Source organism: Moschus berezovskii, chromosome 16 (genome assembly GCF_049115385.1).
Source record: "Moschus berezovskii isolate FMDL1 chromosome 16, NW_MosBer_1.0, whole genome shotgun sequence".
NCBI lineage: Eukaryota > Metazoa > Chordata > Mammalia > Artiodactyla > Moschidae > Moschus > Moschus berezovskii.
Genome location: NC_142475.1, coordinates 83,657,982 through 83,730,070, shown reverse-complemented (window position 1 = coordinate 83,730,070; position 72,089 = coordinate 83,657,982). Strand labels below are relative to the sequence as shown.

The window sequence follows — 72,089 nt, the reverse complement described above, 5'->3', positions numbered from 1 at the left end:
GGATGAATTTTTTTCTTTTTTATATGACACAAGTAGATCTAATAAAATGGGTCAATACTTAGATCAAATAATTCTTTAGATGCAGTAGTAAATTTCTGTCATATTGATGGAAATGTGTTATTCATGGCAGCATGATATTTTGTTTGAACTTTATTATATTTCAGAGGTTTTCTGCCATACTGTTGCCTATAAGCATCAATTCCAAAAGAATTTAGGTGAATTAATGAAATATGCTAGAATTAGACTTTTAAAAATTTATCTAAAATAAAAATTCTCTGTGGCTTTTTATCCACCATGAGACCTTTCCCTAACATGTCATCAGTTCAGTTCAGTCGCTCAGTCGTGTCTGACTCTCCACGACCCCATGAATCACAGCACACCAGGCCTCCCTGTCCATCACCAACTCCCGGAGTACACTCAAACTCATGTCCACAGAGTCGGTGATGCCATCCAGCCATCTCATTCTCGGTCGTCCCCTTCTCCTCCCACGCCCAACCTTTCCCAGCATCAGAGTCTTTTCCAGTGAGTCAACTCGTCGCATGAGGTGGCCAAAGTATTGCAGTTTCAGCTGTAGCATCAGTCCCTCCAATGAACATCTAGGATTGATCTCCTTTAGAATGGACTGGTTGGATCTCCTTGCAGTACAAGGGACTCTCAAGAGTCTTCTCCAACACCACAGTTCAAAAGCATCGATTCTTCGGCGATCAGCCTTCTTCACAGTCCAACTCTCACATCCATACATGACCACGGGAAAAACCACTGCCTTGACTAGACGGACCTTGGTTGGCAAAGTAATGTCTCTGCTTTTTAATATACTATCAAGGTTAGTCATAACTTTCCTTCCAAGGAGTAAGCGTCTTTTAATTTCATGGCTGCAGTCAGCATCCACAGTGATTTTGGAGCCCCTCAAAATGAAGTCTGACACTGTTTCCACTGTTTCTCCATCTATTTCCCATGAAGTGATGGGACCAGATGCCATGATCTTTGTTTTCTGAATGTTGAGCTTCAAGCCAACCTTTCCACTCTCCTCTTTCAGTTTCATCAAGAGGCTTTTGAGTTCCTCTTCACTTTCTGCCATAAGGGTAGTGTCATCTGCATATCTGAGGTTATTGAATGTCTCACAAATACCACCCTGTGTAACAGAGACATTTTTAGGCTTTACTGCCATTCTAAGATATTTTCTCATAAGGGTATTTTACAATGGCAGTGAGAAAACCTAAGAACTTCAGTGGCTTTTATCTTTTACAATTTTAATGAATAATTAAGAATGCCTCTCTGTCTTAAGAGATTTTTCAAATATATGGTCAAATTCACACTTTCACAAGGAACAAAGTTAGTGCTCTAGCCTTCAATAAAGAAGGGGGAAAAAGCAAATAAAATAGTCGAATATCAAGAACTTATAGCTCTTTACTCCTAGTGTAATTAATATGAATGCTTTTATCAATCCATTATATTAGTATTCACACCATTTTAATGTATCTTCCAAACAATCTGTTGAGTGTATGTATATAATTTATATGCTATAATGTAAATATATATATATAGAGAGAGAGAGAGAGAAAGAGTAGACATTATCCCTCTGTTGATTTTGCCAATGAGATAAAATTAATACTCAAAAATGTTATCTAGTGTTTTCAGTTTATTATGTATTTGTTTATTCCTCCATTGTGATCTGGAAAACATGGAGTTTTTTTTGGATAATGGAGTCGATTTCTCACAAACAAGGTGAAATAAAATAATTCTTTAAGTAGATGGTTGTTTGTGAATGACAAAGAGATAAAGAGGACATTTAGCAAGGGTCAAGAAGAGGAAAGAAGAAAAAGAAATTTTCATGGAGAAAGTGATAAAAATATTGATAAATTGATAATAATAGCCCAACGTTGTACTTTATCAAGGTCCTTTCCACTGTCCCCTAAATTTTCTTTCCTTTTTTTAGGCTTATTCAGACAAAATTGACAATTAGCATGTATAAGGTGTACAAGGTGAAGATTAGACACATGTGTGCATTATGACTGGGCCTCCCAGGTGGTGCAAGTGGTAAAGATCTCGCCTGCCAGTACAGGAGACACAAGAGACATGGTTTCAATTCCTGGGTCCGAAAGATCCCCTGGAGGAGGGCATTGCAACCCACTCCACTCTGAAGACTCCCCATGGACAGAGGAGCCTGACGGACCACTGAGGTCGCAGAGAGTTGGACATGACTAAAGTGACTGAGAACACATTGTGACATGATCACCACATAAGATTAGTTAACACATTCATTAATTCACATAGTTACCATTTGGAGTGTGTGTATAATGAGGACAGTTAAGATCTACTTCTCTAGATAATTTAAAGTTTAAAATACAGATTTGTTAACTAAATTCATAGTATACATTAGAGTCCCAGAACTTATTCATCATATAACAGAAAAGTTGTACACTTTGACAAATATTTCAAACTTCTTTCACCTACCAGACCTTGGAAACAATCAATCTACTCTGTATTTCTATAAATTAATCCTTTTTATATTCAACATGCATGTGAGATAATACAGTAGTTATCTTTCACTGTCTGACTTACTTCACTTAGAGTAATGACTTCATGGTTCTTTCATGTTGTGGCGAACAAGGCTTCTTTACTTCTAAAATACATGAGCTTGTCCACCTCATGGCTCACTTAATTATCAGATTCCCTGACTAATATTGTTTCATTTACCAACTTGAATAATTTTTAGATTTGTGACTGAATATATCTACCCAAAGACATACCAGTTCTAGATTTTCCTTTGTATTAATAACACTTAATATTTTATTTTATGATTGTTGGGCTTCTACTGAGTTACTTACCTTGTTTGTTGGTGACATTAGCTTATATTCATTAGTACAGAAAGTACAGTATGTCCCATTAAATATAAAAAATGCTCAAAAATCTCTCAGGAAGCATGTAACAAATCTTCAGGCAAACTGAAATGTTGTTTGAATGAAAGAATAAACCAATGAAATTTGATCAAGTTAGAAAATTCAGGAAAGTTTTCAACGAAGAGGAGATGCCATATATAAATTTTTGATATGTATGAGCATGCTGTATTTGAAGACTGTAACATTTCTAAAATTTGGGCTATATAACAAATGCTCATCTATAACATTTTAAGCACTGGGAAATTTTTGGTTCTCTTGTATGATGAAATATAATTCTAGAAATACAAAACCCAAAATGTGTTTATGTGTGTGAAATATACACATTTAACCTCATCTTTTAAGTTTCACTTTTTCCAGAGCCTGTTTCACATCTTTGTTCCTTAGACTGTAAATCAGAGGGTTTAACATTGGAGTCACAAGACTGTAAAACAATGAGGTCATCTTATCTTGATCTAGAGAATTAGGATGAACTTGGCCTGAAATACATAAAGAGCAGAGTTCCCTGGAAAATTGCCACTGCTGTTAGGTGGGAGGTGCAGATGGAAAAAGTTTTGAACCTCCCCTCAACAGAGTGGATCTTCAAGACTGAAAGGGTAGTATAACAATAAGAGACAAGGACTCCTGAAATGGTACTCAGTTCAATGAAGGTAAAAACAATGAATAACATCAATTCATTGACCTGTATATCAGAGTAGGAAAGAAGGAAAAGTGGAGGTAAATCACAGAAGAAATGGTTAATATCATTTGACCCACAGAAGCATAAGCGGAATGCTAATGTCGTGTGTATCAGAGCATCTGCCATCCCCACCAGGTAAACCCCAGCCACGAGCAGGGAGCACACCCCGCTGGACATGCTGACCACATAAAGCAAGGGGCTGCTGATGGCCTTGTGCTAGTCATAGGCCATCATGGCCAGCAGGAGACACTCAGAATCTGCAAAGGTACAGAATACAAAGAACTGCAGGGCACAGCCATGAAAAGAGATTGACTTGATCTTGGCAAATAGGTCCACCAGCATCTTGGGGCCAATGGCTGTGGAATAGCAGAGGTCACAGAAGGAGAGGTGGCTGAGGAAAAACTCATGGGTGTGAGCAGCTGGGGACCCATCCTAATCAGGATTATCATTCCAAGGTTTAACAGAAGGTTAATGAGATAAATAAGGAGAATCGTGGTAAAAAGCCATCTTGTTCTCGGTGTTATCAGAAAATGTTATTACATTTTTTTAATTCCCAAGAAAATGAGTTCAGTCAGAGAGGAGCAATTCCCTCTGTCCATCCTTCTTTGTTCTGATGTAAACTTTTAGAAAATGATCAAAAATATGACACATCGATGTGGAACACTTCTGCACAACTACGAGATGTCATAAGGAAGAAGATGATTTTTGTCTGTATTTGTGTTTTTGTAATTACAAAATAATCTAGATCATGGATATCCACTGTGTAAAGGTAGATAGCTATCTGTTCAGTTCAGTTCAGTTCAGTCGCTCAGTAGTGTCTGACTCTACAAACCCATGGACTGCAGCACGCCAGGCTTCCCTGTCCATCACCAACTCCCAGAGTTCATTCAAACTCATGTCCATTGAGTCGGTGATAACATCCAACCGTCTCATCCTCTGTCGTCCCCTTCTCCTCCTGCCTTCAATCTTCCCCAGCATCAGGGTTTTTTCCAATGAGTCAGCTCTTCACATTAGGCGGCCAAAGTATTGGAGTTTCAGTTTCAACATCAGTCCTTCTAATGAACACCCAGGACTGATCTCTTTTAGGATGGACTGGTTGGATCTCCTTGCAGTCCAAGGGACTCTCAAGAGTCTTCTCCAACACCACAGTTCAAAAGCATCATTCTTCAGCGCTCAGCTTTCTTTATAGTCCAACTGTCACATCCATACATGACTACTGGAAAAACCATGGCCTTGACTAGATGGACCTTTATTGGCAAAGTAATGTCTGCTTTTTAATATGCTGTCTAGACTGATCATATCTTTCCTTCCAAAGAGTAAGCATCTTTTAATTTTATCACTGCAGTCACCATCTGCAGTGATTTTGGAGCCCCCCCAAAAAAAAAAAATAAAGTCAGCCACTGTTTCCTCCTAAATGTAGATGTCATTCATGAGTAGGTTATTTTATATAAGCTTGGCTCTGAGCATTGCTTTCCTGTCTCAGGGAGGAGCTTTTGATAAATTTAACTCACATTACCACTTCAAAATAATATGGGAGAAACACCAGTGTTAGATCAGACTGCAAGATCTAAGGAGTAAGCATTTCCCGTGCTAGAAAATATTTACTTGGATATAAAATATGATTTAAAAAATGATTGCAATTTTTCTGTTTCTCAAGAAAGCATGATTGGTTTAAGAGTCTTTTGCTTAGTTCCAGAAATAGTGAGTATATCAAGGACTAGAAATAATAAAAAATAATTGCTACTGCTTGTAGTCTATGTTGTATTTAGTATTTCCTGAGACATGAGATAAGTATTATTGATCTAGTTTTCTAGAGATTTTTTATTGCTTTCCCACAATGCTCATTACCTATTTGTTTTTAAAGGATGAATATCTTGACGAATGGAAGAAAAGAGATTAAAAATAAGTGAAAATAACAGAATTTGTCACATATATTTGCATCCATTTACCTTTTTAATGACTTTTCTAGATTATAAAATGGAAATAAGTAGAGGAACAATAAATATTTCTAAAAAACCTATACCTTGCTATTCAGTCAGTTCAGTTCAGTCACTCAGTCATGTCCGACTCTTTGCGACCCCATGAATCACAGCATGCCAGACCTACCTGTCCATCACCAACTCCCAGAGTTCCCTCATCCTCTGTCATCCCCGTCTCCTCCCGCCCCCAATCCCTCCCAGCATCAGAGTCTTTTCCAGTGAGTCAACTCGTCGCATGAGGTGGCCAAAGTATTACAGTTTCAGCTTTAGCATCATTCCTTCCAATGAACACCCAGGACTGATCTCCTTTAGGATGGACTGGTTGGATCTCCTTGCAGTCCCAAGGGACTCTCAAGAGTCTTCTCCAACACCACACTTCAAAAGCATCAATTCTTCGGCGATCAGCTTTCTTCACAGTCCAACTCTCACATGCATACATGACCACTGGAAAAACCATAGCCTTGACTAGACGGACCTTTGTTGGCAAAGTAATGTCTCTGCTTTGTAATATGCTATCTAGGTTGGTCATAACTTGCCTTCTAAGGAGTAAGCGTCTTTTAATTTCATGGCTGCAATCAGCATCCGCAGTGATTTTGGAGCCCAAAAAAGTAGTCTGACACTGTTTCCACTGTTTCCCCATCTATTTCCCATGAAGTGATGGGACCAGATGCCATGATCTTACTTTTCTGAATGTTGAGCTTTAAGCCAATGTGTATATTTATGTGTGATCGTGTGTATATATTTTAATATATATGAGAATAGAATGTAAGTAATGAACTTTTTCCTTAGACCTACATAAGTATACATGCTCATGGTTCACATGGAAATGAATTTGTCCGTTTTTATTTTTATTGAGGTACCTACATGAATTTTTCAATAAAACAAAGCACACCTTAAATTTCTGTATACACTTGCCCAATGATGAAAGGATTAAAGGCTTTCTTATGAACTAAGAGTAAATAAAGTAAAGAATAAATTGTTATATCATGGATTTTAGCAAATTTAGACAGATCCTCCTGATTCTGAAAAGAAAATATTATTTCCAGTCATTAAATGCAGGTTTTAATAGGTAAGCTGGCATAAAAAGGTTCACATATTTTTTTTTTTCTCTAGAAGTTAAGTATTTTCTCCTACATTCTTTAAGTTAGGATCTGGAAACCTACCCGAGATAAGGTCTTGGGTAGCTGAACAATAGGCAGGTAGCCTTTTATTTTGCCAGGTACACTGGGACTTAAATCCCTGAAGTTAATGCTAATACACTTTTATTAATTATTTTCCTGCTTCTGTGTATTCTGTTGTGAACTCAGAAACAGTTTGGCGAAAGCTGAGTTTTTGTGCTTCACTGTTGTCACCAAATTGCTCTATGGTAAGGATACTGTGAATTCTTTGTAGGATTGTTTTACAGTTACCCTGAAACTATCTCCTCCTTCTCTAGCTAAAGAGGAAACCTAATGAAACTCAAAAAGATCTCCCTCAATCATTTCCAATGCCTTTGGATTGTTTATTGCATTTTGAAACTTTATTCTTCATACTTCATTTAGGAATTAAATTGTATTTCAACTATATTTTCTTTAATATCGAAATGTAATACATATACCATAAAATTCACCCTTCTAATGTTTACAGGTTTGTTTTTTTTTGTTTTGTTTTTATTATATTTTCAAGATTGTTCAGTTATCACCGGCATCTGCATTCAGAAAATGTTCATCAGTCTCATAAGAAAACTATACCTATTAGCGCTTGCTCCCTCTCTGAAACCTCCCCCACCCCTGAAACCTCTATGTGTGGTTTCCTATTCTTGGTCTTGAATATAATCAGAAGGATACAATGTATTATTTCTTTTCCTGTCAGGCTTCTTTTCTTTAGTAAAATACTACACTATATTTGCTTCATGGAGAAGGAAATGGCAACCCATTCCTGTATTCTTGCCTGGAGAATCCCGTGGACAGAGGAGCCTTGCAGGCTACAGTCCATGGGGTCGCAAGAATCACACATGACTTAGCGACTAAACCACAATAGCTCATATGTGCTACATCAGCAGAGTTCCACTTTTTTTCTTAAAATAATTTGCTTGCAAATATCCATATTAGATCTTGGGAAACTGTATATCAAAATTTTCACTTTAAGGTCTTCCCCAAATCCTTCTCAACAGAGAGCAATGAAATTCTCTGTACTCCTAAATGCCGGGAGCCAGTGAGGGAAATCCTACCCGTGGCAAAGGTCAGTTGGGGAAGAGGCCTGACGGGCAAAGTTTAATCAGGACTCGAGGAACCCCCTGGACTTACCTGAGCATCTACCCCAAAGAAAACCGGAGTCTGACTGCCTTACTATCTTACACCTCTTATCAAGTCCTCTAATACTTACGGGGGCTTCCCCCCAACCACCTTTCTCTGAAAACATTAATTCAGAGCTGTAGTTAAAAAGTTCTCCTTGGCCTAATAGGAGTGTTCCAATCCAAGCCCCTCTGATAGCTTTCTAACTTGCATGACAAGTTTGTCAGGGCTCTTACAACTATGAATGTGACTGTTTACAGCCTCCCAGCCATGCAAGGACAGAAAGCCTAATATTCTAAAATACAGGAATTTGTTGAAGAAGTTAAAATCATTAGAATAGTAATAAAAAAGATTTCATTGTTGAATCAATGCTTGCTGCAAAGTTTCCTCTATCTATTGTATCCTTGGAAATATATTAATCACATATAGAAAAAATAAGTAGTAGCCTTTGATTTAACCACATCAGATCTTAAGTTAATAAATTCCTTTCTTGTAGCTCACTACACCCTTGCCTTATAGGAATGTAACTTTGTCATGTGTCTTTGGAGAATAGCACCTGACTTTAGGAAAGTCAACTTAAAAGAATATAAGCCTTTTTCTAGCTAACTAACCTTTGTTAGGAGAGAGGGCCATAAACTGTTAGCAGGCCTCCTGGCCAGAAGATGATGTAAACCACCTAAAACTTTTGTATATCATGAGACATACAAAAATGAGCCCTGATCCTGATAAGGGTCAAGACTGCTGACCCCGCGTGATTTTGGTGTGACTCTATACCTCTCTTTCTCTATTTTTTATGTGCACAACTTAGGGTATAAAAACAGCACTGGAAAATAAAGTTTTGGGCCTTGCTCACTGAAGCTTGGTCTCCCCATGTCGTTCTTTCTCTTTTTCCGTCCTTTTCTCTAGTCTCCTTTTTCTGGTTGAGATCCTTGGAGCGCTGGGCCCTCTGCGTTTACTTATCTGCCTGGGCTTCTAAGACCCACTCAAGGGAGTGCCCTGGTGGGGTGCCTCCAGTGATTCGAGAGGGCGCCCGCGGCCTACGTAAACAGAGCAAACCCCGTGCTGGGGTTTTATTGGTTTCCAGCGTAAACCAAGGAATCATCAGCCCCTGTCTCTCTCTCTCTCTCTCTCTCGCTAACGCCAACACCGTTCATCCCGAGGATACCCTGGGCCATATCGAGGCTGGTCCCCAATACCTAAAACTCAGTCTAACATCTCAGTATCTGGGGTGATAAGGGGGGTCTCTGAACTAATCTTCCTTTCACAGTGACCTGAATGATTTAAATGCCCATCACTCTCAATTGCTATGTGTGCTTGTTGATGTAATGCTTCAGTCAGGGACTTTGTGTAAGTATATGCACAACAAAATTGAAAAGAGATTGTACACGAGCTGACAGATCTAAGTAAAGCATTAAAGCTATTAATAAATCTATCTGGAATTAGAAATTACAGAGTTCTACACTGGGAAAATGACATTTTGGGTAGACTAAAGATAACTGTCATTTTTCACACACATATTTTTTAGAAATACATTACCTATTTATCCTCCTTTTGAATATTTGCTATACTTTAGCTGCTTTGCCCAACAGAGATTGGCAGAAATAATGCAAGTCAGTTTTGCACTTCCCGCCTCCCCCCACCCTGCGCCACACAACACTGGGATCTTTTTTTCCAACCAGGAATGGAAGTCTGCCTGCGGTAGAAACATGGAGTCACCCATCGGGCCTCCAGGGGAACCCCTGTGAGTCAATCCTGCATTAAGCCTTTAGGAAGACAGTATCTGAAAGCCATGTGATATACCAGGTGGGAAGTCCATCTAACCATCTGAGAATACCTTGTGACAGATTCTGAGATTGCTTAAAGGGGGAAGAGGAGAATATGAGCTCGTCTTTCCAGCCATTCTCATCCAGAGACAGATGTGAGTTACCTTATAACCTAGCCTGTCTTTCCATTGAATATTTCATGTGACCTCAGTCAATATGAGGATGAACAAAATAATGAATCAGTGATCATTATTTTAAAAGAAAGATACTGCTAAGTCATGTCCAACTTGCAAACTGTAGCCCACCAAGCTCCTCTGTCCATGGAATTCTCCAGGCAAGAGGAGACACCCCTGGAGTGGGGTGACATTTCCTTCTCCAGGGGAACTTCCCAACCCAGGAATTGAATCCAGGTCTCCCACATTGCAGGGAGATGTTTACCAACTAAACTCCACAGGAAGCTATTTAAGTCATGTGGTTTTGGATACTGTTTAATAGCAAGAGATAACTGCAGTGGTGTGGATATATAAATAAGAGAATAGTTTAGGGGTATTGTCCATATATGTTTGTAGTATATATATTTATTTCATATATTTGCATTATATATTTATTATATATTAATATACATTTGAAAAGTGATGAAAATATTTGAAGAGTATACCTACACATCTGAAAAAGAACTTGTATCCAAACTTTATGAAATGCTGTCATCAATAATAAGAAAACAAATTATAATAATAAAATTTAGGCAAAGGATTGAATAGATATCCTCACCAAGAAGATGTGCAAATAGAAACATTCTACATGAGTTTCCTATCGTTAGTTTTTAGGAAAATTACAATAAAGTGACAGTATCTGCTAAATGGGTTAAAATTAGAAATACTGATCATACCTAATTTTTCCTGTTTCATGTGAATTCTCATTCAGGATTTAACAAGGACACAGATTATCTTTTATTTTGGGGGTTACTTCTCTGATTATTTAATTGTTTCTTGATTTTTACCTACCTTTTTTTCTCTAAAGCTTGGAAACTCATCAAACTAAATTTCATGCAATTACTGTGTTTTTAGTTTTGGGAAAATAATAGGGATAATTTTTTATGTCTTTTTTTATGTCACTGCCATTCTTGGTGTGACCGCTCAATCCTCAAATACCAACTGTCCTCCTGCGGAGATAAAGTTGAGGCAAATGTTAAGCCACATAACTAATTGCCAATAATTTTCCACCAGTTAAAATCAAGAAACTGATGTCTCTGTGTTACAAAAGAGTTTGAAACCATAATTTGTTCACTTTCGGGCACAATGTGGATATGTGTGGGATAGTCCTTGGTCACCTAATTCTACCCCTGTCCTAATTAATTTTTCCCTCAGGTAAGTCCCTGTCTTCTGGGATGCAGAAATCTCTTGGGTTACATTTTGGTCAACCAGACCTGCCATTAGCTTTTTATCAGTGCTGCTCCTCAGGACTACACAGGATAACCTCTGTTAAACCTACTCCCACCCAACAATTTCAACCTGACTTTGGGTAACTACATTATCAATACAAGCTGGGCAACCTAAAATATCTCCCAATGGGATTTTTCTTTAAAAATGGAGATCTGAGATAACTGAAAAACATGTCTCAAGGAGAAAATGTATGTGTCGGATAAGAGCAAATGAGAAAAAATTAGATTTCAGGATTTCCTTGTGCTCATCAGTTCAGTTCAGTCACTCAGTCGTGTCCGACTCTTTGCGACCCCGTGGACTGTAGCCTACCAGGCTTCTCCGTCCATGGGATTCTCCAGGCAAGAATACTGGAGTGGGTTACCATTTCCTTCTCCAGGGGATCTTCCCGACCCAGGGATCGAACCCGGGTCTCCCACATTGGAGGCAGACGCTTTAACCTCTGAGCCACCCATGGTGACAGTAAAATCCTGTGTAGGCAACTATCTACTCAGAATATGACTGTCTCAGAACATAGTCGTATGTCCCTCAAACCTGGAGTACTGTGACACAGAGTTCACTGCGTGATCAGGTACCAAAATTCATTATGTCTCATGGCTGCCAGGAGAATGACTAGGAGAGCCAGTGGCTATAGACAGTGTTGTTCTACAAGAAAGGAGTGCTTCTAGTAATATAAAGATTAATTGTGTACTGAGATATGAATGTGTGTACTACCTCAGTTTCACAAATATATAGTCAATACTTATTTTGTATAAGAAACTATCATATTAAAAAAAATAGTACTCTGATAGTGAACATGCTTTGTTTAAGGAAAATTCTTTTTTAGAGTACAAAACACATTTAGAGTTCCAGAAAAACATCTATTTCTGCTTCATTGACTATGCCAAAGCCTTTGACTGTGTGGATCACAATACTATGGAACATTCTGAAAGAGATGGGAATACCAGGCCACCTAACCTGCCTCTTAAGAAACCTGCATGCAGGTCAGGAAGCAACAGTCAGAACTGTACATGGAACAACAGACTGGTTCCAAATAGGAAAAGGAGTACATCAAGGTTGTATATTGTCACCCTGCTTATTTAACTTCTATGCAGAGTACATCATGAGGAACGCTTGGCTGGAAGAAGCACAAGCTGGAATCAAGATTGCTGGGAGAAATATCAATAACCTTAGATATGCAGATGACACCACCCTTATGCAGAAAGTGAAGAGAAACTCAAAAGCCTCTTGATGAAAGTGAAAGAGGAGAGTGAAAAGGTTGGCTTGAAGCTCAACATTCAGAAAACGAAGATCACGGCATCTGGTCCCATCACTTCATGGGAAATAGATGGGGAAACAGTAGAAACAGTGTCAGACTATTTTTTGGGGCTCCAAAATCACTGCAGATGCTGATTGCAGCCAGAAAATTAAAAGACGCTTACTCCTTGGAAGGAAAGTTATGACCAACCTAGATAGCATATTAAAAAGCAGAGACATTACTTTGCCAACCAAGGTCCATCTAGTCAAGGCTATGGTTTTTCCCATGGTCATGTATGGATGTGAGAGTTGGACTGTGAAGAAAGCTGATCACCGAAGAACTGATGCTTTTGAACTGTGGTGCTGGAGAAGACTCTTGAGAGTCCCTTGGACTGCAAGGAGATCCAGCCAGTCCAATCTAAAGAAGGTTAGTCCTGGGTGTTCATTGGAAGGACTGATGCTAAAGCTGAAACTGCAATACTTTGGCCACCTCATGCGACAAGTTGACTCACTGGAAAAAAGTCTGATGCTAGGAAGGACTGGGGGTGGGAGGAGACAGGGACGACAGAGAATGAGATGGCTGGATGGCATCACCGACTCGATGGACATGAGTTTGAGTGAACTCCGGGAGTTGGTGATGGACAGGGAGGCCTGGCGTGCTGTGATTCATGGGGTCACAAAGAGTCGGACACGACTGAGTGACTGAACTTAACTGACACATTTAGAAAATTTCTTCTATAAATTTAAGCTTCAGTAATGAAGAAATTCTGCTCCCAGAATGAGAACAAAGAGAAAACATTACTAACATCTCAGAAATTGTCCCCCCACATCCATCACAAATTGATATCAAATGTGATACTTCACGGTCTTCCCAGGTGACTCAGCTGGATAATAATGCAGCTACCAATGCAGGAGATCAAAGAGATATGGGTTCAATCCTTGAGTCAGGAAGATCCCCTGGGGGAGGGCATGGCAACCCACTCCAGTATTCTTGACTGGACAGAAGAGCCTGGCAGGCTACAGTCCATAGGGTTGCACAGAGTCAGACAGGACTGAGGCGGCTTAGCAGGCACACATGATACTCAGTTTGGATACTTTTGAAATATACAGTAATAAAATCATACAGCTTTCACAGCTTTATTCTTGATCTCTTTCACACAATTCCCCCTCATTGTTGTGTACTTTTCCCAAGTATAAACTTACCATACAGTAATTTAACTTAGAGCTGTGGTCAGTATACTTGACCTCTAAAGTTTTATTGGAGATGGATATACCATTTATCTATATATTTTCATGGTTGCTTTTGTGATACAGGAAAAATCTGAGGATTGTGACAAAGTTTGTGAACTATAAATTCTAATATATACACTATTTAACACTTTCAGGATGTTTGTCAAGCCCTGATCTTAACTGTTGAAATTTTGGGGGTTGTTTTCAGTTTTATGTTATTACAGATAATTCAATGAAGAATGTTTTTGTATAAGACTTTTGGTGGTCATATTCATTAATTTCTCTTAGGTATAATTCAAAGAATGCCATTTTTGAGCCATAGGAAATGTATTATTATACGTTCTATGGTATTAGACACAGTTTAGAGTTTGATAAAGTACACAGACAATTCTCATCCAACTGTAAATTGTAAAGGCCATACTTGTTCCACATCCTCATTAACAGTTGCTAATTCAGTCATTTACATCTTACTATTCTTTAGGTGGAGAAGGCAATGGCACCCCACTCCAGTACTCTTGCCTGGAAAATCCCATGGACGGAGGAGCCTGGTAGGCTGCAGGCCATGGGGTGGCTAAGAGTCAGACACAACTGAGCAACTTCACTTTCACTTTTCACTTGCATGCATTGGAGAAGGAAATGGCAATCCACTCCAGTGTTCTTGCCTGGAGAATCCCAGGGACAGGGGAGCCTGGTGGGCTGCTGTCTATGTGGTCGCACAGGGTCAGACACAACTGAAGCAACTTAGCAGCAGCAGCAGGTGACTCATAATGTTTTTATTTGCTATTAACTTTTTATTTAAGTTTTACTTACAGGAGGGCTACTACATGTGGATATTCACTTTGATGAGGAGTCTATGTATTCTGAATTTGAATTATGAGTCACATAAAAGGACTGTGTTTGAAAGTGTTTGGTCTTCTGAATTTCATACTATCTAGATGGCTTCATGTAACCACTATTTAAGGTTAAAACAGTCTACAAGTACAGTACAATTTCTGATTTCAACATAAAGTAACTCCTTTTTTTTTTTAATGTTTTCCACATCTTTTCCAATACTGGGATTGATTTACACAGCAGCAGTCACATTTTATGTAGACAGGTTGTATCATCTGGAAAAGACATAGGAAATCTAGCTGAAGTCTCTGTCTTACATAGGGGAATCTAAGGGCTAGAAAAGGAGAGAGATGAGCTAAGTTTAGAGTGACATTACTGCCTGGTACATGGCACATTTCTAGAGACAGAGATGTCCAGAGAGGTTGAAAGGTCACTGCCTCTGTATTTAGCACAGACCTTTGTACTTACTGGATTACTGAACATTGCTTTTTACAAATGTGGTTATATGTCCCATATCTATCTCTGTCTTCTCTGCCCTAGACATACACTCAAATCTACCATTGTTATGCCATATTTCTCCTTAAGTATTTCAGTGGCAAGGATGAAATGGTCAAGATATAAGAACTTGACTGTAGTATTAGCCGTCTACACTCTGTCATTGACAATATTGCATTTTTACAATGATATTTGCTATATCTGTTGATGCAGGAGAAGGGTGTGATATGAAAAGGGAAGTAGAGGATGGGGATTGAAGTAGAGAGAAATACATCAAAATTTATAGTGCTGGTTTCTAATTTTTTAGAATCCCAAAATGGAAAAGTTATTATATGTTCTTGCTCAAACTTTCATTTGAGTTGTCAATTCCCCAAAAAAAAATTTTTCATAATTTGTTATTTAACCAATTTATGGGAGAAATAGAATCAGTGAATTCCATTTTGGGTCTTACTTTCATGGGCTCAATTTTTTTTCTTTTTCATATCACACAAGTAGATCAAATAAAATGTGTCTATTTTAGATCAAATAAGTCTTTCAGTTCAGTTCAGTTCAGTCACTCAGTCATGTCCGACTCTTTGCGAACCCATGAATCACAGCACGCCAGGCCTCCCTGTCCATCACCAACTCCCGGAGTTCACTCAAACTCATGTCCATCGAATCGGTGATGCCATCCAGCCATCTCTTTAGATACGGTAATGAATTTCCGTATGGAGTGAAATGGCTTATTCATGGCAGTCTGCTGCCACTGCTAAGTCACTTCAGTCGTGTCCAACTCTGTACAACCCCGTAGACAGCAGCCCACCAGGCTCCTCCGTCCCTGAGATTCTCCAGGCAAGAACACTGGAGTGGGTTGCCATTTCCTTCTCCAGTGCTTGCATGTATGCATGCATGCATGCTAAGTCGTTTCAGTCGTGTTCGACTCTGTGCGACCCTACGGACAGAGCCCTCTGGAGTGGGTTGCCATTTCCTTCTCCCCATGGCAGTCTAGTGACACTCTATTTTGATTGGACTTTATTATATTTCAAACTATGTTTTTCTGCAATATTTTTGCTCATAAGATACAACTCCAGAAGAGTTTGGGTGAACTGATAAAATGTACTAGAGATAGACTTTTAACACTTTTATCTAAAATAAGAATTCTCTGTAGCTTTTTATCCACCATGACATCTTTTCCTAACCTATCATGATGTCTGACAAACACTACCCTGAAAAAGAGAGGTATTTTTTAGACTTTAGTGCCATTCTAAAATATTTTCACAAAAGGAAATTTTGCAATGGCAGTGAGAAAACCTAAGAACATAAATGAGTTTTAACTTTGCAGTTTCAATGGATTACTATGCATGTCTTTCAGTTTTATAAGGTTTTTCAGATATATGGTCAAAAACCACACTTTCTAAAGGAACAGATTATTTATTCTGAAGGAAACAGTCAAATACCAGGAACTCAGTTCTTTGCTCCTAGTATAATCAATATGCGTGTCTTCATGGAGACATTATTTTAGTATCCACACCATGCTATGTTCCTTCTCAAAGATCTGTTGTGTGTATGCACACAACATATATACTATGGTATATGTACAGCAGATGATATCTCTGTGCTAATTTTGCTACTGAGATATAATTAACCCTCAAAAATGTTACCTAGCATTTTTAGTTTGTTATGTATTTGTTTATTTCCCCAGAAAACATGGAACATTGTGGACACAGTAGATAGAATGCTCAACCCATCAGCAGGAAATGCTCACAGAGCGAAAGAAATAAGGCTCTAAGCAGGTGGCTGTCTGTGATTCACAAAGAGACAGAGAGAGACATTCAACCAGGGCCAAGAAGAGGAAAGAGGCGAAGGAAGTTATCATGGAGAAAGTGACAGAAAAATGAATAGATAATGACTGCACAATGATGCACTTTACTCAGCTCTTTTCCATTGGCACTTAAAAACTTTTCTTCATTTTTTCAAGCTTTATTCAGATAAAATTGACAAATAGCATGTGTAAGGTATTCAAAATGAAAATGTGATATATGTATGCATTATGACATGATTACCACAATAAAATTAATTAGCACATTCACTAATTCACATAGTTACAGCTTAGAGTATGGTTTGATGAGGACAGTTAGATCTACTCTTCTAGCAAATTTCAAGTTTACTGTACAGAAGTATTAACTAGAATCATAATGTACATTAGAGACTCAGAACTTATTCATTGTTTTTCATTTTGAATAACATCGCCAATCTCTTCCACCTTTTAGACTCTGGAAACAACCGATCCACTCTCTATTTCTATGAGTTCATCCTTTTTAGACTCAACATATATGTGAGATTATACAGTATTATCTTTTACTGTTTGGCTGATCTCACTTAGCATGCTGCCTTCAAGTTTTTTCCATGTTGTGGCAAACAAGGATACCATACTTCTAAAGGACATGGGCTTGTCCACCTTAAAATCCATCTAATCGTTCCATCCTCTGACTAATATGCTTTCATTTCCTAATTTGAATGATTTTTAGATTTGAGACTGAGTGTATCTATCCAAAGATATACTAGTTTTGTTTTTAGATTTAGGTTTATAACCCTTATTTTTTAAATTACATGAGGATTTGAGGAGTCTTATGGATTTTTTAGCTAGTTACCAAATGCTTATGGTTAGCACTAGCTTATATTCATTAGTACAGAAAGTATAGTATGTGCCATAGAATATTTTTTTAAAAAAGTTCAAACATCTGTCAGTAAACACATGAGAAGTATCTATTAATTGAAATAGTACATAAATGAAAGAATGAATCAATACAATGTGACAAAATTAGAACACTCAGGAAAGTTTTCAACAAAGAGAACATCAGTTCAGTTCAGATCAGTTCAGTTCAGTTCATTTCAGTCGCTCAGTCGTGTCCGACTCTCCGCGACCCCATGAATCACAGCACGCCAGGACTCCCTGTCCATCACCAACTCCTGGAGTTCACTCAAACTCATGTCCACAGAGTCGGTGATGCCATCCAGCCATCTAATTCTCGGTCGTCCCCTTCTCCTCCCGCCCCCAACCCTTCCCAGCATCAGAACATGCCATACATAAATTCTTGATACATATGAGCATGCTGTATTTGGAAGTTGTAACGTTGCTCAAATTTGGGCTTTATAACTAATGCTTATTATTAATTTATGTATTTAATGAGACAACTTCTTTTTACAAACACAAAAACCACAATGTGTATGTTTTTCTGTGTGTGAAATATAAACATTTAGCATCATCTTTCGGAGAAGGCAATGGCACCCCACTCCAGTACTCTTGCCTGGAAAATCCCATGGACAGAGGAGTCTGGTAGGCTGCAGTCCATGGGGTCGCTAAGGGTTGGACACGACTGACCGACTTCACTTTCACTTTTCACTTTCATGCATTGGAGAAGGAAATGGCAACCCACTCCAGTGTTCTTGCCTGGAGAATCCCAGGGACGGGGGAGCCTGGTGGGCTGCTGTCTATGGGGTCGCACAGAGTCGGACACGACTGAAGTGACTTAGCAGCAGCAGCAGCATCTTTTAAGTTTTATTTTTTCTAGGGCTTGTTTCACATCCTTGTTTCTTAGACTGTAAATCAGAGGGTTTAACATTGGAATCACTAGAGTATAAAACAATGAAGTCATTTTGTCTTGATCTAGAGAGTAGGATGAACTCGGCCTGAAATACATAAAGAGAATAGTTCCCTGGAAAATTGCCACTGCAGTTAGATGGGAGGTGCAGGTAGAGAATGCTTTGAACCTCCCCTCTACAGAGTGAATCTTCAAGACTGAAAGGATGATATAAAAATAAGAGACAAGAACGCCTGAAATGGTACTCAGTTCAATGAAGCCAAAAACAAGGAATAATGCCAACTCATTGACCTGTATATCAGAGCAGGAAAGGAGGAAAAGTGGAGGTAAATCACAGAAGAAATGGTTAATCTCATTTGACCCACAGAAGCATAAGCGGAATGCTAATGTCGTGTGTATCAGAGCATCTGCCATCCCCACCAGGTAAACCCCAGCCACGAGCAGGGAGCACACCCGGCTGGACATGCTGACCGCATAGAGCAAGGGGCTGCTGATGGCCTTGTACCGGTCATAGGCCATCACGGCCAGCAGGAGACACTCAGAATCGGCAAAGGTACAGAAGACCAAGAATTGCAGGGCACAGCCATGGAAAGAGATTGATTTGTTCTTGGCAAATAGGTCCACCAGCATCTTGGGGCCAATGGCTGTGGAATAGCAGAGGTCACAGAAGGAGAGGTGGCTGAGGAAAAAGTACATGGGTGTGTGCAGCTGGGGACCCATCCTAATCAGGGTTATCATTCCAAGGTTTGCCAGAAGATTGATGAGATAAACAAGGAGAACCATGGTAAATAGGGTCACTTTGTTCACAGTGTTATTAGTAATTCCCAAGAAAATGAATTCATTCAGGGAGGAGCAATTGTCTCTGTCCATCCTTCTTTGTTCTTGTCTATGCTCTTAGAAAAATATTAAAGAAAATAAATAACAAAAATACATGGATAGGTAACACTTCTGCACATCTGCAAAATATCATAAGACAGAACACATTTCTTTCTATAATTGTGTTTTTGTATTCAGAAAAGCATCCAGTCATGTGCCCAATCTTTAAAGAGGCAAAGCTATCTATTGGGGCTTCTCTGTTGGTTCAGACAATAAAGAATCTGCCTGCAACATGGGAGACCCAGGTTTGATCCCAAAGTCAGGAAGATTCCTTGGAGAAGGGAATGGCTACTCATTCCAGTATTCTTGCCTGAAGAATTCCATGGACAGAGGAGCCTGGTGGGCTACAGTTTCTGGGGTCACAAAAAGTCCAACATGACTGAGTGACTAACATTTCTTCAGCCATCTATTACCCAATAACAAAAATCACCTAGAATAGACTGTTGAAAAACTGAACCAAATCTATTATGTCATTTATGAGGCATGTTACTTCCTACAAGGTCATGTTGGAGTCTGACTTTTTTATCTCAATGGATACATTTGAATTAATTTACCTCTCTTTTCCTCTTCAAAATAATATGAAACAAGATTCTAATGTATTAGAAATGTTGAACTGTAAGACAGGACTAAGGATTCTCTACACTTGAAAGTATTCACATGGAAACAAAATGGGATTACAGTTTTAATGTTTCTCACTACATGATTGGTTTAAGAATATTTGTATTAATTCCTGAAATAATGATCATGTCACTGACTAATAATAATGATCACTATTTTGTTACTGGCTTTATGTTGTGTTTAATAGTGAGACATCTAAGTATTATCAACCTTTATTCCTAGTAATTTATTATTGATTTGTCACAATACTCATTACCCCTTTGCAGAGATAATTGTCAAAAATCAAGTCGCTTGATGAGTGAAAGAAAAGATCTAAAAGGAATTGAAAACAATATAACGCATTTGCATCAGTTTGGATTTTAAATTGGCTATAACATTATACAATGGAAACAAGATGAAAGACAATAACTCCTTCTGAGACACACACATGCCCTCTCTTGTGTGTGTGTCTGCGTGTGTCATGTGTGACATGCCTGTCTGTTTTAATTGCAGTGAAATTGCTGTACAGTGTTGTGTTGCTTTCTGTCACCCAGCAAAGCAACTCAGCCACAGTTATAAATATATCACCCCCCTCTTGACTTGCATATGTTTTTGATGTATATGAGAATAGAATGCATTTAATGAACTTCTTCCTTAAGCCTAAATAGATATGACATTTTTTCACATAAGAATTAATTTGCAAGTTTTTATTTTTACTGTAGTAGTTGTATTATTTTTTAAACAAAATGAAACAAACCTTCAATTCATGCATACACTTATCCAATGATAAAAGGAGTAAAAGATTTTTTGTGAGCCAACAAGAAAATAAAATCATTAAGAAGTTATACCGTGGTTATAACAAGTTCAGGAAGATGGTTCCCAATCAGAGAAATCAATATTGTTTCTGGCAAATAAATGCAGAGTTAATTTAATTGAGTAAGTAGGCATAAACGTTTCACTTACAAATACATTTTTTTCTTTCTCAAAAAGTTATTTCGTCTTATATTCTTTAAGATAGGACCTGGAAACCTACCGGAAATGAGCAGGTCTTGGGTAGCTAAATGATAATAAGCAGATGGTCTTTTATTTTACCAGGCATATGGGGACTTAAATCCCTGAGTTACTGCCCCTAGGTTCTGATGTTAGCAAACACTTCATTAATTATGTTTCTGCTTCTGTGCATTCCCCTGTGAATTCAGAAACAACTTTGCAAAGGCCAAGTTTTGAAGCTTCTCTATTGCTACCAAATTGATCTACGGTAGAAGAAAATAACAATTTGTTTGTATGGAGTGCTTCAGTTACCCTGAGACTATCTCCTCCTTGTCCAGTCAAAGAGGAAACCCGATGAAACTCAGAAAGATCCTCCCCCCATCATTTTCAGCTCCTTTGGATTGGTCGTTGTGTCTTTGAAACAGTCTCCTTCACTCCATTATTTAGGAATATTGCTACACTTTGACCGTATTTTCTTCTTTTATTGAAATATGAGGCATATACAATAAAGTTGATCTTTCTTATATAAGTATGCAGTTCTTGTTTTTATTGTTTTTTATTATGCTTTCAAGATTGTTCAGTTATCTCCAGTACCTAAATTCAGAATATTTTCATCACTTCAATAAGAAGCCCTCACCTGCTACCTGTCAGATAGCTTCTCCTTCCTTAGCCCATGCTGCTGCTGCTGCTGCTAAGTCGCTTCAGTCGTGTCCGACTCTGTGCGACCCCATAGACAGCAGCCCACCAGGCTCCTCCGTCCCTGGGATTCTCCAGCTGGGATTCTCCAGGCAAGAACACTGGAGTGGGTTGCCATTTCCTTCTCCAATGCGTGAAAGTGAAAAGTGAAAGTGAGGTCACTCAGTCGTGTCCGACTGAGTGACCCCATGGACTGCAGCCTACCAGGCTCCTCCATCCATGGGATTTTCTAGGCAAGAGTACTGGAGTGGCTTGTCATTGCCTTCTCCGTCCTTAGCCCATAGCAACCACTAATTCTATGCGGTTTCCTATTATGGATGTCTCAAACAAACAGAATCATGTGACACCTTTTTTTTCTAATATGTTTTGTTCCTTTGCTTATTTTATTTTCCTGTCAGCCTTCTTTCCTTGAAGATAATGTTTTCAAGTTGCATCCATGTTGCTCCACTTATCAGTATTTTGTTTCATCATTTTGGGACAATAATATTTCAAAGATACAATACACTTTGTAGATTCCCTCTTCAGCTAAGTGACTATCAGGTTTTTTCTACTTTTTATCTATTATGAATAATGATGCTATAACACTAGTAACAATGTTACCTTTCAAGGTAGCTTTCATCACCACACATTGTCTTATTCTCATCCTACCACATTTCTTACAAGCATTTCATTGACTTTATGACTCCCTCACATTTCTTAAATAATGTACTTTTTTCTTTCTGAATTACATCTTATTTATATAAGAATATTTATATTACATTTAAGACCTCAGGAATAAAATCAATGATTTTTTTTCATTTCCTAAATTTTCTACTGCAAGAATTTGAAAAGGTAATACTATCTAAATATTTATTTACTATTAAGTATAATACTAATACTTCTGTCTATTAAAGTCGCTCAGTCGTGTCCGACTCTTTGTGACCCGGTGGACTGTAGCCTACCAGGCTCCTCTGTTTGTGGGATTCTCCAGGCAAGAGTACTGGAGTGGGTTGCCATTTCCTTCTCCAGGGATCCTCCCAACCCAGGGATCAAACCTGGGTCTCCCGAATTGGAGGCAGACGCTTTAACCTCTGAGCCACCAGGGAAGCCCATTAAAGTGGAGGCTGAGGAACAAAAAATAAGAATGTAACTGTTCAGAATTTTCTACTGATAAAGTTCATATATGCAAAGATGACTCATTTAAAAAATTTTACACAAATGATTTTTCTAAATAAACAGAGTTCATAAATTTTTTTAAGTAATTTGTTTGCTACTATCCACATTCATTCTATGAGACAGAAGTCTCAATATTGAGACTCCAACCAACTCTGGGAGCTTGCTCAAACTCATGTCCATTGAGTCAGAGACTTTGGTGCCCAAGAAAATAAAGTCTGTCACTGTTTCCATTGATTCCCCATCTATTTGCCCTGAAGTGATGGGACCAGATGACATCATCTACTCAATGGACATGAGTTTGAGTAAGCTCTGGGAGTTGGTGATGGGCAGGGAAGCCTGGCATCCTGCAGTCCATGGGGTTGCAAACAGTCGGACATGACTAAGCATCTGAACTGAACTGACCTGACTTGGTGATACCATCCAACCATCTCATTCTCTGTCATCCCCTTCTCCTCTGGCTTTCAATCATTCCTAGCATCAGGGTCTTTTCCAATGACAATCATAGTCATTGCACACTCATTTTCCAATGAGTCATAGTCTTGGTATCTTTGGAAGTAGCCCAATCATACCAGATACAAAGATCTTAGAGCAAACTTTGAGTATGAAGTCCCTTGGACTGCAGTGAGAGCAAAGCAGTCAATCCTAAAGGAAATCAGTCCTGAATATTCATTGCAAGGACTGATGCTAAAGATGAAACTCCAATCCTTTGGCCACCTGATGCGAAGAACTGACTCTTTATAAAAGACCCTGATGCTGGGAAAGGTTGAATGCAAGATGAGAAGGGGATGCCAGAGGATGAGCTGGTTGGATGATGACCCAATGGACATGAGTTTGAGCAAACTCTGGGAGATAATGAAGGACAGGGAGGCCTGGTATGCTGCAGTCGATGGGGTCACAAAGGGTTGGACATGACTAAGTGACTGAACAACAACAAATCCTCCATTATAAATATGCACTGCATCTTCTTTATCCATTCATCTGTTAACAGACATTTAGGTTACTTCTATGTCTTGGCTGTTGTAAACAGCACTGCAGTGAACATTGGGGTACACATATCCTTTCAAACTACAGTTTTCTCTGAATATATGCCCTGGGTTGGGATGGTTGGATCATGTGTTAGTTCCATTTCTAAGTTTTTAAGGGAACTTCATACTGTTCTCCATAGTGGCTGTACCAGTTTACATTCCCACAACAGTGTAGGAGTTTTTTTCTATTCTCCGCACCCTCTCCTGACATGCCTGTTGAGAAATCTGTATGCAGGTCAGGAAGCAACTGGACATGGAACAACAGACTGGTTCCAAATAGGAAAAGGAGTATGTCAGGGCTGTATATTGTCACCCTGCTTATTTAACTTATATGCAGAGTACATCATGCGAAATGTTGGGATGGATGAAGCACAGGCTGGAATCAAGATTGCCAGGAAAAATAATAATAACCTCAGATATGCAGATGACACTACCCTTATGGCAGAAAATGAAGAAAAACTAAAAAGCCTTTTGATGAAAGTGAAAGAGGAGAGTGAAAAAGTTGGCTCAAAGCTCAACATTCAGGAAACAAAGATCATGGCATCTGGTCCCATCACTTCATGGCAAATAGATGGAGAAACAGTAGAAACAGTGGCTGACTTTATTTTTTTAGGCTCCAAAATCACTACAGATGGTGACTGCAGCCATGAAATTAAAAGTTTCCTTGGAAGAAAACTTATGACCAACCTAGAGAACATATTAAAAAGCAGAGACATTACTTTGCCAACAAAGATCCGTCTAGTCAAGGCTATGGTTTTTCTAGTAGTCATGTACAGATGTGAGAGTTGGATTATAAAGAAAGCTGAACACCAAAGAATAGATGCTTTTGAACTGTGGTGTTGGAGAAGACTCTTGAGAGTCCCTTGGACTGCAAGGAGATCCAACCAGTCCATCCTAGAGGAGATCAGTCCTGGGTGTTCACTGGAAGGACTGATGTTGAAGCTGAAACTCCAATACTTTGGCCACCTCATGCGACGAGCTGACTCATTTGAAAAGACCCTGATGCTGGGAAAGATTGAAGACAGGAGGAGAAGGGGATGACAGAGGATGAGATGGTTGGATGGCATCACCGACACAATGGACATGGGTTATGTGGACTCCGGGAGTTAGTGATGGACAGGGAAGCCTGGCATGCTGCAGTTCATTGGGTTGTAGAGTCAGACATGACTGAGCGACTGAACTGAACTGATAGTCATTAATATAGAAAATGCAGTGTGTATCATAGAATATAAAGGACCTAAATGCTCAAAGGTCTCTCAGTAAATATACAATAAATCTTAGTGTAATTGAAATAATATTTGAAGGAAAGAATTAACCATAATATCTGACAAAACTGCAAAATTCTGGAAGTATTTAGCAAAGAGGAAGTGCTATATACAAGTTGTATATACACAATGAAGATGCTGTGTTTTGCAATGGTAGTATTTTTAAAGATTACACTTTATTACAAATATTTATTTACTCCTTTAAAGTATTTGAAACGATTTCATTTCCCTTGGATCATGAATACAATTTTACAAAAGCAACAGACATATGTATGTGTGTCTATATATTTATAGTACACCCTTTAAAACCACCTTTCATTTTCCAGTTTTTCAGGGCCTGTTTCACATATTTGTTCTGGCTATATAACAGAGGATTTAACATGGGAATCACAAAGGTGTAGAACAATTAGGTCATTTGTCTTGATCTGGAGAGTAGGAAGTATTTGTCCTGAAATTCAAGAAAAGTACAGTTCCCTAGAGAATTATCACAACATTGAAATGATAGGTGCGGGTGGAGAAAGCTTTGAACTTCCCCTAAGTAGAGTGGATCTTCAAGATTGATAGGATGATATAACAATAAGAGAAAAGGACTCCTGAAATGGTACTCATGTCAATAAAACCAAAAAGAGTGAATAATGCCAACTCATTGACCTGTATATCAGAGCGGAAAAGGAGGGAAAGTGGAGGTAAATCACAGAAGAAATGGTTAATCTCATTTGACCCACAGAAACATAAGTGGAATGCTAATGTTGTGTGTATTAGAGCATCTGTCATCCCCATCATGTAAACCCCAGCCACGAGTAGGGAGCACACCTGGCTGGACATGCTGACCGCATAGAGCAAGGGGCTGCTGACGGCCTTGTACCGGTCATAGGCCATCACGGCCAGCAGGAGACACTCAGAATCGGCAAAGATAGAGAAGACCAAGAATTGCAGGGCACAGCCATGGAAAGAGATTGATTTGTTCTTGGCAAATAGGTCCATGATCATGGGGTGAATTGCAGTGGAATAGCAGAGGTCACAGAATGAGAGGTGACCAAGGAAAAAGTACACGGGTGTGTGCAGCTGGAGACCCATCTTAATCAGGATTATCATTCCAAGATTTGCCAAGTGGCCAATGAGATAAACAATCAGAACCATGGTAAATATGGTCACTTTGTCCTCAGTGTTATCAGTAATTCCCAAGAAAATGAATCCAGTCATGGAGGAGCAATTCCCTCCATCCATTTTTCTTTGTTCTTGTCTAAGCTTTCAGAAAATGATCAAGAAAAGGACACATGGATGTGTAACACTTCTGCACATCTGCAATGTATCATGATAGAACACAATTCTATATGCAATTGTCTTTATATTCAGAAAATTATACATTCATGCACCCACTCTTGAAAAAGGCATAATTGTTATTACTCAGTAAAAACAAATACCTGGTATAGAAAGTTGAGAAAATGAACCAAATCTAAATGTAATTTGTGAGGCTTGTTACTTTCTACAAGCTTGTCTCTGAGCCTTTCTTTCTTTACTTCAGAGAATATATTTGATGAATTTACCTGTCTTCTCCTCTTCAAAATAATGTGGATGAGACTCTAATGTTAGAGATACCTGGCTGTAAGTGGCAGGACCAAGCATTTTCTGTGAATATTCATGTGGATACAAAACAAGATAACAATTTTAATATTTCTCAAAACCATGATTGTTTTAAGAGCATCTGCATCAGTTCCAGAAATAATGAGCATATCATGGATTGATCATAATAAAATAATTATGTTTCTGGTTTTGGTTTATGTTATGTTCAGTATTTGGTGAGACATTAAGCAAGGATTAATGAGCAGTTCTCTGGATGTGTATTTTTGTTTTGTCATAATATTAATTACCTTTCTGTGGGAATTGTCTGGTGCCAAAGAAAGAATCTCTTTACTGATGGAAGGGAAACATTTCTACAAACTTATTTAACACATATATTTTTATCTCTTGAGCTACCCTGTAACTCAGCTGGTAAAGAATCAGCCTGCAATACAGGAGACCCTGGTTTGATTCCTGTGCCAGGAAGATCCCTGGAGAATGGGTAGACTACCCACTCCAATATTCTTGCACTTCCCTGGTGGCTCAGATGGTAAAGAATCTACCTGCAATGTGGGAGACCTGGGTTCAATCCCTGGGTTGGGAAAATCCCCTGGAGAAAAGAACAGCTACCCACTCTGGTGAAATATAAAAAAGACTTTTTCTTTATAAAATGGAAATGAGATGAGTGATAATAAATGCTGTGGGCTTCCCTCATAGCTCAGCTAGTAAAGAATCTGCCTGCAATAAGGGAGACCTGGGTTTGATCCCTGGGTTGGGAATGAGCTCTTGGAGAAGGAAATAGCTACCCACTCCAGTATTATAGCCTGGAGAATTCCATGGACTGTATGGGGTCACAAAGAGTCAGACACAATTGAGTGACTTTCACTTTCAATTGTTTCTGAAATATATAGACTTACCTACACTGTGTTTGCATGCATTTATATGTGTGTCACGTGTTTGCATGTGTGTGTGTCCTGGATAATATCTGAAAATTGGAATGTGAGTGATGTGTATACTTTATAGACCTAAAGAATATGACATATTGTTCACATGAAGTTCAGTTTTTCACAGGTTGTTATTTGTAGTATGGAACCTCAACTACTTTTGAAATAAAGCAACAAGAACCTTCAAACTAACGTTCATACTTGGTTGTTGTTGTTTAGTCACTAAGTCATGTTCAACACTTTAGCGACCCCCTGGACTGTAGCCCACCAGGCTCCTCTGTCCATGGGATGCTGTATGGTACAATACCGTCTGACCATGGTCAGCATGAAGAATAATAGAATTCAGCCCAGTTATTTAACCTGGGCCATTTTGAGGTAGTGGTTATACAGCAAACAAAAACTGAAGCAGTGTGAATAGAATATAAGCAGAGGAGGAAAATGTTTTGTTGATTATTAATTATCCCTGTTACATAACTTTATGAAATCATTTTTAATGTTTTATATTATTATGTAATGCTATGTATTATTATGTAATATAGATAGATGTTAGATTTATAGATGAAGTGAAGAAAATATTTGCAAAACATTTTTGCAACAAAGAATTTGTAGCTAGACTGTACAAAAATGTTTATAAATAATAAAAACACAACCCAATTAAAAATAGGGACATGATTTGAACAGATACCTCACCGATAGATATATAAATGGCAATTAAATAATGATATAATAAATAATAATGATGAAAATAATAATAAACCGCAAAAACATAAGTTATAGAAATATATTTTGCAATTATACACGTCCTTTTATGTCCAGGCTTCAAGTGAATGTTCTCTGTGTTGTTTCCCAATGTCACATCAGTTGACCGGCTATTGAAGACACAGGTTATACACTTAGTAGCTCATTGTGTTTCTGATAGCAGAGAAGGATGTTCCATACTTTCAGTAATACTTTCACACATAAAAATAAAAGACAGGGAGAAAAACAAACACTTTGCAATTAACCTTTAGTCTACAAGATGCCACTTAGAAAAGGTTTTCAAATTAATTTGGATTAGATTAGGTATAGAAGGTTCTTGACTTGCTATTGGACAGCACTTAAGAAAAGGTATTTGATTTGGTATTATTGCTTTCCTAGCACCCCTGCCATCTTGTTGCACTTTTATGTATTTTAATTGATTAAAGAAATATATGTGTTTAAGATCTATCAAGTGTTTAAAATGATTCAGGCATGATTCTCAGCATTTAGTCAAACATGCAACAGTCATTGATGTAGGTACTATACTCTCCTCATTTTACAGCTCATACAATTGAGACAGAAAAATTAAGTAACTTGATCAAAGTGCAATTGACTAGTTGGGTACAAGAGATAGCACAGAAACCAAAGGAATCTGGCTTCTTCCCTAATTCAGCAATTTCGTAAATGCAATCTTGATATTCTACACATGAAAACACACACAGACACAATCTCTGAGGTTCTTACTATATCTTTTAAGACAACCTAATACAAACTGTTCTAGAATTAACTCCCAGCTCCTAATGGTTGGACGTGACAGACTTTATTTTCTTGGGCTCCAAAATCACTGCAGATGGTGACTGCAGCCATGAAATTAAAAGACACTTGCTCCATGGAGGAAAAGGTATGACAAACCTAGACAGCATATTAAAAAGCAGAGACATTACTTTAGCAACAAAGGTCTGTCGAGTCAAAGCTATAGTTTTTCCAGGAGTCATGTATGGATGTGAAAGATGGACCATAAAGAAAGCTGAGTACCAAAGAATTGATGCTTTTGAACTGTCATGCTGGAGAAGACTCTTGAGAATCCCTTGAGCTGTAAGAAGATCAAACCAGTCAATAATAAAGGAATATTCATTGGAAGGACTGATGCTGAAGCTGAAGCTCCAATACTCTGGTCACCTGATGTGAAGAACTGACTCATTGGAAAAGACCCCATAGCTGGGAAAGATTGAAGGCAGGAGGAGAAGGAGACAACAGAGGATGAGATGGTTGGATGGCATCATCAACTCGATGGACATAAGTTTGAACAAGCTCCGGGAGTTGGTGATGGACAGGGAAGCCTGGCGTACTGCAGTCCATGGGGTTGCAAAGAGTCAGACATGACTGAGTGGCTGAACTGAACTGAATAGTTGGAAAGCTATCCAACTATTAGTTTGCAGCAATTTTGAAACTTTTAAATGTTTCCTTTATCTGGGGGCTATGAAATGTGTTTGGCTCTGTGAAAACAAATGTTTGATAAAATGCTTGTGTGAGAAATTGTGTATGTGCTGGCAAGGTTGTTGCAGGTTCTTAGCTACAGTTTGTCCCAGGCATTGCAGGGGTAAAGAATCCACCTGTCAATGCAGGATAAGCAAGAGATACAGGTTCCATCCCTGGGTAGGGAAGTTCCCTGGAGGAGAAAATGGCAACCCATTCCAGTATTCTTGTCTGGATAATTACAAGGACAAAAGAGCCTGGCAGGTTATAGTACATGGGGTCGCAAAGAGTTGGACAAGACTGAGCATACATCCAACTAGAGTTTGTAATCAGGGATTTAGATGAATCCTGGAACCTTATATCTCAGGAGGAATTTATCTTTGGTTTTAAGACTTTTTTAGCAGCGTCTTTTACGTCTTTGTTTCTCAAACTATAAATCAAGGGATTCAGCACTGGGATGATGATGGTGTAGAACACTGAGATGGTTTTATCAGTGTTGGGAGAATACAGGTAGCTGGGTCGTGAGTAAATGAAGAGCAGAGTTCCCTGGTAGATGGCCACGGATGTCAGGTGAGAAGCACACGTAGAGAAGGTTTTCTTCCTCCCGCTGGAAGAACGGATCTTTAACACTGAGAGGAGAATGTAAAAGTAGGAGACGGTGATGACGATGAAGCAGACAATTTCCACTGAGCTGCCATATGTGGAAAGAAGCCACTCATTAAGTGATGTGTCTGTGCACGATAACTTAAGCAGGGGAGGGAGGTCACAGAAAAAATGATTAATGACATTTTTATCACAGTATTTCAGAATAAACGCAAAGGATGTGTGCACCAGGGAACTCATATTGCCTCCAAAGTATGACAAGACGATCAACCATATGCAGATGCCCCGAGACATCACAGCCGTGTACAGTAAAGGGTTACAGATGGCGACATAGCGGTCATACGCCATGGCAGCCAAGATAAAGGATTCGGTATCTGCAAAAGCACAGAAGAAATAGAACTGCAGTGCACAGCCGTGATAGGAAATTGACTTGTTCTGAGAGACGAAGTTGACAAGCATTTTGGGAACGATGACTGAAGAATAGCAAAGGTCTACAAAGGATAGGTTACTAAGGAAAAAATACATGGGCGTTTGAAGGTGCGGATCAACCCTAATTAACATCATCAATCCGATGTTCCCCATTAAAATCATAGAGTACAAAGTCAGAAACAGGAGAAACAGGACAATCTGCAGTTCAGGGCGAGTTGGAAACCCTAACAGAATAAACTCAGTCACCAAGGTATAGTTTCCATCTAAAAAGTCCATATTTTGTGTTATTTTCTTCTTCTGAGAATTCTAACATCCTAAGATGCTATGTTGACAGAGAAAAAAATAGATATAAGGTTATTTTATTGTTTCAACAAACAAACAAGCAATCAAGTCAAGAGTCCCAGACCAAATCTCCTTCCAAATATAAATTCTGAGAAACATATTTCAGAATTTAGTGGCTTTATCTCATGGTTGATAGTTTTATTTTATTTGTTTGATTAATAGCTAGTTCTTCTACTGGACAGATGTGTACAGATAACATCTCATATTTCTTACTTTTTTTAATTCTCAAGTATAGTACTATAGCTAGTACAGAGGATTAACTGCATAATGAAGCAATAAATGAAATGATGATAAGAGGAAAAATATACCTGTTATTAAAAGTGTGTTAACTTGAGTACATCTTGCAATAACTCTAGAACAATGCACTCCTTCTGTCCAGTATTTAATAGATATTAGTGTGTTGTACTCTTGACTGTGATTAGAGTGATACAATGAGATATACTTCAGCTATTAAAAAAATAATAAAAGCAAATTGATATTAGTGAAATGAAAGCAAATGTCAGTAAACATCAGCTGAGAGCATGTTTTAGACAGGGACGAGTTTAAGACAAGTCCTTAAATCCTGTCAAGATACTAAGTCAAGGAGATTAAAGTAATTAACTGCTCTTCTCTTTGGCATTCTTTATCATTCTTGGCTTCTAGTAAGCACAGCATAAATATTAGATGACTGAGTAAAGTGGGCAAAAAATTAGTATTAAACTAACTTCTCATCTTTAAAAACCACTGTATATAGTCTCCTCACTAATTATATATGTGAACAAACACAAACAGCTGCATTTAATTTTTATCCTAGTATAATTCACGATGTTGAGTCTAAGAATTTTGTCAATTTCTGTTTCTGTAATCTCAGAAATTTTCTGGAAGCAAGGAGAATTTGAACATGACTTTGAAATATAAGACTTTTTATTGTAACCTTGAAGGATGACTTGGAAATCTATAAAACAAGCAAGTGAAACCTCCAATGAGCTTTGTTACTACTGCCACAGTTAGCTAGAACAAATGGTTGGGGTCATTCTCTCACTTACATAAAATGATTGAGACAGTACAGGGCTAAGAACTTCATTGTTGTAATATCATCTAATCACTAAAAGTATGCTATAACATAGGCACAAAAAAGTCTAAGAGAATTAGAAGGGTTATGATGCTGTCTTATGTTATTACCTCAAAGAGTGTGAATGAGATGCAGCACCTTGTTAGGATAGCAGTTAATTTATTCTTATTTTGCCTGTTTGCAAGGTAATCAGAGTGTTCAGAAATGATAAGACCTAAATTTAGAGTTAATAAGCATTTGGTTAGAATCTCATATTAGCCACGTGGACTGTATGACCTTGCACAATCATGTGTGTGTGTGTGTATGTATATATAGAGAGAGAGAGAGAATCTGCTGTACTTAATGCATATACTATATCCATATTATTATATATAACATTACATACATTTAAAATTTTACTATAATAGTGACAACAATATTTCACATGCTTTCTCTGACAGGTTGAATTAGGAAAACTATCTATCTACACTTTCTTGCTGTCTCACTTTAGATAGACTAGCACATAATAGGTAAAGAGAATGAGATGGCTGGATGGCATCACCGACTCGATGGACATGAGTTTGAGTGAACTCCGGGAGTTGGTGATGGACAGGGAGTCCTGGCGTGCTGTGATTCATGGGGTCGCAAAGAGTCAGACACGACTGAGCGACTGAACTGAACTGAACTGAAGATTAGTTTCAATTACTCCACTGCTCTCTGCTCAGCAGTAAAGGATCCATTTACCGATGTAGGAGATGTGGGTTCAATCCCTGATCTGGGAAGATCTTCTAGAGAAGGAAATGGGAACCCACTCCAGTATCCTTGCCTGGAGAATCTCATGGACAGAGAAGCCTGACGAGCTACAGTCCATGGGGTCACAAAGAGTTGGACACAACTTAATGACTAAACAGCAACGGAAACAACCCCACTGCTCTCGCTTATCCCTAGCTAATAATTAGAACTATGTCGCTAGATTTTTTAAATAATAGTTATCATTTATATAATGATTGTGATGTGAAATGCAATATTCTAAGCACTTTACATATAATTTATTTACTTGTCACACAAAAGTACACTAACAAAGTTTCGGAGCAGCTGCTGTCACTGTCGTCTTTCTCCCACAGTTGAGGGAGCTAACGCACAGAGAGCTGGAGAGCTAAGACGTGATGAAGATAACACTGGAGCCCAGGCTCCTGCCTCCAAAACTGCAAGACAGATTGGCCGTGTAAGCTAGATTCTCATTACTGATTCCGTATGTTGCATGGGGACACTGAAGCTTAATGTTCCGAGTCACTCAGCAAGCAGTTTACAGGTATAATTCAAGTTCAGATATGTGTGAAGTCAAAGCTTACGAGAACAACTATGAAGGTGGTTAGAGAATTAACAGTGTGGCCTCCGTGAGACAGGCTGTGGTGCAGACTTGCTGAAGGCAGTGCAGAATGACTCAGTTATTTCCTAAAAACATAGTCCTTACTCTCAGGGACTCACAGCAAGCATCCTTCCAATAGCCTAAGAAGGGTTTTCCTGGTGGCTCAGCCCTTAAATAATCTGCCTACAATGCAGGAGAATGCCTACAATTCAGGAGACCTGGGTTTGATTCCTGGTCAGGAAGATTCCCTGGTGAAAGAAATGGCAACCCATTCTAGTATTCTTACCTGGGAAATCCAATGGACAGAGGAGCCCGGAGGGGCCACAGTCCATGGGATTGCAAAGAGTCAAACACAACTTAGTTACTAAATCACCTTAACCACCACCACCACCAGCCATGTAGAAAAACGTGAGTGAGAAGAGAAGCACGAGGGGAAAAGTCAGAAATAACAGTGAATCTTGGATTCTTGCTTTCAATGGGAATGAATGAAAAGATTCAATCAAACTGAAGTGAAGTAAATTTTTCATAAATATATAGCAAAACAATGTTAGAACAGAAAATAAATTAATTGAAACTATCAGGTAGCCAATCATGTTTCAGTTTGTTTCTGTTAACAAAAAAGCTTATTTAAACAAAGTGAGTGTTTCAGATCCCTGTAGAAGCTACAGAAGAATGACACAGGTAGATTTATTTGTGGGTAATATGCTAATACATATGATTTTGTGACTATTTTGACACACATCAGTGGTCTCAGATCCATAAAAGTCTATTTTTGCATTAATAAAGACAATCTGGTAAACACAGAAGCTACTTACCAAAGAAGGAGACATTTTCCTATTACCTAGATGGATAATTTCACCAACAGAACCACGGGCTTTTATATACATTCTCAAGTCATTAGGGACCTAATAACTGAAGATTCCAAACATGTTCATTTCCAAGAGATTCCTAGGGAGTAATTAGTAGGTTATTGTGAATTATTATTTTGAAACAACTTCATAATTATAATAGCAATTCTGTTTGGTTTGAAGAGGCAATTTTTACTCTCAGCAATATTGTGGTTGTTGTTTTCTGACACTTGAAATCCCACTAGAGTCCTACACTCTAATACTGTAGAGGTTCTTTTAAATAGTTCATATATTTTAAAATGTAGCTCTAATTTAAATTATTTCAAAAACCACATGGAAGGTCCTAAAAATGTTACTTGATATTCTCAGCAATGAAATGCAATACTTTTTGTTGCACTGAAGGGTGAGACTACTCACTGAAGGGTGAGGCTACTATAGAACCTGTTATCGTAGGTGCTTTCTGAGAAGATGAAAGGACTTCATTTTTTAAGTTATCTATCCACCTGTCTATCTACTTTTGGCTGTGCAGGGTCTTCCTTGCTGTGCATGGGCGTTCCCTAGTTGCAGAGAGTGGGGGTACTTTCTGCTGCAGACCATGGGCTCTAGAACTTGGGCTCTAATATCACAGGCTCAACAGTTACGGTGCATGGCTTAGATGCCCTTTGGCTTGTGGTTATCTTCCTGGACCAGATATTGAACCCATGTCCTCTGTAGTGGCAGGTAGATTCTTAACCACTGGACCACCAGGAAAGTTCCAGAAGAACTTTTAAATAAGAGTCTTATGCCTGAGAGCATCAAAAGGAGGCAAAACCATCCCAGTTAGGAAATAGTTTTTTATTGTCAACTTGGTTGTTCTTATGTGTGTTTTGTATGACAGTTTCACTAAAACAATGATATTTAAGCTGCTCTCAGAAAAACTTTCAGAACTTTTGGTAATTACACAGTACTAGAGAAGGCAATGGCAACCCACTCCAGTGTTCTTTCCTGGAGAATCCCAGGGACGGGGGAGGCTGGTGGGCTGCTGTCTATGGGGTCACACAGAGTCAGACACGACTGAAGCGACTTAGCAGCAGCAGCAGCAGCAGAGTACCCAAACTTGAAATTTGCATGGCTACAAACACAGAGCTGTCTTCCCTTCACAGCATTTGTCAAATCTTAAATTGCTTGGAATGGGGGGTTAAAGATATGTCAAAAACCTCTGAAATACAAGAGTAGACAATTCTATATTACTTTCGTGCTGAAGTACTTAGATGAAAGTCCTAGATCGCTATGCCCTAGTAAGAGGGGTGAACGGGAGATACATTGCATGTTGCCAAAACCAAAAGAATCAGTTTTCTATTGAATGGAGCGTATCACTCTTAATTGCATCAGAAAAATAGTTGAAACTTCATTGATTTGAGAAATCCTATAGAATATCTTTGTAGTCTGTATGGCATGTAATAAACAATTACTAAGCATGATAACAGGAAAGATTTTATGCCCATACAAGAGGGAAAATGCCAAAAGCAAATACACATTGAACCAAAATTGGAGTTGGCAAGAAAGAATTTTAAAATAATTCTAAAAGCATCCTAAAGAAAATTGTCAAAAAAAAAATGAAAATGACAAAATTTGGGAGACATTCCACAAATGATTGGAAACCTTAGAAAATAAAATAGAATTGAAAAATACATCTAAATTAGCAACTTATTGAATGGATTTATTGATGCATTGAGTTTTTAAAAGCAAAGAATTGGATGAAAAGTGACAAGGTCAAAAGGGTTTGTATTAAGGATCTTTGGTTTGGAACTTGCAACTAATGTGGTAAAGGAGGTCATCAGGAAAATATACACTCAGTTCAGTTCACTTCAGTCACTCAGTCATGTCTGACTCTTTGTGACCCCATGAATCACAGCACGCCAGGCCTCCCTGTCCATCACCAACTCCCGGAGTTCACTCAGACTCATGTCCATCGAGTCGGTGATGCCATCCAGCCATCTCATTCTCTGTCGTCCCCGTCTCCTCCTGCCCCCAATCCCTCCCAGCATCAGAGTCTTTTCCAGTGAGTAAACTCTTCTCATGAGGTGGCCAAAGTACCGGATTTTCAGCCTCACCATCAGTCCTTCCAATGAACACCCAGGACTGATCTCAAATACTTAAATGCTCACCATGAACCAGCCTTAATAAAACAGACTTTCCTAGCAAATGCTCTTTCACACTGTCACTGCTTGGGAGGAATGAGCTTTAAAAAGTGTTTTCCATATACCGTAGAACCTAGAATTTTTACATCTTTCAGACAATAGAGGGCACCAGAGACAACTATCTAATCTAGTTAGTATGCCTCTAAGTCAGTCCTGAAAAATAAACTTTCAGTGTTCTTAAAGACTTTTGTGTAATTGAGATTTCCAATTATGTTAGTACTTTGTTTCTCACTATGTATATATGGGGTTTTTTTCAGAAATTTAAATTTTCTTTTAATAAATTCTCCCATTACTTGGTAAATTGATAACATTCCTCTCTGTGCAGGAAACTGTGACTCTCAGGTTCTAGTAAACCATCATCAAACAAAAAGTCCTGATTCTTCTCATCCTTGGTTCAGTTCAGTTCAGTTCAGTCTCTCAGTCATGCCCGACTCTTTGTGACGCCATGAATCACAGCATGCCAAGCCTCCCTGTCCATCACCAACTCCCAGAGTTCACTCAAACTCATGTCCATCAAGGCGGCGATGCCATCCAGCCATCTCATTCTCTGTTGTCCCCTTCTCCTCCTACCCCCAATCCCTCCCAGCATCAGAGTCTTTTCCAGTGAGTCAACTCTTCGCATGAGGTGGCCAAAGTACTGGAGTTTCAGCTTTAGCATCAGTCCTTCCAATGAACACCCAGGTATCAATACCCAAATATTCTTGTTGTTGTTTAGTCTCGAAGTCATGTCTGACTCTTTGCAACCCCATGGACTGTAACCCACCAAGCTCCTCTTTCCATGGAATTCTCTAGGCAAGAATACTGGAATGGGTTGCCATTTCCTCCTCCAGGGGATTTTCCTGACCCAGTGATCAAACCTGGGTCTCCTGCACTGTAGGTGGATTCTTTATCACTGAACCACTGGGGAAGCTCTGATACCCCAATAGACTGAATTAATTTTACAGCAGATCAGTAAAATACAATTGAGTTAAAGTTGAACTCATGTTCTAGAAAAGGCATCCAACTACGGCTTATAGTCTCACATATAGGACTTTTCATGGGAAGCTGTGAGACAAGGAGATCTCAATACCCACCAGTCAGAAATTCAAATATTTATATAGAGGTCTTAACTAGCTTCAAGTATGTACACCGTCCAGATGGTCTCAACAGCAAGTTGCTCTCTCAAGACTGCTTGTGTCTTTGACAATATCTCTCACTGTAGGAATGCTGGACAGAATGTACATTCTAAAAACAAGGGAGAAGGTGAGGAGCACCCAGGTCCAGTGTGCCAGTCAACCAGATGTCACCTTCTCCAGATGACCTCCTGCCATGGTCCTAAATGAATCTGTCAAATGAATCCCTTTATGTGCATGAGTCCTAAGTTGCTTCAGTCATGTCTGACTCTTTGTGACCCTCTGGACTGCAGCTCACCAGACTCCTCTGTCTATGGGACTCTCTAGGAAAGAACACTAGAGTGGATTGCCATACTCTCCCCCAGGGGATCTTCCTGACCCAGGGACTGAACCTGCATCTCCTGCAGCTCAGCAGGCAGACTCTTTACTGCTGAGCCACTGGGGAAGCCTGAATCCGTTTATACACAATGTCATATCCATATTTCCAGAAGGAGTTGAATGCAGTTAATATCTTGAAAAAACTGTATGAGGTGGCCAAGCTACTGAGATACCCTATGAGTAGTCAAATAAAGTATCTTGTGTCCCTTTAAAGGTGAAAGCAAACTTCCTCTGAGAGGCAGTCGAAACAGGCACTGAACAGAATATAATAGCAAAATCTATGACTGCAAAATACTTGATACTTGCTAATGGAATGAAGTGGTAATTTCACTGTTATCGCCCATGGAGCCTTCATAGCTGGGGCTACGGCGTTAAGGTTGTAATCATATGGTGTCATTCATTATTTCCATTTTATGGACCGGTCTAACTGGGTTGTAAAATGGAGAAATGTTGGGAGCTAATCCCCCCGCCCCGCCGCTTCCTGAATCAACTTGATCTGGAGAAACCGGATGGATGAAGATGGAAGACAAAGCAAAGACCCAAACCAAGGGCCCCAGGGCATTGTGCGGCTCCTCGGTGCCGGGTGGGTGGATGGGTGGGTGGGGGGATGAGTCCTTCGTCCCTGTTCCCTGCAGCTTGTACCCCAGGACTGCGAACACGCTGCCTCTGGACCAGCCTATTTTACTCTCTGAGCCCAGACGGCCTGACCAGAGGCAAAGCAAAGGTCCTCCTGCCTTTCTGGGGAGGCCAGGGCTGCTGGGGCCCCCATCACTCCAACTACAGGAGGTCCAGCTTACGGCCATTCTCTCCCAGATGATCCTCAGCCTGAAGCTGGGGCTGTGCAAGGCCAGCCCCCAAGAGGGGGCGTGCAGGGAGCCTGAGGGCGGACAGGTCTGCGCAGGCTCGCAGGGGCCTCTCTCTTTACACAGCCCCACGGACGCAAGCTGCTGGTGTCAGCCCGGAGAGTCTGCTCCCCAGGGTCGGACTGCAGAGGCTGGTGCGGGTACAGAAGGACGGGGAAGGCGAGAAGAGGAAGGCGCTTTCTGGCCCTAATTAATAAAAAAACAAAAAAATTCCCCTTCTCTTTCAAATGGTTCTTGAATAATAAGCTTAAGTCTTAGAGGAGCCCTTTTTATTTTACCCTGGGCCATTTCAACTGTTTTAACTGTGTGCTTTAAAAGCTGTCCACAGTCAAACATCAAATATGGAGTCAGACTCCTTGTTACAAGTTTCTTTTCATGAAACGCAGCATACATGTGCAGCTGAGCAGTTCTATCAGCTTAATTTCTGCCAGTAAAATTTTTGGATAATGGCTTGCTTTCATTTGGTAATCTGTCAGTGAATATTGTTGTTGTTATTTAGTCCCTAAGTCATGTCTAACTCTTTTGCAACCTCATGGACTAATAGCCTGCCAGGTTCTTTTGTCCGTGGGATTTCCCAGGCGAGAATACTGGAGTGGATGGCCGTTTCCTTCTCCAGGGGATCTTCCCCACCCAAGGACTGAACCCTTATATCCTGCTTGGCAGGTGGATTCTTTATCACTGAGCTCCCAAGGAAGCCTGTCAGTGAATATAAATATATATGAATATATATACACTGCATATATACTTTTTATATTTACATATAAATATATAAAAATCTTAAAACTCTGTAATAAAGAAATCAATAGCACAAGTAAAATGTTAGAAAACAATTTGAACAGATAATTCATCAAAGAAGATATAGAGATGACAAATTACACTATGAAAAACTCAGTGTGAAATTACTGTTTGATTAGGAAAATCAAAATTAAAAAATAAAATATCACTAGACACATTAAAGTTGAAAAAATGTCTAATGAAAACAAAAAACAATGCACAGATAATGCTTAATGCTGGTGATGATTTAGAACAAGTGAACTTCTGTGCATTTCTCATAGGAATGGAAAATTGAGACAGCTTCTCTGAAGGTTGGTGGTTCATTATAAAGTTAATTGCACACTTACAAAACACATTTATCAAGAAGTTCTACTTCATAGAGAAATGAAAAATTGTATTTACACAAAAATCTGTTACCAAACATTCAGGGCAGCTATAACAGTGAAATTCTGGAAACAGCCACGTGTTCTTCACCCAAGGTATGAGTAAACCAACTCTGGTCTATTACATAATGTGAGACACTACTGAGAAATATAAATAAACAAACTATATTGATGCAGGCAGCAATATGCTAAATGCTTTATGCAAAGTGAAAATTCAGACTTAAAAGCTTTATGATTCCATTTATATGACATTTTGAGAAAGGCATATGGACAGAGGACTGGTCAGCTGGTAGTAAATTGGTAAGGTATTAACTAGAGAGACAAAAAATGAAAATTTTGGACAGTTATCAAGCTGATCTGTATTTTGATCATGTTTTTGGTAACATAACTGTGGATGTGTCAGACTTCTCAAAAAGTTTACAACAAAAAAGTGCATTTTAATTTGCATGCAAATTTAAAATATTATAGAATATATTTTTAAGTGTTACCAATTAATGAAAACATCTCTATGGTATTATACATGGTCATTCCCCTGAACCAGGCTAAAGAGGACTTTTTATCCTTATTCAACAATCAATTACCTTTGACAACGAGACTGCCATGGTCAGCCTGTGGGTTGAGAAATAATCTCAGTTAGACGCTGGCAGGAGGTCTTTGTTGTTCCTGAGTCATTTGTTTGTCACAGACACTCTCATACACCTAATCAATACAGTTTGCAGACAGGGACACACAGATGATGACAGTAAAATCTAATGTTAAAACAAAACATGTCTGTTATGTCACAGTTGTCTGAATGATACATGCACAATACTGTTAAAATTGTGCTATATTTCAACTACGATAAAGTGATCCTTTCCAGACTAGAGAACAACCCATTCTTTCTTAAAGGCTATTTATAAATATTTAACTAAGTTAATCTTATGATAAAATTTTAGTCATAGGAACTTATTATCATGATTGGCTGAAAATTCAAAGGAAAGATAGATTGAAACATAGCTATAGGTCAGTACCAATATAGGTATTATTAACCAGAAGCAGAGCATATCAAGAAAAGGTGGTGAGAATACACAGAAGAGCTAAACAAAAAAGATCTTCACGACCTAGATAACCATGATGGTGTGATCACTCACCTAGAGCCAGACATCCTGGAATGCAAAGTCAAGTGGGCCTTAGGAAGCATCACTACAAACAAAGCTAGTGGAGGTGATGGAATTCCAGTTAAGCTATTTCAAATTCTAAAAGATGATGCTGTGAAAGTGCTGCACTCAATATGCTAGCAAATAAAACTCAGCAATGCTCACAAGACTGAAAAAGGTTAGTTCTAATTCCAATGCCAAAGAAAGGCAATGCCAAAGAATGTTCCAACTACTGCACAATTGTACTCATCTCACATGCTAGCAAAGTAATCTTCAAAATTCTCCAAGCCCAGGCTTCAGCAGTAAGCCATAAGCCTCCAGGTGTTCAAACTGATTTAGAAAAGGCAGAGGAACCAGAGATCACATTGGAAACATCCATTGGATCATTGAAAAAGCAAGATCATTGAAAAAGCAAGCAGTTTCAGAAAAAATCAACTTCTGCTTTATTGACTATGCCAAAGCCTTTGACTGTGTAGATCAAAACGCACTGTGGAACATTCCTAAAGAGATGGGAATACCAGACCACCTGACCTGCCTCCCGAGAAACCTGTATGCAGGACAAAAAGCAACAGTTAGAACTGGGCCTGGAACAACAGACTGGTTCCAAATTGGGAAAGGAGTATGACAAGGCTGTATACTGTTATAGTGCTTATTTAACTTATATATAGAGTACATCATGAGAAATGCTGGCCTGGATGAAGCAAAAGCTGGAATCAAGATTGCCAGGAGAAATGCCAATAATCCCAGATGACACCACTCTTATGGCAGAAAGAAAAGAAGAACTGAAGGGCCTCTTGATGAAAATGAAAGAGGAGAGTGAAAAAGTTGTCCTAAAGAGGAGAGCGAAAAAGCTGGCTTAAAGCTTAACATTTAGAAAAATAAGATCATGGTATCCAGTCCCATCACTTCTTGGCAAATAGATGGGGAAACAATGGAAACAGTGACAGACTTTATTTTGAGGGGCTCCAAAATCACTGAAGATGGTGACTGCAGCCATGAAATTAAAAGGTGCTTGCTCCTTGGAAGAAAAGCTATGACCAACCTAGACGGCATATTTAAAAGCAGAGACATTACTTTGCCGACAAAGGTCCATCTAGTCAAAGCTATGGTTTTTCCAAGGTCATGTATGGATGTGAGAGATGGACTATAAAGAAAGCTGAGCCTCAAAGAATTGATGCTTTTGAACTGTGATGTTGGAGAAGACTCTTGACAGTCCCTTGGACTGCAAGGAGGTCAAACCAGTGAATCCTAAAGGAGATCAGTCCTGGGTGTTCATTGGAAGGACTGATGCTAAAGCTGAAACTCCAATACTTTGGCCACCTGATGATAAGAGCTGACTCATTTGGAAAGACCCTCATGCTGGGAAAGATTTAAGGCAAGAGGAGAAGGGGATGACAGAACACGGACATGCGTTTGAGTAAGCTCCGGGAGTTGGTGATGGACAGAGAAGTCTGGCGTGCTGCAGTCCATATGTCACAAAGAGTCAGACACAACTGAGCGACTGAACTGAATTGAATTGAATCATAAGCTGTGGCAATAGTTTTCCCAACTTTGGTTTTACCATTATTTCAAATAATGATGATGGGGTCATATTCTTTGTAAGCCAAATTGTAAATAAAATCTGCAAAGCCTGCATGTTCAACAATGCTTTTTAATGTTAAAATCATATAGGAGTAGCAACAAACTGGATGACAAAATGAAACACTTTTCTTTAATAGTAGATATTTGTGCAAAAATACTGTCAAATATCTAGCTATAGGATTTATAATTATGAAATCCACACCTACAGAAACATGCAATTCTTTTCTTTAAAATAAGACCTCTTTAACTGCTCTTGCATTGATACCATGAATATATTAAATTCTTGCAAAGTACTAATGAAATGTGTCTGTAGTCGCAGCTGATTCTATTCACAGAAGTTCATATATCAGATGAAGTTGTGTTGAATACATACACAGCAGAGGAAAGCACTGTTTAAACATCGAAGTGCTCAGTCATAACACACACATTAAAATACCAAAACCTGCATTTCTACCACAAAGAGTTTCTGCACCAGCTGAAAAACCACTAAAAAGGTACTATGTACCACCACCAAACACTGTGAAACATGAATGTGTATTTTTCTTCTTTAGAATCATATTCAAGTCTGTGTAACAAATACATTTATTTATTTCACACAGCAACACTTCTGGTGGGATGGTATGGCTAGCCATGTTCTTTTAAGTAAGCTTCATACTTATTTTAATTTTGTTCTTTAAAAGAATAAAAGGAAAAAATAGTAGCTAAATGACTTGCTCTACCTCTGGTAAAGATAAGATTAAAAACCAGCGATCAAACTCCTGGGACAGCAGTGTTGCACGATTTTGTAAAAGCTTCTTTAATAAGTAATGCATGTGTATGGAATCTAGAAAAATGATACTGATGAGCCTATTTGCAGGAAGGGAGTGGAGACACAGATGTAGGGAATGGACTTACACAGCGGGGAGGGAGAGAGTGAGATGAATGGAGAAAGTAGCATCAACACACATACACAATCAGGCGTGAGATGGATGGCTGGTGGGAAGTTGCTGTGCAGCACAGGGCGCCCAGCCTCAGGTGATGACCTTGAGGGAGGGGAGGGAGGCTGGGGAGGGAGGGAATACAGGAATAATTATGGCTGATCTGCGTGGTGCTGGAGAAGACTCCTAAGAGTCCCTTGGACTCCAAGGAGATCCTACCACTCCATCCTAAAGGAGATCAGTCCTGGGTATACATTGGAAGGACTGATGCTGAAGCTGAAACTCCAACACTTTGGCCACCTGATGCAAAGAGCCGACTCGTTTGAAAAGACCCTGATGCTGGGAAAGATTGAAGACGGGAGGAGAAGGGGACGACAGAGGATGAGATGGTTGGATGACATCATTGACTCAATTTTCATGAGTTTAAGTAGGCTCCAGGAGTTGGTGATGGATAGGGAGGCCTGGAATGCTGCCATCCATGGGGTCACAAAGAGTCAGACATGACTGAGCAACTAAACTGAACTGAAAAATATAGTATAAAAAGAAGTGGTTAACTGGGAAATGTAGAGATCTTTAAAATTTTCTCTAATAAGTCTGTGGCCAGTATTTAAAGCATTTTAAAATAAACTACTCTTTTCATAATAATTTTCTCAATGCTGCAATCACATCCTTGTTCCGAAAGCTGTATATCTTGGGATTGAACATCGGAGTCACTATGGTGTAGAACAGAGACAGGAGTCTGTCAGTTCCTGCAGAATGACTGGATTTGGGCCTTAAGTAGGTAATAGTAGCAGATCCAAAGAATAAAAGTACAACCAACAGGTGAGAAGAACACGTGGAGAAGGCTTTGGCTCTTCTGGCTCTAGCAACCTCAGAACAGTGCAGACGATTTTACTGTAAGAGGCAAGTATTACTATAAAAGACTGCAGCAACCAGCAAAACTACTGCATAGACTGAGAGCTCGTGTGCAAAAGGGTCCCCGCAGGCCAGCTTCCGAATGGGGGGATGTCACAGGAGAAGTGGCTAATCGCCTTTGAATGACAGAGACGCAGAGAGAAGATCTGGCACGTTTGCCCCATCTGCACTGGGATCACACTGACCCAGGAGCCCACAGCCAGCTGGCGGCACACCTTTGGGGTCACAACCAGGGGGTAGTGCAGAGGGTCACAGACGGCCACACAGCGGTCATAGGCCATCACCGCCAGGAGGAAGCACTCAGTGGCAAAGAAGAGAAGGAAGAAGCACATTTGGGCAGCACAGTCCAGCACAGAAATGCTCCTGTCCTGAGTCCAAACATTCACCAGAATCGAGAGACTGACGGACACGTCACAGATTTCCAAGGAGGAAAAGTTTGCCAGGAAGAAATACATGGGTTTGTGCAGTGCAGGGTCAAGCGTGGTTATCATTATTGTTAGACTGTTTCCAATAAAGATAATGCTGTAAATGATGGAGAACACCCCAAAGAATAGCCCTTAGAGGTTTGGAAGTTCAGAAAACCCCAGGAGTACAAGTTGTATAATTGTGGATATGTTGTCTTCTGCTTCCATCTCTTCATATTTCATCTTTGGGAATGATTCAATCAAAAATACCATTATCTCACTTTTTGACTTTTGTTTCCTTATGTATAAACAGGATGCCATGTCCTCTTATTTTCCCAGTTCCCTATAAACAAAAACCTATTACTGATAAGACCTGTGAAAGTGTAGTGAAATATATTTTTCATTAATATTAAATATATTTTTAAGAAAATAAATCTCTTCAGTCTCTTTTATCTGTCATGGGTTATCATATATTTTTTATATCTAAGTTCATGTGTTTATAATGTTAAGTGTGTGTCTTCAGTTAAACAAGAAAAAGTGCAAAATACAAATTTGTATTCAGTTCTATCAGTCATTTCCTTATTCTGGCTGATCTGTTTTGCTCCTCACCTCTCAATTCTGTTTTTAATCATTATCAATGTGAAAGTAATTTGATTGCACGATTATTTGTAAGCCACCTAAGAAATTTTTAAGGGTAACAACAGTTAATTTTTTAAATTTCTTAATTTTTTAATTGAAGTATAATAGCTTTACAGAATTTTGTTGGTTTCTGCCAAACATTGACATGTAGTTAATTTTAAAAGTGATGGTTTACCTGCTGCTTTTTATTTTAGACATTTGCATATTTCAGGCCATTTTATCTGAAAACAAAATTAACATGTTGACCAATCAGTATTATGGGATGATAAATATTATGTAATAATATTTAAAATGATGCATTTCAATGTAGGGGGGTCTATAAAAACAGCAGTCATAATTTATATTCAGATTTTTCAGTCAGAAGAAAAGGAACTAAACGCATCTTCCTGTTCAGGAACTCTAGAGGTAAGAGGCATGTTCATCTATCACTTCTGTTCAAGAGAGCAATTCTAACAAGAATGTTCACCCCTCACACACTTATTTTAAGAGACAGCAGCCCAACTCACCTCTGAAACCTTCCTAAATTATGCCCTTTCTCTATAATTGCTATTGTTCTGCTAACCATTTAATACATTCATTCTTTTTATTTTTGTTGTTTGTGTCTGTTCATTCAGGGATGAGAATGTATTGAGCTGAGATTGCCCATCTTTATGTTATACTTTTCTTATTGCTTTAATTAGACTATAAATTTATTTGGATATTCTATACATCCAACCAGTCCATTCTAAAGGAGATCAATCCTGGGTGTTCATTGGAGGGACTGATGCTAAAGCTGAAACTGCAATACTTTGGCCACCTCATGCGATGAGCTGACTCACTGGAAAAGACTCTGATGCTGGGAAAGGTTGGGGGCGGGAGGAGAAGGGGACGACCGAGAATGAGATGGCTGGATGGCATCACCGACTCTGTGGACACGAGTTTGAGTGAACTCCGGGAGTTGGTGATAGACAGGGAGGCCTGGCGTGCTGTGATTCATGGGGTCGCGGAGAGTCAGACACGACTGAGTGGCTGAACTGAACTGAACTGATACATTTTTTGTACAAGGCTTAGCATATCTCTTCCACAAAACTTGATACACTAACTGCTTGAATAAATTAAAAGTGAATCAATTTGATTGTTATTTTTTTAGAATAGTCCCTAAAGTATAAACAAAGGTTCCTACCCCACATTCAGACCTTCTCTCCCCTTCTCTCCTGCTAGAGTTCAACCATGCCTTCAGTGGTGTGTGTGTTGGAGAGTGGCTATTATTCAGTGGCTAAGTCCGTGTCTTCACAATCCATGAACTGCAGCACTCCAGGCTTCCCTGTCCTTTATTAGCTCCCTGAGTTTGCTCAAACTCATGTCCATTGAGTCAGTGATGCCATCCAACCATCTCATCCTCTGTCACCCCCTTCTCCTCTTGCCCTCAATCTTTCCCAGCATCAGGGTCTTTTCCAATGAGTTGTATCTTTGCATCAGACGGCCAAAGTATTGGAGCTTCAGCATCAGTCCTTTCAATGAATATTCAGAGTTAATTCCTCTAGAATTGACTAGTTTGACATCCTTGCTGTCCCAGGGACCCTCAAGAGTCACTGTTAGAAATTATACTCTTTCTACTCACTCTTCCACAGTAGCAAATTATTTCATTGTTTTCAGTATGTTGTGTGTAACTTGCATACTATGTGTTAATTAATTTGAAAGCCAGTAAATCCCTGCAAAGGAAACACACCTATATCCATATTCTAAAAGGATAATAAGTGAGGACAGTGGTCAAGATTCAGCTACAAAAATGTAGAGATACATGAGGCAAAAGCAATAGTCCATACAGAACTTGAGAGTCTTGAGGAATACTGTAACTTAGAAAAGGAAAGTTAAGTAGAAATTTCTTTTTCCATCTACACTGTTCCAGACTATATACATACTAAGGAACTGAAGGTATTTGAACCTTGCCTCATTATTATACAATTCTCCCAGAGAAAATGCTATTTTAAGAAATATAAAAATGCTATAACTGTGTGGTTAAAAATGATCAGAAACAAGTGACTGACAGGTAATGTTACTAAGAAACAGTTTCATCTGTGTAAGTCTAGACAGCCATGGATGTTTTTACTCCCTCATCCTGACACTTTAACCGTGTTTCATTCACTTGCCTAATTCAATGTAGATAAGAGTACTGGGATGCTGATTAAAATTGTCTTGTGGAATGAATAGCACTTTTTGTTTCAACTAGCTTGTATCATCCACCTACATTTAATGAGCCAACCGTTGCCTTCAGAAACTGTTATCTGCATTATTCTTTTTATTGTATCTGCTCTTTATGTAAGGTCTTCTCACAATTCTTATTGTTCCCCTCTCTCAATTATTCCTACTGTTCAAGCAGAGGAATGCATTTGAAATGCATACTGAAATAAAATATTGCCAGGAAAAGAAAGAACAACAGAACTTGATAGCAAAGCTGTAGTGAAATCTTGTTTTGCCTCAATTTTTATTTGTCAAATGGAACCACATTTTATGACTGTTAGGTGGAATTATCAGTGTAAAGCCATCATTTTCAAAGTAAGAAATACTATAATTTTTCAAATTCTATCAAATTGGACTTATCTTCACAATTTTCAGTGTTAGTCGCCCAGTCATGTCCGACTATTTTGCCATCCCGTGGACCGCCCTGCCAGGCTCCTCCGTCCAAGGGGTTTTCCAGGCAAGAATCCTGGTGTGGGTTGCCATTTGCATTCGCAGGGATCTTCCTGACCCAGGGATCGAACTGGGTCTCCTGCATTGCAGGCAGACTCTGTGCCATCTGAATCACTAGGGACCACACTTCTGAACTCTATCTCATCAAAAATTGTCCTCAAATTATGCCACATATGTTCTGGTTTCAGTGACTTGTAGAAACTATTGGGTCCTTCTATTATATTATTCAGAAAGGAAAAAAAATGTAATTCAGCTATATGTAGCAACTTTCTTTTAATCAAATTATTCAACTTTTTATATTTCCAATAAAATAATGATTTCCTTTGCTGTGGGGGTTCTGATATTAAGTGTAGGTGGTATGTCATAATTCATTTATTACTATTGACAGCAAGTTTATAAAATCAAATTGAAGACAGGAAATAAAATCTAAAATTGATGAATGAAGTACAGAAACATTTTTTTTTAAGGAGAATTCTCTAAAGACAAAAAGAAAACATGCCAATATATTTTTAATACTTTCAGATTCATTAACCGTAGAACATAATTTTAACTAGGAAATGATTCCCTTGGTGTTAGCAGGATGCAAACTCATTGTAATAAAGTCCATTCTCTTATCTTACTCCTTAGTAATATACAATTAAAATTTTAAGAGCTTGAATACATAAACTGTTTAAAAGAGGTATAACAGATAGGAATCAATTAATAAAAACTCACAGTTAACATGATAATGATGATGATGACGATGTCAGTAATCTGATATATTGGACCATTGTGTTACAGAATACTCTGTAATTTCTCATTTGACAATATAATGATGAGAATCAGAAAAGTAAAAAGCTGTGTGAATCAGGGTTTGAAGTCAAACAACAACAATTACATGCAACAATTTCTTTCTTAAGTTTTCCAAAAGAAGTGTTGTCTTTCTGATGCTAATTATATACAGATATATATAAAAATAATTTGCAACTGGACAAAAATGGTTCATGCCTACCTGTTTAAACTGATATCAAATATAAAGCTTACCTTTACAGAGTGAAAAGACAGAAAATGAGAGTTTTTCCCTCATAGTTAGATATTCAAATTTATTTAAAACAGAGGTCAATTGTCATCTAACATATGTTCTATTGTTTTAACATGTTCAGTTCAGTTCAGTCGTTCAGTCGTGTCCGGCTCTTTGCGACCCCATGAATCACAGCACGCCAGGCCTCCCTGTCCATCACCAACTCCAGGAGTTCACTCAAACTCATGTCCATCGAGTTGGTGATGCCATCCAGCCATCTCATTCTCTGTCGTCCCCTTCTCCTCCCGCCCCCAATCCCTCCCAGCATCAGAGTCTTTTCCAATGAGTCAACTCATCGCATGAGGTGGCCAAAGTATTGGAGTTTCAGCTTTAGCATCAGTCCTTCCAATGAACATCCAGGATTGATCTCCTTTAGAAAGGACTGGTTGGATCTCCTTGCGGTACAAGGGACTCTCAAGAGTCTTCTCCAGCACCACAGTTCAAAAGCATCAATTCTTCGGCGATCAGCTTTCTTCACAGTCCAACTCTCACATCCATACATGACCACTGGAAAAACCATAGCCTTGACTAGACGGACTTTTGTTGGCAAAGTAATGTCTCTGCTTTTTAATATGCTATCTAGGTTGGCCATAAGTTTCCTTCCAAGGAGTAAGAGTCTTCTAATTTTATGGCTGCAATCACCATCTGCAGTGATTTTGGAGCCCAGAAAAATAAAGTCTGACACTGTTTCCACTGTGTCTCCATTTATTTCCCATGAAGTGATGGGACCAGATGCCATGATCTTTGTTTTCTGAATGTTGAGCTTCAAGCCAAACTTTTCACTCTCCTCTTTCACTTTCATCAAGAGGCTTTTTAGTTCCTCTTCACTTTCTGCCATAAGGGTGGTGTCATCTGCATATCTGAGGTTATTGATATTTCTCCCAGCAGTCTTGATTCCAGCTTGTGCTTCTTCCAGCCCAGCGTTCCTCATGATGTACTCTGCATAGAAGTTAAATAAGCAGAGTTTTAACATGTAGAGTTCTTTAAATAGGAAATATTTACTCTTGGGATCAGCTCCTTCCCCAGGTTACCTCCTAATTGAACTAAACTATTCTCCCTGCCACTCAAGGACTTTATTACAACAACAAAAATCATGTCTGCTCATACCACTCCTCAAAATTCTCTACCTCTCTTATGGTATTTTGTAATCATTAAAAAATATACACAATGTAAAATCAGAAGTTTATGATTACATATTACTTGTGATGTGAAATAAAGGTGTTCTTAAAAAGGATGGAATTATACAATGTTTCAAATTGAAGATAACATTTTTCTGAAGTAGGAAAAAATTCAGAAGTAGGAAATCCAGGGATGTTGGGGGCAGTTATGCCATCTTCAGCCTGAATCTTATCTACACAATCACAGAGTAGCCAGGTCTGCCTCTTAACTTCCCAGACTACAGAAAGGGAGCTGGTGATCAGGAGAATCAATCACTAATTCCTTTTTTGATGTACAAGCTGGAAACAGCTTGCAGAGTTTCCAGGAATAGTCCCTCATCTCAAATTTAGTTGCAAGATGACTCCAAGTAGGGAGACAGGATGGAAATACTTCTAGCTGTCTTGCCATGTGACTGGCTAAGACTCCCTATTTCTATCACTAACTGCCCTCACTTGGAACAACCTGAAATTCTAAGTAGTTACTGTATAGACTTCCCAGTAAAGGGTGTTCTCAGATTAATTGTGAGGATTCTCAGCTGTGGTTACAATGTAACAGAACAATTTTTCTCTATCACCCCTTAAACACACACACACACTCACAAAATACAATGGAAGAGAATATTAGACTTAACTATAGGAAGCAGGAATACATTTACACCTGTACAAAGATTAAAGGAAATTTGAAAAAAGCATATTTTAGAAAATCATGCCAATGCATGGAAAGCTATCCCTCTTCAAAGGTAATATATTTATATAAAATAACAATGTTTAGTTATTACTTTGTGATTTATTTTAATTTATTTTAATTCTAGCCATTAAAATACATAAAAACATAAATTATGTTTAGCATAATATTATCTTGGTTTTAATTTGCATTTCATAATGGCTAATGGTGATGAGCATCTTTTATGTGATTTCTGTTTATTTGCTTTAGTAAAATATCTATTTAAGAATTTTGTACATTTGTTAGTTGTTGCTTAGCTTTCCTGGTGGTTCAGACAGTAAAGAATCTGCCTGCAATGCAGGAGACCCAGGTCCAATCCCTGGGTCAGGAAGACCCCCTGGAGAAGGGAAGTCTACCCACTCCATTATTCCTGCCTGAAGAATTCTATGGACGGAGGAGCCTCTTGGACTACAATCCCTGTGGTCATAGAGTCGGACATGACTGAGTGACTAACACTTTTTCACACTTTCATATTCATTAATTGCATTATTTCTATTTTTACTGTTGAAGACACACTAGATTTCAGAAAAAAATCATTAAATGGGATTCACTAAACTTAGTGGATAAAAGTTAAGCAATAATTTATGACAGTCAAGGCAACCTGTCAAATATTCAATTCTTTTTTCACAATAGTGAAAAAAGAGAAAGCCATCCAACATGAACAGGAAAGTGGTTTCAGCAGACTTACTATGTGAGTGGTATCCTCTTAGAATGGGTCTTATAGCTAGATGCAAACTCACCATAATGTCAAAATAGTCAAATTTATATATAATATACATTTTATATAATAATAATAACTGTTGTAACATTCTTATGCATGATGACCTGTAGTATTTATAGAATTGTTACATATATAAATATATATATAATATAATAAGAATGGTAATTATGCAGAGACTTATTCCCTGTTTTAGTCTGAAAAGTACTTTTTTCCCCTTATTTAAGAGTGAGTCTTTCCTGACAATCTTATTTAGCATGATCCTCTTCCAAAGAGAGAGAGAGAGAGCGTAAGGTGTCTAAAGAGAAATTTGAATACATTTACTACAATTTTAGTTCTTATTACTGAAATTCACTATACCCATTGAAGGGAGTAATATATCGAGACAATCAGCAGATAGAAGGTTTTAGGAATTGTGGTTCATGGCTCAGCAGCTAAAGAATCCATCTGTAATGCAAGAGACACAGGTTTGATTCCTAGGTCAGGAAGATCTCCTTGAGGAGCAAAATGGCAACCCACTCAAGTATTCTTGCCAAAAAAATCCAGAGGAGCCTGGCAGGCTACAGTCCAAAGGGTTGCAAAGAGTTGGACATGACTGAGAGACTAAGCACACACAACAAAGGCCACATGCAATTTTACAGCTTAAAGATATGATATTTAAAACTTTTATGTCTCTTCTAAGGACACACATTTCCATATGTCATAAATTTTTATTGAAATGGGCTTTTGTAAATTATAATTGTTATTACCTTTTTATGGGTAATTAAGCTTAGTTTCCCAAAGTATTGTCTTTAGAGGGGGGTTATGCCAAAACTATTACTATTGCTAAAATACAATGTATAAATGTCCCTTGTGAAAAAGCAATCTTCAACATATAACAACATTCAACCAAAATGAATCCATACAGGAATGTGCATGATTTTTGTCTAATTAAACATACATTTTTGGTGGTATATATTTTGAAGCCATTGTTTTAACATAACAGAGAATCTAATCTCACTAAATGACTCATCAAGTCATATACTGGGTAGACCAATCAGGTGGCCAGAGGTGAAGAAATGCTGCTACCCAGAAAGCAGGTGTAATTTTAAAATCTGTAAAAACAAGATACAAGAGAATAATGTTTGGTCTTTGCTTCAAGAGATTAATGGAGCCCAAGATGGCAATCTTTGTCTAGTTTTTCAAAAAAGTATAGCTAAAGTCCAATGTTTTTATGAACCATATCATAAATTTCTTTCCTGTCAATTTAAAATATATTACCTGGTAATGGATAGAAAACAAAAAAACAATTAAATGTCAAGAAATAATTTCTAGGGGCTGCCTCATGTGAATTAAAAGTTTGGGAAGACAAGGCTTAGAGAAATAAAAGGAAGAAATATAAAAATCACAAGGAATTTTGTAACGGTATAATCCCACCCTTGTTAATAAACACTGAGTTCACAATGGTATACATGTTTACTGATATTTCATTTGAATATTACTGGAGGTTTAGCTCTGATTTAGAACTCAGAGCATGAAAGCCTTTCTTTTGGTATTCTGATTGGAGTCATTCCACATGAGGGTATAGTGGGTTAAATAACTATGGTCCCAATGTTTAGTGGTTCTCTGAAATCTCTAGATTTTTTGGCATCAGTCTGAGGTAAGCCATAGCAGTGTTTATTTCTCCATTCATCCATTCAATCCCTCTGTCACACATTATTTAACTGCTACTGAGCAGTTACTGTGCCATAGAATCAAGGAAAGCCAACAAGTACAGGTGTGGATAAGTAAGCAATTAAATAGGTAAATCATCTTGTATATCTGCAGTATATTTGAGCCAAAAATCTCAGCAGACTGAATTCTGTTGTTGTTGTTCAGTGGCTAAGTCATGTCTGACTCTTTGTGATCCATGGATTGCAGCATGCCTGGCTTCCCTGTCCGTCACTATCCCAGAGTTTGCTCAAATACATGTCCATTGAGTCGGTGATGCCATCCAACCATCTCATCCTCTGAAACAATGCACATAATACTTTTATTCATAAACCAAGATTATTTTTAGACATAGAGTATTGAAGATAGATTAATTTGCTAGTGTATATATATATATATAAGCACAATAAATTTGGGTTTATTATTTAAAAGTATCTGAAAGTGCATTATAAGCTAGAAGTAGTTAACTTCTTAACAGAAGAATGTAGAGATTTATAATGATTCTCTGATAAAGCATTTTAAAATAAACTCATCGTGCTATATTTTAAGTAATAATTTTCTCAGTGCTGCAATCACATCCTTGTTCTGAAGGCTGTGTATCATGGGATTGAACATCGGAGTCACTATGGTGTAGAACAGAGACAGGAGTCTGTCACTTCCTGCAGAATGACTGGACTAGGTCCTTAAGTAGGTAATAGTAGCAGATCCAAAGAATAAAAGCACAACCAATAGGTGAGAAGAACACATGGAGAAGGCTTTGGCTCTTCCTCTGGCTGTTGGCAATCTCAGAATAGTGGAAATGATTTTGCTGTAAGAGGCAAGGATCAAGATAAAAGGTACAGCAACAAACAACAGAGCTCCTGCATAGACTGAGAGCTCGTGTGCAAAAGGGTCCCCGCAGGCCAGCTTCAGAATGGGGGGATGTCACAGGAGAAGTGGCTAATCGCCTTTGAATGACAGAAACGCAGAGAGAAGATCTGGCACATTTGCCCCATCTGCACTGGGATTCCACTAACCCAGGAGCCCACAGCCAGCTGGCAGCACACCTTTGGGGTCTTGACCAGGGGGTAGTGCAGAGGGTCACAGACGGCCACACAGCGGTCATAGGCCATCACCGCCAGGAGGAAGCACTCAGTGGCTCCGAGAATGAGGAAGAAGCACATTTGGGCAGCACAGTCCAGCACAGAAATGCTTCTGCCCTGAGTCCAAAGGTTCACCAGAATCCTAGGGAGAGTGACGGACACGTCACAGATTTCCAAGGAGGAAAAGTTTGCCAGGAAGAAATACAAGGGTTTGTGCAGTGCAGGGTCAAGCCTAGTTAGTATTATTATGAGACTATTTCCAGTTAAGATAATGATGTAAATGATGGAGAACACCCCAAAGAACAGCCCTTGGAGCTTGGAAGTTCAGAAAACCCCAGGAGTACAAGTTGTATAATTGTGGATACGTTGTCTTCTGCTTCCATTTCTTCATATTTCATCTGTGGGAATGATTCAATCAGAGGTACTATTATTTCACTTTCATTAGCTCTTGTTTTCTTATTTATAAAAGAGGATGTTGCAACTTTCTATTTTTCAATTTCTTATAGAAACGAAACCTACAACACCAGGTGCTCTAAATGTGTGATAAAGTACATTTTTCATCATTATTAAATCTATCTGTAAATTTAAAAAAACTTTAATCTTTCTTTTTCTGCTGTATACAATATTTATTTAGTTCTGAAGATACGTGATTGTAGTTTTGCTATTCGTCTGAACACTCAAAAATACAAATTCTGAACTTAAGTTCCTTTGTGAAATAACTTGATATTTGCATTCGATGTGTTATTCTTTTCACCTCTCGATTCTGTTTTTCATTATCAATTCAAAATTAATTTTTTTTGCTCTTTTAAATGTCTTAAGCAATATGAAATAGTTTTAGGGATACCTATAGTTAATTTTTAAATTATAGAGATAAATCCATGCACCTATGGACACCTTATCTTTGACAAAGGAGACAAGAATATAAAATGGAGAAAAGACAGTCTCTTTAACAAGTGGTGCTGGGAAAACTGGTCAGCCACTTGTAAAAGAATGAAACTAGAACACTTCCTAACACCATACACCAAAATAAACTCAAAATGGATTAAAGATCTAAATGTAAGACCAGAAACTATAAAACTCCTAGAGGAGAACATAGGCAAAACACTCTCCGACATAAATCACAGCAGGATCCTCCATGACCCACCTCCCAGAATATTGGAAATAAAAGCAAAAATAAACAAATGGGACCTAATTAAAATCAAAAGCTTCTGCACAGCAAAGGAAACTCTAAGCAAGTTGAAAAGACAGCCTGCAGAATGGGAGAAAATAATAGCAAATGAAGCAACTGATAAAGGATTAATCTCCAAAATATACAAGCAGCTCCTGCATTTCAATTCCAGAAAACTAAGTGACCCAATCAAAAAATGGGCCAAAGAACTAAACAGACATTTCTCCAAAGAAGACATAAAGATGGATAACAAACACATGAAAAAATGCTCAACATCCCTCATAATCAGAGAAATGCAAATCAAAACCACAATGAGATACCATTTCACACCAGTCAGAATGGCTGCTATCCAAAGTCCACATGCAATAAATGCTGGAGAGGATGTGGAGAGAAAGGAAACCTCTTACACTGTTGGTGGGGATGCAAACTAGTACAGCCACTATGGAGAACAGTGTGGAGATTCCTCAAAAACCTTGAAATAGAACTGCCATATGATCCAGCAATCGCACTCCTGGGCATACACACCGAGGAAACCAGAACTAAAAGAGACACATGTACTCCAATGTTCATTGCAGCACTGTTTATAATAGCCAGGACATGGAAGCAACCTTGATGTCCATCTGCAGATGAATGGATAAGAACGCTTTGGTACATATACACAATGGAGTATTATTCAGCCATTAAAAAGAATACATTTGAACCAGTTCTAATGAGGTGGATGAAACTGGAGCCTATTATACAGAGTGAAGTAAGCCAGAAAGAAAAACACCAATACAGTATACTAACGCATATATATGGAATTTAGAAAGATGCAAATGATAACCCTGTATACGAGACAGCAAAAGAGACACAGATGTATAGAACAGTCTTTGGGACTCTGTGGGAGAGGGTGAGGGTGGGATGATTTGGGAGAATGGCATTGAAACACGTATGTTGTCATATGTGAAACGAATCACTAGTTCAGGATTGATGCATGTTATAGGATGCTCAGGGCTGGCGTGCGGGGATGACCCAAGGGAGGATAAAGGGAGGAGGGAGGTGGGAGGGGGGTTCAGGAGGGGGAACTTATGTAAACCCGGGGCGAATTCATGTCAATGTATGGCAAAACCAACCAATATAATATTGTAAAATTTTTTTAAAAAATTGAGATTTTTTTCAATTGCATTTCCAGTGTCTTTTTAACTTTGACATTCTGCATATTTAGCTATTTTATTATAAAACAAAATTCATCAGCTAACCACTCAATATTTTTGAATGGTATTTAATTTTTAAAACTGTGTATTTCAATATAGTGTCTACAAATTCAGCTTTCATAATTTTTATTCCGTTTTTTCTGCTCAAAGACAAAGAATTCTGGGCTGGTCTTCCTGTCCAGGAACTCTCATAATGATAAGAGGCATGTTCATCTAGCATTTATATCCATTAAAGCATTCAAACTAGAATGTTCACCTGTTACACACTTATTGTAAGAAATAAATCCACCACAATAGCTATCTCAGAGCCTCCTAAATTACAAAGGACTTCAATAATTGCAACAATTCTGCTGAATACCTTTTTTTTTTTTTTTTTTTTTTTGCCCCATGTGAGTGTTAGTTCAGGCATGTGAAAGCCTTGGGCTGAGATTGTCCATCTTTTTTTGCTATATGTAGATTTTAAGCTTTTGATCATCAGTGTATCTTTGTATGCAATGTGTATTATGTTTCTTCCACAAAAAGTGATTTACTAACTTCTTGAATTAATAATTAAAATAAACCAGCTTGCTTGCTTTGTCAAAATAGTCTTCAATGTGTAAGCAAGGGTACTTACCCAAAATTCAAACTGACCACCCTTCCCTCCTGGTATAGCTCAACCATGCCTTCTCTGCATATATGTCTGTGTGTGAGAGTGTATGTATTTAGAAATTGCACTCTTTTCACTTACTTTTGCAAAATATCAAATTATTTCATTATTTTCAGTATGTCACACATAGCTTTCATGGTATGTGTTAATTAATTTGGAAGCCCATGGAAACAGTCACTGCAAAGCAGAGGCACACCTATATCCATATTCTAAGTGTTTTAAGTCATAATGAATGATCAACATTTTGGCTACAGAAATGTAGACACACATGGCGTAGAAGCAATAGTCCATCAAAGATGTGGGCTTCCCGAGGAATTCTGTGACTTAGAAAAAGAAAGATAATGACATTTATCTATTTAATTAAATGTAGAGTATATTACTGGAACATTGATTAAAATTGTTTTTTTTAATTAATTCCCAATCTTTTTACACTGGCTTCCATCATGCACCTACTTTCAGAAAATTCCACCTGCTTGATTCTCTCTATTGTATCTGCTCTTTATGTAAGGTCTTCTCTTCTTTGGTCCTGTCTCTCAATTCTTCCTACTATTCAAGCAGGGTAGTACATTTGAAAATCATACTGAATCTAAGGTGCCAAAAAAAAGCCAGAAAAATCAAGAATAACAGAATTTGATATTGAGAACATAGTGTTCCATGTTTACTGAAATCCTTTTTAGCTTTAACTTTTTTTTTGTCAAATGGAACATTTTGTTAATAATCAATGGAATTATCAATGCAAAATCACTTATAATGTAAGACATATTGCAATTATTCAAATCCCATCCAAATTATACTTAATCTAAACTCAACCTCATCAAAAATACTTTTCTCAAATCTCATAGCATAGTTGCTGGTTTCTGAGTTCTAGAAACATTTAGATGCTTTTATTTCTACAACTCAGGAAGAAAAATACTAAATGATTTAGCATACATAGCCACTTTAGTATTTGCTCAAATAATTTATGTTTCTTTTTCTGGCCTTTCCACTGCAATGTTTATCTTTGGTGTGAAATTTATTATTAATATATATACCATCTATTTTCAAAATGTATAGGCAAGTTTAAAAAATCAAATTGAAGGCAGGAAATAAAAATCTAGAATTTGTGACTACAATTCAGAAGCCTGTATCCTTAGGATAAGCATGTAAATATAAAAATGAAATAAGACATTCCCATGTCTTATTATTATTTTCCATTTAATTTACCATAAAATTTAAATTTAACAAGTATAGAGTCTCTTTAATAAAACAATGCAAACCCATTTTAAGAAAGTTCATTTATTATTTTTCTCTTTAGTTATATACAATTAATTTTAATGGAATAGCCCCAGATCTAATACATGAAAACTACCTAAATATATGTGCAACAAAAAATCACTACAAGTGTTAGCATTTAAAAAGATTATAAATGACAAAAATGTTGAAGAGGTCAGTAATCATTGGTATATTAGCCCAGATATTACAAAGTATTTTATTATTTCTCGTTTGATAATATAATGATGACAATCAGAAAAGTATCAATATGTTATCTGAATTTGGTTTGAAATTAAATAGCAATAATTACTTTTTTTTAATTTTCCACAATGAGTATTCTCTTGCTGATGCTAAGTACATACATATATATGCAAAAATAAGTTGATATTGGACAAAAATGATTCACACTTACCTGTTTGAATTGTTAAATATAATGCTTCCCCTTATAGGTAGAGTTAAATGATAGAGAAAATGACAAAGATTTTTTGTTGTTGTTTATTTTGACAGTTCAGAAATTCACATTCACTTGAAATGAGGTTAGTCAACACCTAAAATAACTGCAAGGAGATCCAACCAGTCCATTCTAAAAGAGATCAATTCTGGGTGTTCATTGGAAGGACTGATGCTGAGGCTGAAGCTCCAATACTTTGGCCACCTCATGCAACGAGTTGACTCACTGGAAGAGTCTGATGCTGGGAAGGATTGGGGGTGGGAGGAGATGGGGACGACAGAGAATGAGATGGCTGGATGGCATCACCGACTCGATGGACATGAGTTTGAGTGAACTCTGGGAGTTGGTGATGGACAGGGAGGCCTGGCACAGAGAGTCGGACGCACAGTCGTGTTCGACTCTCTGCGACCCCATGCCAGGCCATAAGTTTGGCCATAAGTTTCCTTCCAAGGAGTAAGCGTCTTTTAATTTCATGGCTGCAATCACCATCTGCAGTGATTTTGGAGCCCAGAAAAATAAAGTCTGACACTGTTTCCACTATGTCTCCATCTATTTCCCATGAAGTGATGGGACCAGATGCCATGATCTTTGTTTTCTGAATGTTGAGCTTCAAGCCAAACTTTTCACTCTCCTCTTTCACTTTCATCAAGAGGCTTTTTAGTTCCTCTTCACTTTCTGCCATAAGGGTGGTGTCATCTGCATATCTGAGGTGATTGACATTTCTCCCAGCAATCTTGATTCCAGCTTGTGCTTCTTCCAGCCCAGCGTTCCTCATGATGTACTCTGCATATCAGTTAAATAAGCAAAATGTATTACACTGACATAATAAATAGAGCCCTTTAAATAGGAGATATTATTTGCTCTTGGGAACAGCCCCTTTCCCAGTTCACTTTCTAATTGAATAAAACAATTTTGCCTGCCACTCAAGAAGTTTGGAGATGGCAATGGCAACCCACTCCAGTACTCTTGCCTGGAAAATCCCATAGACGGAGGAGCCTCGTAGGCTGCAGTCTATGGGGTCACTAAGAGTCAGACATGACTGAGCGACTTCACATTCACTTTTCACTTTCATGCATTGGAGAAGGAAATGGCAATCCACTCCAGTGTTCTTGCCTGAAGAATCCCAGGGACAGGGGAGCCTGGTGGGCTGCCGTCTGTGGGGTCGCACAGAGTCGGACATGGGTGAAGCGACTTAGCAGCAGCAGCAGCAGCAAGAAGTTTGGTATAACAACCAAAATCATATCTGTCCATACCACGCCTTTTCAAAACTCTCTACTTCTCTAACAGCATTTTGTGATTATTAAGGAATATAAGCATTGTAAAAGCAGACATTTACATATTACTTATGATATAAAATAAAGATTTCTTAAAAATAAAATTGCACAATGTCTCAAATTAAAGAGAAGTTTATTTTTTGTGATTAAAATTTTAGAAATAAAGGTCTTCTCTGGTAGTAGAGTGGATAAGAAACTGCCTGTCAATGAGGGAAACACAGGTTCGATCCCTGGTCCCGGAAGATTCCACATGCCACAGGACAGCTAAGCTTGCACGACAACTGCTGAGCCTGAACTCTAGAACCTGCAAGCTGCAACTATTGAAGCCCATGCTCCACAGAGAGAGAGACCACCACAATGGTAAGCCCCATGACACACACATACAAAAACACACATACTCACTCACAAAATATAATGGAAAACAATGTTAGATTTAACTATAAAAAGCAGGAATACTGCTATACTTTATGAAGATTAATGATTAGAAAGATGAAAAATGTATTTTAGAAACATTATGTCCATACATGGAATGATATCACTGTTCAAGGTTTATGTATCTACTCACAAATTTTGTTATATTATTTTGCAATTTTTATTTTATTTTAATTCTAGCCATTAAAGTACATGTGTATCATAATTTTATTTTAATTTGATTTAAAAATGCAAATGCTGAAGATGGTGAGCAAGTTTTATGTTATTATTTGAATTCTGTGTATCCTTTTAGTAAAGTATCTATCAAAGAGTTTTGTATGTTTGTTGATTAGGTTGCTTCTTCTCTTGCTACTGATCTTCGGGAATTTTTGTATTATCTGTATACATTTCACTTTTTTGAATATGTGATTCACAAATACTTCCACACCTCAGTTTTATATTAATGTTTTGTTGAGACAAGAAGACAACTTAATTTCTCCTTATGAGTCCCTTTTTATATATTTAGCAGACTTAGTAATACAATTTTAGTTATAGGGACTTACTATGATTCATTGATTGTTCAAAGAAAAAACACTGAAATAACCACGGATCAGTACTGATGCAGTTACTATTAATCACAAGCTCTTGAACTAGTTTTCCCTATTTTGGGATACTAATTCAAATAATCGTGAAAGTGTCATACTTGCTGTGAGCCAAGTTTTAAGGAATCTGCAAAGCCTACAGATTTAACAATGGTTTTTAATAACAAAGATCATGTAACATCAGAACAATGTTGATGACAAAGTTAAATATTATTTTTAAAATAAGGTATTTGCCTAAAAAAAAAACACTTTTAGATCATCAAATGTCTGACTGTAAAAAAGTTATATTTATAAAAAACAAAGTAACAGAAACATGCAACATTTTTCTTTAAAATATCAATAGATCAATAGATCTTTCTAAAGTTAGACCTTTCTTGCTAATCTCCCACTGACACTGGGAGCATATTAAAATATTACAAAATAATAGTGATACATATCTGTATCCTCAGTAGTCCATATCCCAAGAAGTTCATATATCAGATGAAAGTGTGTTGAGTACACGCATACCAAAGCAAAGCATCCTTGAAACACCTGAAGTATCAGCCACAATACACACATGATCATCATTAAAATCTACAAACAATAAATGCTGGAGAGGATGTGGAGAAAAGGGAACACTGTTGCACAGTTGGTAGGAATGTACGTTGATATAGCCACTATGGAGAACAGTATGGAGAATTCTTAAAAAAAAAAAAAAAAAAACTAGTAATGTTGTTGTTGTTGGACTCAGTCATGTCGCACTCTTTGAGACCCCAAGGACTGCAAAACGCCAGGCTACCCTGTCCTTCACTGTCTCATGGAGCTTGTTCAAGCTCATGTCCATTGAGTTAGTGATGCCATCCAACCATCTTGTCCTCTGTCATCCCCTTCTCCTGCCTTCAATCTTTCCCAGCAATAGGCTCTTTTCTAATAAGTCAGCTCTTCACATCAGGTGGCTAAAATATTGGAACTTCAGCTTCAATATCAGTCCTTCCAATGAATATTGAATATGACAATCATTGGGAGCTGTGGAATACTGGCATAAGTCCTTTTGAAGGACACCATTACTGTCATTACCCACAGTTCAGTTCAGTTCAGTCACTCAGTCGTGTCCAACTCTTTGCCACCCCATGAACCACAGCATGCCAGGCCTCCCTGTCCATCACCAACTCCCAGAGTTCACTCAAACTCATGTCCATTGAGTCGGTGATGCCATCCAGCCATCCCATTCTCTGTCGTCCCCTTCTCCTCCCACCCCCAATCCCTCCCAGCATCAGAGTCTTTTCCACTGAGTCAACTCGTCACATGAGGTGGCCAAAGTATTGGAGTTTCAGCTTTAGCATAAGTCCTTCCAATGAACACCCAGGATTGATCTCCTTTAGAATGGACTAGTTGGATTTCCTTGCAGTCCAAGGGACTCTCAGGAGTCTTCTCCAGCACCACAGTTCAAGCGCATCAATTCTTCGGCGATCAGTTTTCTTCACAGTCCAACTCTCACATCCGTAGATGACCACTGGAAAAACCATAGCCTTAACTAGATGGACCTTGGTTGGCAAAGTAATGTCTCTGCTTTTTAATATGCTCTCTAGGCTGGTCATAATTTTCCTTCCAAGGAGCAAGCGTCCTTTTATTTCATGGCTGCAATCACCATCCGCAGTGATTTTGGAGCCCAAAAAAATAAAGTCTGACACTGTTTCCACTGTTTCCCCATCTATTTCCCATGAAGTGATGGGACCAGATGCCATGATCTTTGTTTTCTGAATGTTGAGCTTCAAGCCAAACTTTTCACTCTCCTCTTTCACTTTTATCAAGAGGCCTTTGAATTCCTCTTCAATTTCTGCCATAAGGGTGGTGTCATCTGCATATCTGAGGTTATTGATATTTCTCCCAGCAATCTTGATTCCAGCTTGTGCTTCTTCCAGCCCAGCGTTCCTCATGATGTACTCTGCATATAAGTTAAATAAGCAGGGTGACAATATACAACCTTGACGTACTCTTTTTCCTATTTGGAACCAGTCTATTTTTCCACGTCCAGTTCTAACTGTTGCTTCCTGACCTGCATACAGGTTTCTCAAGAGGCAGGTCACGTGGTCTGATATTCCCATCTCTTTCAGAATGTTCCACAGTTTATTGTGCTCCACACAGTCAAAGGCGTTGGCATAGTCAATGAAGCAGAAATAGATGTTTTTCTGGAACTCTCTTGCTTTCTCCATGATCCAGCGGATGCTGGCAATTTGATCTCTGGTGCCTCTGCCTTTTCTAAAACATGCTTGAACATCTGGAAGTTCATGGTTCACATACTGCTGAAGCCTGGCTTGGAGAATTTTGAGCATGACTTTACTAGCGTGTGAGATGAGTGCAATTGTGCAGTAGTTTGAGCATTCTTTGGCATTCCCTTTCTTTGGGATTGGAATGAAGACTGACTTTTTCCAGTCCTGTGGCCATTGCTGAGTTTTCCAAATTTGCTGGCATACTGAGTGCAGCACTTCCACAGCATCTTTCAGGATTTGAAATAGCTCAATTGGAATTCCGTCACCTCCACTAGCTTTGTTCTTCATGATGCTCTCTAAGGCCCACTTGACTTCACATTCCAAGATGTCTGGTTCCAGGTGAGTGATCACACCATCGTGATTATCTTCGTCGTGAAGATCTTTTTTGTACAGTTCTTCTGTGTATTCTTGCCACCTCTTCTTAATATCTTCTGCTTCTGTTAGGTCCATACCGTTTCTGTCCTTTATCGAGCCTATCTTTGCATGAAATGTTCCCTTGATATCTCTAATTTTCTTGAAAAGATCTCTTGTTTTTCCTATTCTGTTGTTTTCCTCTATTTCTTTGCATTAATCGCTGAGGAAGGCTTTCTTATTTCTCCTTGCTATTCTTTGGAACTCTGCATTCAGATGCTTATATCTTTCCTTTCCTCCTTTGCTTTTCCCTTCTCTTCTTTTCACAGCTATTTGTAAGGCCTCCTCAGACAGACATTTTGCTTTTTTGCATTTCTTTTCCATGGGGCTGGTCTTGGTCCCTGTCTCCTGTACAAGGTCACAAACCTCCATCCAGAGTTCATCAGGCACTCTATCAGATCTAGACCCGTAAATCTATTTCTCACTTCCACTGTATAATCATAAGGGATTTGATTTAGGTCATATCTGAATGGTCTAGTGGTTTTCCCTACTTTCTTCAATTTAAGTCTGAATTTGGCAATAAGTTCATGATCTGAGCCACAGTCAGCTCCTGGTCTTGTTTTTGCTGACTGTATAGAGCTTCTCCATCTTTGACTGCAAAGAATATAATCAATCTGATTTCGGTGTTGACCATCTGGTAATGTCCATGTGTACAGTCTTCTCTTGTGTTGTTGGAAGAGGGCGTTTGCTATGACCAGTGCGTTCTCTTGACAAAACTCTATTAGCCTTTGCCCTGCTTCATTTCATGCTCCAAGGCCAAACTACAGGGAGGGAACACAGCCCCAACCATGAGCAGAAAAGTGGATTAAAGACTTACTGAGCATGGCCCCCAGATATGCAGATGACACTACACTTATGGCAGAAAGTGAAGAGGAACTCAAAAGCCTCTTGATGAAAGTGAAAGAGGAGAGTGAAAAGTTTGGCTTGAAGCTCAACATTCAGAAAACAAAGATCATGGCATCTGGTCCCATCACTTCATGGGAAATAGATGGGGAAACAGTGGAAACAGTGTCAGACTTTATTTTTTTTGGCTCCAAAATCACTGCAAATGCTGATTGCAGCCATGAAATTAAAAGACGCTTGCTCCTTGGAAGGAAAGTTATGACCAACCTTGATAGTATATTAAAAAGCAGAGACATTACTTTGTCAACCAAGGTCCGTCTAGTCAAGGCAATGGTTTTTCCCGTGGTTTTGTATGGATGTGAGAGTTGGACTGTGAAGAAAGCTGATCGCCGAAGAATCGATGCTTTTGAACTGTGGTGTTGGAGAAGACTCTTGAGAGTCCCTTATACTGCAAGGAGATCCAACCAGTCCATTCTAAAGGAGATCAATCCTGGATGTTCATTGGAGGGACTGATGCTAAAGCTGAAACTGCAATACTTTGGCCACCTCATGTGACGAGTTGACTCAGTGGAAAAGACTCTGATGCTGGGAGGGATTGGGGGTGGGAGGAGAAGGGGACGACGGAGGATGAGATGGCTGGATGGCATCACCGACTCTGTGGACATGAGTTTGAATGTACTCCGGGAGTTGGTGATGGCCAGGGAGGCCTGGCGTGCTGTGATTCATGGGGTCGCGGAGAGTCGGACACGACTGAGCGACTGAACTGAACTGAACTGAGCATGGCCCCACCCATCAGAGCAAGATCCAGATTTCCCCACAGCCAGTACCTCCCAGCAAGAAGCCTTCCACAAGCCTCTTACCCTTATCCATCAGAGGGCAGACAGAATGAAAACCACAATCACAGAAAACTAACCAAACTTATCACATGGACCACAGCCTTTTCTCACTTAATGAAACTATGAGCCATGCCCTGTAGGGCCACCTAAGATGGACAGGAAATGGTGGAGAGTTCTGACAAAGTGTGGACCAATAGAGAAGGGACTGGAAAACACTTCAGCATTCTTGCCTAGAGAACCCCATGAACAGTATGGAAAGGAAGAAAGATATGACACTGAAAGATGAATTTTCCAGGTTGGTAGGTGCCCAATATGCTACTGAAGAGTGACGAAATAGCTCCAGAAGGAATGAAGAGGCTGAGCCAAAGTGGAAACAACACTCAGCAGTGTATGTGTCTGGTGGTGAAAGTAGTCTGATGCTGTAAAGAACAATATTGCATAGGAACCTGGAATGTTAGGTCCATAAATCAAGGTAAATTAGAAGTGGTCAAAGAGGAGATGGCAAGAGTGAACATTGACATTTTAGAATCAGTGAACTAAAATGGATGGGAATGGGTAAATTTAATTCAGGTGATCATCCCTTAAAAGAAATGGAGTAGCCCTCATAATCAACAAAAGAGTCCGAAATGCAGTACTTGGTGCAATCTCAAAAATGACAGATCTCTGTTTCCAAGGCAAACCATTCAATATCACAGTCATCCAAGGCTATGCTCCAACCACTAATGCCAAAGAAGCGGAAACTGAATAGTTCTATTATGACCTCCAAGACTTTCTAGAACTAACACACCCAATATATGCCCTTTTCATCATAGGGGACTGAAATGCAAAAGTAGGAAGTCAAGAGATACCTGGAGTAACAGGTAAGTTTGGTCTTTGAGTACAAAATGAAGCAGGGCAGAGTCTAACAGAGTTTTGCAAGAGAATACAGTGGTCATAGCAAACACCCTCTTCCAACAACACAAGAGATGACTCTACACATGGACATCACCAAACGGTCAATACCAAAATCAGATTGATTATATTATTTACAGCCAAAGATGGAGAAGCTCTATACAGTCAGCAGAAACAAGATTGGGAGCTAACTGTGGCTAAATCATGAACTCTTTATTGCAAAATTCAGACTTAAACTGAAGAAAGTAGGGAAAATCATGAGGCCATTCAGGTAAGACCTAAATCAACTCCCTTATAATTATACAATGGAAGTGAGAAATCAATTCGAGGGATTGGATCTGATAGACAAAGTGCCTGCTGCTGCTGCTGCTGCTGCTGCATCGCTTCAGTCGTGTCCGACTCTGTGCGACCCCATGGACGGCAGCCGACCAGGCTCCGCTGTCCCTGGGATTCTCCAGGCAAGAACACTGGAGTGGGTTGCCATTTCCTTGTGTCTAAAGAACTATAAATGGAGGGCTGTAATGGGCTGGAAGAAGCACAAGCTGGAATCAAGATTGCTGGGAGAAATATCAAAAACCTCAGATATGCAGATGACACCACCCTTATGGCAGAAAGTGAAGAGGAATTAAAAAGCCTCTTGATGAAAGTGAAAGAGGAGAGTGAAAAAGTTGACTTGAAACTCAACATTCAGAAAACTAAGATCATGACATCTGGTCCCATCACTTCATGGGAAATAGATGGGGAAACAGTGGAAACAGTGTCAGACTTTATTTTGGGGGGCTCCAAAATCACTGCGGATGCTGATTGCAGCCATGAAATTAAAAGACGCTTACTCCTTGGAAGGGAAGTTATGACCAACCTAGATGCAGTCCAGTTCAGTTCAGTCGGTCAGTCGTGTCCGATTCTTTGCGACCCCATGAATCACAGCACGCCAGGCCTCCCTGTCCATCACCAACTCCCGGAGTTCACTCAAACTCATGTCTACAGAGTCAGTGATGCCATCCAGCCATCTCATTCTCTGTCGTCCCCGTCTCCTCCCACCCCCAATTCTTCCTAGCATCAGACTCTTTTCCAGTGAGTCAACTCGACGCATGAGTTGGCCAAAGTATTGCAGTTTAAGCTTTAGCATCAGTCCTTCCAATGAACACCCAGGATTGATCTCCTTTACAATGGACTGGTTGGATCTCCTAGCAGTCCAAGGGACTCTCAAGAGTCTTCTCCAGCACCACAGTTCAAAAGCATCAATTCTTCGGCGATCAGTTTTCTTCACAGTCCAACTCTCACATCCATACATGACCACTGGAAAAACCATAGCCTTGACTAGACGGACCTTGGTTGGAAAAGTAATGTCTCTGCTTTTTAATATGCTATCTAGGTTTGTCATAACTTTCCTTCCAAGGAGTAAGCGTCTTTTAATTTCATGGCTGCAATCAGCATCCGCAGTGATTTTGGAGCCCAGAAAAATAAAGTCTGACACTGTTTCCACTATTCCCCATATATTTCCCATGAAGTGATGGGATCAGATGCCATGATCTTTGTTTTCTGAATGTTGAGCTTCAAGCCAACCTTTTCACTCTCCTCTTTCACTTTCATCAAGAGGCCTTTGAATTCCTCTTCACTTTCTGCCGTAAGGGTGGTGTCATCTGTGTATCTGAGGTTACTGATATTTCTCCCAGCAATCTTGATTCCAGCTTGTGCTTCTTCCAGCCCAGTGTTCCTCATGATGTACTCTGCATATAAGTTAAATAAGCAGGGTAACAATATACAACATTGACGTACTCCTTTTCCTATTTGGAACCAGTCTGTTGTTCCATGTACAGTTCTGACTGTTGCTTCCTGACCTGCATACAGGTTTCTCAAGAGGCAGGTCAGGTGGTCTTGGATTCCCATCTCTTTAAGAATTTTCCACAGTTTATTGTGCTCCACACAGTCAAAGGCGTTGGCATAGTCAATGAAGCAGAAATAGATGTTTTTCTGGAACTCTCTTGCTTTCTCCATGATCCAGCGGATGCTGGCAATTTGATCTCTGGTGCCTCTGCCTTTTCTAAAACCAGCTTGAACATCTGGAAGTACACGGCTCACATATTGCTGAAGCCTGGCTTGGAGAATTTTGAGCATGACTTTACTAGCGTGTGAGATGAGTGCAATTGTGCAGTAGTTTGAGCATTCTTTGGCATTCCCTTTCTTTGGGATTGGAATGAAGACTGACCTTTTCCAGTCCTGTGGCCACTGCTGAGTTTTCCAATTTGCTGGCATATTGAGTGCAGCACTTTCACAGCATCATTTCTCAGGATTTGAAATAGCTCAATTGGAATCCCATCACCTCCACTAGCTTTGTTCTTCATGATGCTCTCTAAGGCCCACTTGACTTCACATTCCAAGATGTCTGGTTCCAGGTGAGTGATCACGCCATCGTGATTATCTTCGTCGTGAAGATCTTTTTTGTACAGTTCTTCTGTGTATTCTTGCCACCTCTTCTTAATATCTTCTGCTTCTGTTAGGTCCATACTGTTTCTGTCCTTTATCGAGCCTATCTTTGCATGAAATGTTCCCTTGATATCTCTAATTTTCTTGAAAAGATCTCTTGTTTTTCCTATTCTGTTGTTTTCCTCTATTTCTTTGCATTGATTGCTGAAGAAGGCTTTCTTATCTCTCCTTGCTATTCTTTGGAACTCTGCATTCAGATGCTTATATCTTTCCATTCCTCCTTTGCTTTTCCCTTCTCTTCTTTTCACAGCTATTTGTAAGGTCTCCTCAGACAGACATTTTGCTTTTTTGCATTTCTTTTCCATGGGGATGGTCTTGGTCCCTGTCGAACCTCTGTCCAGAGTTCATCAGGCACTCTATCAGATCTAGACCCTTAAATCTATTTCTCACTTCCACTGTATAATCATAAGGGATTTGATTTAGGTCATATCTGAATGGTCTAGTGGTTTTCCCTACTTTCTTCAATTTAAGTCTGAATTTGGCAATAAGTTCATGATTTGAGCCACAGTCAGCTCCTGGTCTTGTTTTTGCTGACTGTATAGAGCTTCTCCATCTTTGGCTGCAAAGAATATAATCAATCTGATTTCGGTGTTGACCATCTGGTGATGTCCATGTGTAGAGTCTTCTCTTGTGTTGTTGGAAGAGGGTGTTTGCTATGACCAGTGCGTTCTCTTGACAAAACTCTATTAGCCTTTGCCCTGCTTCATTTCGCGTTCCAAGGCCAAATTTGCCTGTTACTCCAGGTGTTTCTTGACTTCCTACTTTTGCATTCCAGTCCCCTATATTGAAAAGGACATCTTTTTTGGGGTGTTAGTTCTAAAAGGTCTTGTAGGTCTTCATAAAACTGTTCAACTTCGGCTTCTTCAGCATTACTGGTTGGGGCATAGACTTGAATTACTGTAATATTGAATGGTTTGCCTCGGAAACGAACAGAAATCGTTCTGTCGTTTTTAAGATTGTATCCAAGTACTGCATTTCAGACTCTTTTGTTGACCATGATGGCTACTCCATTTCTTCTAAGGGATTCCTGCCCACAGTAGTAGACATAATGGTCATCTGAATTAAATTCACCCATTCCAGTTCATTTTAGTTCACTGATTCCTAGAATGTCAACGTTCACTCTTGTCATCTCCTGTTTGACCACTTCCAATTTGCCTTGATTCATGGACCTAACATTCCAGGTTCCTATGCAATATTGCTCTTTACAGCATCGGACCTTGCTTCTATCACCAGTCACATCCACAACTGTCTATTTGTTTCGCTTTGGCTCCATCCCTTCATTCTTTCTGGAGTTATTTCTCCAACCTAGATAGCATATTAAAAAACAGAGACATTACTTTTCCAACAAAGGTCCGTCTAGTCAAGGCTATGGTTTTTCCAGTTGTCATGTATGGATGTGAGAGTTGGACTGTGAAGAAAGCTGATTGCCGAAGAATTGATGCTTTTGAACTATGGTGATGGAGAAGACTCTTGAGAGTCCCTTGGACTGCAAGGAGATCCAACCAGTCCTTTCTAAGGGAGATCAGTCCTGGGTGTTCACTGGAAAGACTGATGCTGAAGCTGAAGCTCCAATACTTTGGCCACCTCATGCGACGAGTTGGCTCACTGGAAAAGACTCTGATGTTGGGAGGGATTGGGGGCGGGAGGAGACGGGGACAACAGAGAATGAGATGGCTGGATGGCATCACCGACTCGATGAACATGAGTTTGAGTGAAGTCCGGGAGTTGGTGATGGACAGGGAGGCCTGGCATGCTGTGATTCATGGGGTTGAAAAGAGTCGGACACGACTGAGAGACTGAAGAACTGAACTGAACTTAATGTTGTAAAGGAGGCGGTGATCAAAATCATCCCCATGAAAACTTCCATAAGACCCAGCAACCCCACTCCTGGGTATATACCCTGAGAAAACCATAATTCAAAGAGATATGCAGCACTATTTACAATAGCCAGGACATTGTGTTATAGCCACGTGTTCCGGGAAACAAACTCACTCAGAAGGACAATGCAGATAGTGGAGTGCAGTTTATTACACCAGTGGGCCCAAGGCAGAGTCTCCTCTTAGCCAAGGACCCCAACTACCATTTGTGAAAACCTTTTATACCCTATGTGTACGTCGAACCCACCACCCCAATTTCCTTGAGACTTACATAAAACAAAGGAAGGGTAAATACAATCACAATAACCCCATCATTCATGTGTTAGGTGTTCAAACAGTTAACAATCAATAAGCCTGTGATTACATCCCAATAGACACAGAAAGAATTTAAGACCTGTCCAGAGGCAGGGGTGATTAGAGTATGTTTTCTCTTAGGAGATGAGTGACCTGGATGTGATCGTCAAGATTCCCCTGTCTAGAGGGGGTCTTATCTTTCTATTGCAGTTTCTATTGTAGGCACTAAGCACAGAGTTCAGAGTCCATTGGAGAGGTGGCTGAGCATGATCAGCATAAAAGGCCTAAGATGGAGTCCAGGCACTATGAATTCCCTCTTCGATTGGCGCAAGCTAGATGTACACTGACAGATGAATGGATAAAGAAGGTGTGGTCCATATATATAACGGAATATTTCTCAGTCATAGAAAGAAATGAATTTGTGTCCGTTCTAATTAGGTGGATGTATCTAGAGCATGCTATATAGAGTGAAGTAAG

The 72,089-nt window shown here is 38.9% G+C and overlaps 2 protein-coding genes and 4 pseudogenes across 2 annotated transcripts; all 6 read right to left on the bottom strand.

Annotated features, from left to right (window-relative positions):
• Positions 1-3,230: 3,230 nt before the first annotated feature.
• On the bottom strand, positions 3,231-4,178 carry LOC129560274 (olfactory receptor 5W2-like; annotated as a pseudogene).
• Positions 4,179-18,331: 14,153 nt separating this feature from the next.
• On the bottom strand, positions 18,332-19,285 carry LOC129560178 (olfactory receptor 5W2-like). Its single transcript, XM_055432115.2, has one exon. It carries the CDS (start codon positions 19,271-19,273, stop codon positions 18,332-18,334), a length of 942 nt encoding a protein of 313 aa, XP_055288090.2. The 5' UTR covers positions 19,274-19,285.
• Positions 19,286-25,287: 6,002 nt separating this feature from the next.
• Positions 25,288-26,234, bottom strand: LOC129560278 (olfactory receptor 5W2-like; annotated as a pseudogene).
• A 3,854-nt stretch (positions 26,235-30,088) lies between these two features.
• Positions 30,089-31,033, bottom strand: LOC129560503 (olfactory receptor-like protein OLF1). The gene has a single exon (XM_055432663.2). The coding sequence runs from the start codon at positions 31,031-31,033 to the stop codon at positions 30,089-30,091; it is 945 nt and encodes a 314-aa protein (XP_055288638.2).
• A 13,264-nt stretch (positions 31,034-44,297) lies between these two features.
• LOC129560476 (olfactory receptor 10AG1-like) lies at positions 44,298-45,232 on the bottom strand (annotated as a pseudogene).
• Positions 45,233-54,161: 8,929 nt separating this feature from the next.
• LOC129560397 (olfactory receptor 10AG1-like) lies at positions 54,162-55,135 on the bottom strand (annotated as a pseudogene).
• Between the last annotated feature and the right edge of the window lie 16,954 nt (positions 55,136-72,089).

Coding starts and splice junctions, on each gene's coding strand:
- LOC129560503 (XM_055432663.2), bottom strand. CDS start 31,033: ATGGACTTTTTAGATGGAAACTATACCTTGGTGACTGAGTTTATTCTG.
- LOC129560178 (XM_055432115.2), bottom strand. CDS start 19,273: ATGGACAGAGACAATTGCTCCTCCCTGAATGAATTCATTTTCTTGGGA.